Source organism: Macadamia integrifolia, chromosome 14 (genome assembly GCF_013358625.1).
Source record: "Macadamia integrifolia cultivar HAES 741 chromosome 14, SCU_Mint_v3, whole genome shotgun sequence".
NCBI classification, from domain to species: domain Eukaryota; kingdom Viridiplantae; phylum Streptophyta; class Magnoliopsida; order Proteales; family Proteaceae; genus Macadamia; species Macadamia integrifolia.
The window spans coordinates 17,275,843-17,347,931 of NC_056570.1; the positions used below are offsets into that span (position 1 = coordinate 17,275,843).

Here is a 72,089-nt window from a genome sequence, read left to right on the forward strand (position 1 = left end):
CACCAGTCTTGCTTTGAAATGCTCCACATTACCATCTACACTTCTCTTCCTCTTGAAGATCCATTTACATCCTATAGGCTTAACACCTTGAGGTAGATCCTCTAAAGTCCAGATGTTGTTAGGATGCATGGAGTCAATCTCAGAGCAATGGTTTCCTTCCATTGAACAAAATTAATATCCTTCAAAGCCTCTTTATAGGAAAATGGATCTGACTCGAAAGTGTCAGAAACCATATGAAACTCTTCCACCTTTTGATCATCTTCATTGAGAAGTGTCAAACAAGTTGGAGGCATAATGGACCTCCCACTCCATCAAGGTTCTTAGATTTGATTCACTTCAGTGGGTATGCCAGTGGGTATGCCAGTCGGAGGTACAATAGGTGCAGAAGGTTCTTGGTTATTACATATTTCTTTTATGACCACTGGGTCCGATCTACAAGTGACCAAATCCTCTTCAAGGAACGTCGCATGCTTATTAACTAAAACTTTCTAATCAACAGGGTCATAGAAGTAATAGCCAATAGTTGGTTTAGGGTATCTTAGGAAGTATCATTTATTTGTTTAGGATTTCAACTTATTTGTTTGTTGCTTTTTTACATGTGCAATGAAACCCCAAACCCTATTATGTTGTAGGCTAGGCTTTCACCCATACCACAACTCAAATGATGTTTAGAGATAGATTTTTTTGGAACCCTAGTCAAAATATAGATGGTGGTCTCCAAGGCAAAACCCCAAAATGACGCAGGTAATTCTGAATAACTGAGCATAGACTGAACCATATCTAATAGGGTATGGTTTCATCTCTCTGCTACATCGTTTTGTTGAGCTGTCCTTAGGGCTGTCAGCTGAGAAAGAATCCCAGCTTGTTTTAAATAGTCCCTGAACTCATTTGATAAATACTCTCATTCTCAATCTGATCGAAAGGTCTTGATGCACTTACTCAATTGCTTTTCTACCTTAGCTCGGAACTCCTTGAACTTTTCAAAATTTTCAATTTTTGGTGCATTAGATAAATGTACCCATATTGAGAGTAGTCATTAATGATGGTTAAACATAGTCATAACCATACCTTGGTTGAACATTTATGGGACCACACACATCAGAGTGTATTAATTCCAACAAGTTCTCAGCCCACTTACCTTTAGATGAAAAGGGTTTCCTGGTCATTGTTTCTTGTAGACAGGATTCATAGGTTTCGTAAGATTCTAACTTTAGACTTTTCAAAGGGCCATCCTTGACCAACTTATTAATTCTATCTACTCCAATATGACCTAAGCTAAGGTGCCAAAGATAAGTGGAATTATTTAAAGCTAATTTCCTTTTTAAAGTTACATTTGAAAATTCATTTGCATTTAAAATAAGTTTCAAGAAATACAAACCATTATGTAAACAAGCAGTTGTAATAAATAAACCATTCAAACAAATAGATAATTTAAATCAAAATTGAAATGAATATCCATCAACAACCAATTTAAAAACAGAAAAAATATTCCTTCTAAAGGAAGGAATATAAAAACAATCTTTTAAATCTAAATTGAAATGAATATCCATCAACAACCAATTTGAAAATAGAAACAATATTCCTTCTAAATGAAGGAACATAAAAACAGTCTTTTAAAATTAAAATTGGTTTTTCAAAATGCAAACTAAATTCTCCTATAGTCTGCTGTGGCATCAGCTCCAGTTCCCATCTTGAGATGAACCTCATCCTTGTTGAGTCTTCTTATCATCCTAAACCCCTGTAATATATTAAAAATATGGGTGGTCGAACCAGAGTCAACCAACCACATATTAAATGGTTATTCTAACAAATTACACTCATAAAAGATATAGGTTTCAGATATACCTTCATCTGGCTTCTTCTTCAGAGTCGTCAGGTATCCACGACAATTTCTCTTCCAATGTCCATCCTTCTTACAATAAAAATAAGGTACTTTCTTAGGTTTCTTACCCTTCTCCACCCCCTTACTAGCCATCTTAAGGGTCTTCTTCTTCTTCTTCTTCTTACCTTTCAGTTTAGAGGAAGAAGGCTAGTAGACAATACCTCAAACTTTTGCATCTTATGTGCCGCCTCCACTTCTTACAATATATTTCCTAGCTCTGGAAGCTCTACAAAAATTTTATTCATATTATAATTACAAATAAAAGATATGTTGATTTTCTGAGGTAGTGAGTAGATTATGACATCAGTTTTATAATTCAGCTTAAAGGATGTCCCAAGGGTTTCAAGTTCTTGGAATAAATTTCGTTGGAATAAATTTCGTAATTTCATCACATGGTCGATCATCATAGTGCTCTGGAGAAGAGTGACAAGCTGATGATGTGCATGTCTATTTTTCCTACCATACAACTTCTTCAACTCTTCTAACATGTCTTTAGCAAAACTTAGATCCTTTACAGAATCCTTGATGGTCTTGTCTATTGAATTCAAAATAAGGAGTTTAGCCTTAGAATTGTTTTGTTAAAACAACTCATAGACAATTTTCTCCTCTCCCTCCATAGTTTTAGGGGATGAAGGTTCTTCATCTTCTATGACAGACATTAGACCTTCTGTAGTTAGGAGCAATTTAATGTTCCTTCTCCAGTTAACATAGTTGGGTCCAGTCAGGATATGGTCTTTAGTGAGGGTAGTGTAGTTCATTTGACTTGACATATTGAATACCTACATAATGTACAAGAAAAAATTAGCATGATTATTATCAATGAAAAGAAGGGGCAAGTCTAAATACAATAATTGCTCATACCTTAAACTTCTCTTTAACTATTAGGTGTGATTGGAACACCTCAACCTTTATGCATATAACTCAGTGTATCGGAGTTCATCATATACATGTTGGTTGAGTGGATTATTCTGTCCGTCTCAAAGACTTCTAATACTTTTTAGCTACTTGAGTGTCATATCCATTCTTATCGGCTAACATACACTCAAATCAAGTGTAAACCCTTTGTTTCAGAGTGAATCATAGCATCATAGACTAGTGTCTACTATTGCAGTACACCTCCCACTGATCATGTTTTCTACCTATCACATATGAGATAAATGAAGATGGTCTTAGAGAACTAGTCAAACATTATCCTATCGGCATCTTCCAAAGTAGATCAATGTGACATCTACATCTACCAACTAAGGGAGGCCATGGAAATCCACCATTAGGGTTTTTCATATCACACTTGCTTTTAAGTTTAGGAAAACAGGAACCGCCATCTCTTCTGAAAACATAATAGGGTGATAATATCACCATACATCATATGTAACTAGGAATCATAAAATAATCATCCACATGAAATATAAAATAAAGCATTAGTGGTTACAAGATAGCATCTGGAGTCAGATTGACTTTGTCATCACATGCAAGTCATTTTGATTCTAAGATGAGTAGGAATTACATAGCCTTTTTAATTACTCTCACACAACGTAATTATGTGATAATGCAAATGCAAATAATTATAACCAAGATAGCTTTTACATTGAAATAAAACAAAACTTGATTCTCCATCTCCCGCCGCTTCCTCTAAGCAATCTCCTCCTCCAGTCTTTTCACTATCAAATAAAATAAAAAATCTAATTCTATTACATTCCTTTAAAAAAAAAAAAAAACTTGAGAAACCAGGGCTACCCAAGGGAAGTATAAATTTTTATAAAAAAAGAAAAAGGGAGAGAGAGGTAGAGAAAAACAAAAAACAAGCCACCACATAAATATATGCCATGATATCCATATATTCATCCTCATTGTCCATTTTAAATCCCATAACCACTAACAATATCATAATGATTACACATATTATGTATTTGATCCTTTAAATTTCATCCCAATAAAGTGGAAAAATAGCAATTATAAAAACCACATAAAATTTTACTAACATTTAATAAAAACCCATATTATCATGTCATGTAAAAATCATGTGTGCATCTTATCTCATATACATGCACACACAACCTTTAATATTAAATCATATTTAATATAAAATAGGTACTTGGGTACAATGGCCTATATGACAGAATGCAGTCCATACCATAATGGGCTTTTATAATGAAAGAAACCCATGGAACTTCATAATAACCAGTCAATATATTATAAGCTCATTCAGGCTTAAATAAACACTAAGCCCAATAAAACTAAATAATACAGCCCAACACCAAAAATAATAATAATAATAATAATAATAATAATAATAATAATAATCACTTAAGAGGTGAGGGCAATAAAGTCAATTTAGTTTTATAAGAGAATAACCCTATGTCATCTTCTTCCTCACAATCTTCCACGGCCGTTGCTTTTTTTTTTAATAACCAGAGAAGATTCTCTACCAAGATGGCAACGGATGTGGCCTTACAGCTCTTGACATCGAAAGCTGATGGCCTTACAATTCTACAGGCCGAAGACCGACGTCTGAATATAGTCATTAAATAATAATTAAAAAAAAGAAAAGAAAAAAAACTTATGAATAAAGCTAATCAAAACTACTGAATAAGACAAAATAACAAAAAAGCAAAAAACAAATTTAATTCTTTTGTCTTTTAAGTTTTTTTCTTTTAAAAAGATTTAATACTTTATCAAAATATAATAACCTGAGTTCACTATTCTGTGAACAGTACAATACTGTTCACGGAATATTGAAACGAACAAACCTTTTTTTTTTTCTTTTATATTGAAATTAAATTTAATAGATCAAATACATAATATTATTAAATTAAATTGAAGGTCTCCCCACCAATAGGGAGGTCTGATACCACTGAAGGTGCGAAAACGATTTGGATTATTCCACTGGTAGGGTCAGACATTCAAACAACTATTAATAGAGGGGTATAGATCATTACCTGAAACTCTACAAGTGCAAATCCTTCACGTGATCTTAGCCCTATCACAATGAGTCATTCCCACACATATAGCTTTGTATTCCCTTTGAGTCCAAGCTCCTCCACAATAGTCAAGGTTTTCATAAAAACCCTAATTCCCACTCAATCACTAGTGTAGAGAGCAAGAGCAAGAGAAAGGGAGAGGAGCACGGCTTTTTAGAGGAGGAGAAATATAGAATGATGTATTTGCTTTGTTTTTTAGAGTTCATATATATCTCTAACCAAAATCACTATTAGTTAGAGTTGTAGATAAACCCAACTTTGGCACAGAGATTTCCTACTTCGAGTCAATCACTTATTAAAATCAATCTTGTCATTATTGATAAGATATTAAATAAATAGAAAATTACTAAGTCCTTTTTCCTAACACAATGAGACTGTCTCTAAAAGTTGATCTCTTATTCAAAGAGATCATTGCAACTCATTTGATCTTTGAATCCAGTCGTGAGATATCCATGGCATATTCCTCTCCCCTCTCTCTCTCAAACTAAGCTTGGCCTCTATAATCGATTACCGGAGATTAGCCAGAAAAGGCTTAGAATTCTCTTATTTGAGAATGTAACAATCTTTTCTTCTTCATCAAATACCCAATCTCGGAGCCCATTAAAGATTAGGATAATTTCAGGATTGAAATCCTCTCCAACGACTCTCCAACCTCTCATGTATCATGAGGTTGCGTGCCCTCAGGTGTTGGCCTACATGCATGTGAGATTGAAGGAAAAATCGTTGGAGAGGATCAAATCCACAATTTTATGATCTCAACTAGAAACACTTCATGCACCATAGTTGATGGCCTTGATCAGAGAGAGAGAGAGCTTTTCTTTTGATAGAAAGTGGTAGGTTGCCAGCAATAGGTGCTGCCAACAGATGGCTATTATCCTTCCAAGTCCAGTAATAGCCCGCTTTAACCACTGTATTGGCCGCCTCTTCAGCTCCTTATCCTTCACCTCAGTCCTATGGGAAATGACTGCAGTTACTGTAAATTTAAAGAAAATGAAGCTGATTGCAACTGTCCGTTGGGAATAAAAACTGAAGTCTATCCTGATTCCCTTGATAATGCATTGAAACTTAAACCATTATCCCTTCAGTTTTAGTAGAAGGGAGGTATATACACAGTTTTACCCCTTGTCCCCTATCTTGAAAGAGAACAAAATGAGATAAGGAGAGAGAGAATTGCAGAGAAAACGTGGCTGCTTAGGAGGGGCCAACCTCAGTCTCAAAGAGAATTTAGGAAATTGTAATCTATCCTTCTTCCCCTTCCATTATGTACTAATAGTTACATAGCTAGACAGTTACATATCAAGGTAGTTCTCCAGTAATTGTCCTAACCCACAGTAAGGTACATCCCATGACCCACTACTTCAAGTTACATCCCATAACCCTTAACTTCTTAAAACTAATTATCAACTCCCATACATACTTACTACATATGATAATAACTTCACAAGACCACATGCAACATAAGACATATAATAGTTACATGCAACATCATATGCAACGTAAGACATATGTATGTAACAAATCCTCCCTGCTAAGCCTCGGGCTTGTCCTCAAGCCCCAAATATGGAAATTGAAGATGAACCATATCCTTATCTTCCCATGTTGCCTCTACAAGAGACATCCCTTGCCAATGAACCAAAATTTGTGATGTACATTTGTGAACATAAATACCTAAGATGGCTTGGGGTTTAACCTGTAATGCATCATCAGCTCCTACAACTTCTGGTAGTACTCCCTAAACCTGTATGTTATGACCAAGCTTCTTCTTCAACAAAGAAACGTGGAAAACAAGATGGATGTGTGAATCGATCAATAAATCGAGCCAATAGGCAACCTTCTCAATTCGATGAGTAACTTGAAAATGGTCAAAATTGTTAGGACTCTTATGTGGGCTTAACTGATACTAATTGACCTATTGGGCCCAAGAGAATAAGGACCACTCTAATTAAGAAACTTATAGTCCTATTCTATTGTGAGAATAGAATAGGATTTAGGGATTTTATTATGTATAGAATACTAACGGTCCCTGCAGCCGTTACTTTTCATAATAAGATTTTGGGAGCACTGCTTTTTCACAGAGCTAGTGTAGAGACAGAGAGAAGATCTCAGAGTAAGAGACTGCAGAAGATCTCAGTAGAAGGACCCATATTGAGTGGTTCTTCATGATAGTTCGTGGTACAAGCGTCAATCTTGATTTAGGGACTTCATTCATGCTCAACGGGTATGTGATCGATTTCTTTTCATTATTCATTCTTGTATTCTATATACTGTAGGCCATTCAAATGATTCTAGGATTTAGAATCACTAAAAAATGGTATCAGAGCCTACATTATGGTGCTAGAATCAAGAAATTATTTAAAAAAAAGGATTTGGGTTCTAATTTATGAAAATCATTATCTTACTCTCGCATAAAGATCCCGTATGGAAAAACTTTCTTCACAAAAGTTATAGAGCATGAGAAGACGATCGCAGAGGTATGCCACAAGTCACCAAAAACCTTCAGATGCACCGGCACGTGTCATCAGAAATCGGTCGCCAGAGGAGAGAAAAAAATTATTTAAAAAAAAATTATGTAACTTCAAATGGCTCGTATGGGCAAACTGTGAAGAATTTTTCACCTTGGTTTCTTGCATTGAGTCCAGTTTTTTGTGCCCTTCCTTTTGATATATTATGAGTCTAGTTTTGATTAACTTTTGTGGTCTGTTTTGTATAAGTTACAAGTATGGGTGTTTAATGATTCTTTATAATTTTCCTATTAATTGAAAGAAATAAAAGAAAATCAACTTATACATTACTTGCATATCAAAATATGAACTTGTTTATCTTTTGTAATGTAGTTCATGCTTTTATTTATGAATATTTTTTTTTATTCATGCTTAAACAATCCCATTTTTAGTTGCCAGAATGAATTTGTAAACTATTACAGTAAGATTGGATGGAATCCACCAAAGTCGTAAAGTTCAACCTTATTGTAATAGAATACAAATCAAATGTCTTCTTTGTTTGAAAAGACAAAGAATAATGGTTGGTAGCAAGGCTGTTAATGTTCACCCAAAGGTGACATTATCAAAGAAAAGTTAAAGTTAAAGCAAATGAAAAACAGAATAGGGATTTCTCAACCTAAAAGATGTTGTCCATCCAAAGATGGAGGTACTTTTCAAATGTTAGAAGAAGTCTCGCAGTAATAGCAGAAACTTGAGTGGACCAATATGTTTCAGACCCAAAGGTCAGGAATGTAGTTCCGATTGACACTCTTGAAGTAACTGATAATTGAGCATGTAATGTTTAATTTTGTTAATTATTACATGCTTATTCTTTTACATATATGTTTGTATGTTGAATAGAATATTCTTTATTGAAATATTCAACAGGATGTCTTCTAGTTTTGGTGTACTTGATATTCCTAAGCTTACTGGGGATAATTTCAATAAATGGATGGAAGACTTAGAGGTCTACATGATTCTCAAGGACCTAGACCTGTGTACTAGGACCACCAAACCAGCTGAACCTACTGCAACTAGTACCCAAACTGAGAAAGGGGATTATGACAAGTGGGTCACTGCAAATAGGAAGTCCTTGGCTGTTATTAAAATTGCTTTGCCTAAGTCTATCAATAATAGTATTGCTAAAAATGATACTGCTTCTGAGTATTTGGCTGCTATAAAAGCTAAGTTTGATAGCTCTAAGAAATCACAAGCTCACGATCTCATTGGCTAATTGACTGGGGCTAAATTTGATGGAGTAGAAAGTGCTAAAGAGCATATACTGGAACTGGTTTCCCTAGGAAACAAAATCAGAGGTACAGGTATTAACTTTGATGATGACTTTGTGGTCACCATTGTTTTGAATTCTCTACCTGAGAGCTACAAGACTCTTAAGACTACTTATAATACATTAAAAGATAAATGGGGTCTTGATGAATTGATCACTGTGGTAACCCAGGAAGAGGGAACAATTAATAGAACCAAAGTTGAAAGTATCAATCTTACTCAAGGTAAAACTTCATCTTCTATGAGACCTAGCAAAGGGATCAAGAAGTTCTTTAAGAAAGGAAAATTCACTCCATTTAAAGGAGGGAAGAACAAGAAGGGAAAGAAAAACTTTTAAAAATTTAGGGTACAAAAAGACATGAGTGGCATAGAGTGTTTTTGGTGCAAGGCCAAAGGACACATGAAGAAGGATTATTTTAAGAGGAAGACCTACCTTAAGAAAAAGAAGGATGATGGTATGAATCTATCCTTAGTATGTTTTGAATCTTGCTTGATTAATATACCAATTGATTCATGGTGGTTAGATTCTGCATCATCTATTCACGTCACTCATTCCTTGTAAGGGTTCCTAAGCAGGAGGATACCAAGCAAGGATGAAGTGACGGTGTTCGTGGGCAATGGAGCTAGAGTTGAAGTGGAAGCCATAGGAACTATTAGATTATTTTTTCATTCAGACTTATTTATTGATTTGAAGGATGTTGTTTATGTTCCCTCTATGAGGAGGAATTTGATTTCAATTTCTAGACTTTGTTCAGATGGTTATTCTATTAATTTTAATCAAGTTGGCTTTTGCTTATTACATGATTCTGTCTCTATTGGTAGTGGTACTCTTATTGATGGGCTTTATAGATTGAATTGTAATTCTTCATGAGTTTTGAATGTGGGAGTGAAACGCTCTCTGATTGATGATATATCCTCTATGTTATGACATAGAAGGTTGGGCCATATTTCAACCAAGAGGATGAAAAGATTGGTAAATGAATGGATATTGAAAAATATTGATTTTCAGGATATGGAAACATATATAGATTGCATTAAGGGAAAGATGGCAATTTCTAAGAAAAAGGATGCTACTCGCAGCATTGAAGTATTAGACCTCATTCACACTGATATCTATAGGCATTTTCTTATCCCTACACTCACTGGCACCGTTATTTCATAACTTTTATTGTTGATTGGTCAAGATAAGGGTATGTCTTCCTTATCAGTGAGAAATCTAGTGCTCTAGATGTCACACCCCGTTCACACTGAATCGGAGCGGTGACCGAGTTAACACCGGTTAACCCAAACCTGCCAGGATCATCAGATACTGTATTCCACCACAGCATACACACACTAACATAAGTTCATCAGATCAGCGGAAGACTAAGTTTTACCTGTGAATAAATCCCATATACTTGATACCCGAATTGTGATACAATAATTATATACATTTGGGCCCGAAGGCATGATATATACACAAAAAGAATAAAATTCAAATATCAAGTATATACAGGAAATCATCAAAAACCATCAGAGTACACAGATCGGCTCGGTTTCAAGGCTGGAGCTCAGCTCGGCATCAGGGGTTGTGCCCAGCTCGGCATCATGTAGAAGAGCTCAGCTCGGCCTCGGAAGTGGAGCTCAGCACGGCCTCCAAGGTGGAGCTCAGCTCGGCCTCAGAACTGCTCTCCTGCAGCACAGCTCTTGCACAAGCAGTCAGCGCCGTGCTCTAACTCCTCAGGGGTCCACCAGTCCTCTTCAGGAAACTCGACTGTGGGACCCACCCCCTGCTCCTCAGATGTATGACCTGTAAAATCATCTAAAAAGGGGTGTACACGTGGGATGAGCTCACTAGCTCAGTAAGTAGAAAGATGGACCACACAGCAGTCCACACATCACAACACATCATATGCACTACATGCCATGCTATACATTTTAAATCACATCCACCTAAGCAACATTACTAAGTCCTTGGTTTTAGTGCTACTACAACCACAGTGCGCGTATACTCCGGGTACGAGCCACGAACTTCCTCCCGCGATACGCCCATAGGGCTGTCGGAGAAGGCCCACCGTGAGTACTCGGAAAAGTAAAGACAATGCCGTCCACCGGCTCTCAACAGAAATGTAAATGACTGAAAATAAAGGTGCTGACTCCAGCAATTTAAAAGCAGTACGATTGGCCCTCTTGAATGTACCGCCGGGGTTGCCGACTGTCCTACATGACTCGTCGGGCGTAATGCCTAACCGCCACAGTGTCCGACAACCGTGACCCCTGCTTCCCCCCAAATGGTAACCCAACACCTTAACCCCTGTTGGGAAGGGTCGTAGCACGAGATGGTGAGAATCCTACTACCGCATGCTCCTATATGACAATAGTACGACTGCATAGTGTCTCCGTGTCCCATTCCACGGGCCACCAATGCATTCGTTTCCAAGCCGACTACGACATCTAGTCTATCAATGCATTATGCACCATGATGTCCACATTCAACATATAAACATCTCATTCAATTGGCATTTGAAAAGTAAACATAGCATATATGCACATCAATGTGTGGAATGACTAATCTATATAGCATATTCATGATGACATGACTAGATTAGATATAGTTATATGAATGCCAAACAAATGCCTTGAAACGAGGCCAAACGTCCTCTCTTCACTTACCTGTAGCGTACAAGGATTCCCGTTCGGCATGGGTGAGATCCGGAGCGAATCGGGTAGGATTTGGTGAACCTAACATAATTGAGCGGGGTTAGCACTTCACCATTTTAGAATCAAAATTAATGAAATCTGATTTCAAAATTGTGTTTAGAACGTCAAAAGAAGGTCACACATCCGATTTGGGTTCGATCGGACATAAGGATCACCTTCGGGGCCACACGGGTGGGTCAGACAGGTGGGCTGTCTACCCACCGGTTTTACCCACCGGTTTGGGACCGGCGGGTAGGGGCCCGTCGGTTGTACCTGCCTGTTGGGCCAGGGACCCATTGCTAGGACCGGCGGGTACGTTGGGCCTGAAGGCCCCCTGCCTTCCCAGGTGGGTACCCACAGGCGGGTAGGTACCCGCCGGTTGTACCCACCGGTCTTGGCGGAAATGACACTGTCTCTTCCCCATTTTCTCCATCCTTTGGAGAATCAAATGGGGCTTTCCCCCACCCATTCTTCACACCTTTGAGGTCCTATAGGATGGTTCTAACCTAGATCTAGGTTAGATTCAAGTGAGGGAAACCATCTTACCTTCTTTGCTCAAGAATGACCTCAAACCCTTCAATTCACTTCAAACTCACAATGCTTCTTCTACCTTGTCAATATCTCTTCAAATCCTTCAAGATCAACACATAAATCATCTATTAAACCTTAGATTCATCATTTCAAAGGGTATTTATAAGGTCTCAAGAAACCATACTCGAATCAAGGGTTTAAAGCTTGGGTATGGTGAATGTTCACAAAACCCAACTTTGCTTACCTCTAACTGTAGATCTAGAGTTGAAGATCACTCTCCCGGCACCGGAATGAGAAGATCAAGCTTCGACTCCACTGAAATCCTTCCTTTCTTCCTCTTCCTTCTCTTCCTTTCTTCTTCCCTTTCTTTTCTCTCTCCTCTTTACTTTTCTCACCAACGTAAGGGGTAATAATGGAAAGAAGAGAAAATCATAAAGCTTTATATATAATTCCTAATAAGTGAACAGTGCTCTTGGATGGGTCACTCAGGTGGGTGCACCCACCTGTCCTACCCACCTGAGAGCCAAAACTTGGGATTTTGACCGGGTTCGGACCTCGGCGCGCACCCCACCCCAAGCATACGATGTAGCATACGTATATACCTTAAAATACGGATATACTACCTGTTTTATCCGTACATAGCCTTATGGTAGGTGCACGTACACGGTTTGGGCACTCCCGTCTCTTCTGGCACTGGCTCGGACTTGTCGGGCCAGCCGGTGTTTAAGGTCACCCGTGCCATCATAGCCCATAAGGAACCCGCTCTAATTTCCTCTGGCTCGGTTCCTGCATGGTTAAACCGGTTCAACCGCGAAATCAGACCGATTTTAAGAAGCGGGGTATTACAATGATAGTCTGCAATTAACCGCAACTTAATTCTGAGATACAGGGCCAATGCCCCAACAGGTATGTCAATGGTCCCACTTGACCATAACCCTTTAACATAGGAATAATAATAATAATAATAATCAATATAACCATATTAGTAATATAATAAAAAAAAATTTTAATTTTTCCCAAGTTTCCACAACCTGTGGGCTGCACCGGTGGGCAGGGGCCCGCCGGTCCCAGAACCTCAACTGACGGGTGACACCGGTGGGCAGGGTGGCCCGCTGGTTAGCCCGTCGGTCCTGATCGAGTGAAAAACACAAATAGGGGCATAAGTGTCCTGTTCTGTCTTATCTCCCTCACTTCCTCTTTCTCTCTCTCCCTCTCTTCCTCGGGCAATTTTTGGAGATCATTTCAACGCTTCCACTCGCGATTCCACTCATCAACCCGGCGATTTGTGAGAAGATTCAACTCTCCCACTTCCAAGTAAGTTTCTTCTTCACCTTTCTCAGAATTTTCACTTGGGGGTAGATTCATATGTAGACTTTAATCTAGGCTTTCTTTCCATATTCCTTTCCATAGAATAGTGTTGCCATGTGATTGTGATGTTTCTCTTGTGGTTATTTCTAGTTCATTAGGATTTATCTCTCCATTTGGAGAAAAAACCCCAAATTGTGCCCTAGTTTTCCCAATTTGGGGATTTCTTCAATTCTCGCTCCCTTTCTCCAATTAATGATTCCTTTGTGATGCATTACACTTGATTTGTGCTTAACATGCTATAGATTTCATGAAATGTCCCTTATGCTTGGAATCCCCATGTCTTCCCATGAAAACCCCTCTTTTGTATTGGGTTTCCTTGATTTTTCCTGTACATACTTGGTATTTGTGGACCTCCATAGTCTATTAGAGTATGTTTTTGCATATTCATGATCTCGCTACCATGGCATTTCCGTCTTAGACCTATAGTTTCAAGTTTTACTCCATTGTGAATGAATTTGCGCATTGAAATTGAATCCTCTCATGTTACATATGCCCCTTTCTATCATATTGCTGTTTTACCATGACTCTGCTTCATCACTTACCATGCATCTCGTTCATAGGCTCCCTATCATTCCTAGCTTGTCGCCTTTTCTTTTTCTTTTTTTTTTTTCTGTTTTGCGAGAAATTTGGGTTTGGGGCTTCCCCTTACTGCTGTCATTTTTCTTTCCTTACTCATTCTGCTTTCCTCTTTTCTTGCCAGGATGTCATCTCGCACCGGTAAGGGACCCTCTTCTTCTGGCGCTCGACATAAGACCACCGCTTCTAAGCGGAAGAGTATGGGAACCAGCTCTCCAGCCCCCCGCACAGGGAGACCCGGACCTACCCGGTCTGACCCTTCAGACTATGATGAGGAGCTCTTCCATAGTGCAGAGGCAGTAGCCAACTGGCCGGCTTTCCTGAAGAGGTCGGTGATGATGGAGAAGACCATGGTAGTCGAAGACTTCCACAAGGCTCGGCTTCAGGAGAGGTTCTCAGCACTGGGCTGGGAGTCTATCCTCCACGTAGACCGTCCATGCTATGAGTAGCTAGTCCACCGGTTCTACTATAACTTGGAGGTTTCTTATCAGTACGGGGAGTACACCATAGTCAGCTTGGTGAAGGGGGTAAACATCCAGCTGACCGTGGATACCTTGGCCAGCATATTGGGCATATTGGCAGTCGGCCACCATTACTACAGTCCTCCTAGGAGTAAGCCCCTGGGACCATTCATGAGTTTGGAGATGCCGAACTACATCTACGAGACCATCTGTGGAAGCAGTACCCGTCCGGAGTCCGAGACGTCCTTCTACCCCGAGGTTCACTTGTTTGCCCGTTTGGTCCAGTTCAACCTGCTCCCCAGAGGAGGTCATCGAAACCAGGTGGGTTTCATGGCGGCCTTCATCGCTTTCTACATATACACGGCCATAGAGGGAGGTGTCGAGCACTTGTGCCTGCCGTACATCATCCTCAAGACGATGGAGCACCATACTTCCCACCCTGAGGATGGAGGATTCCCCTATGGCAGGACCCTCACTAGGATCTTCGATTCTTCGGGGTGGACCTAAGTGGCGAGGAGGGGAAGACTCCGGCGGATAAGTTCGACAGGGGTAACCTCTTGAGGATGGGCCTCCATACCCTTATGGATACACCTCCGAGAGTAGGAGCTCAGAGAGGTAGGGGTAGGAGGGCTGCCCCTATGGAGGATGTCCACATGGAGGAGGAGTCCACCGGGGAGGATGAGGACTATGTTCCTCAGGGTGAGGAGGATGATCTGGTGGGTGGTGACATCCCTGAGGAGGCGCCTCAGGAGTCGAGAGGTCCCGATCCTAGTTCCTCCAGAGCTGCAGCCGCACAACATAGAGCCCCACCACCTGAGAGTGGTGCATACGATTTTGAGGGCATGATGTCCACCATGCGGGCCCTGCAGGATGGCCAAGTTCAGCTACTGAGAAGGCTGGACGAGAGTGCTTCCAGGGAGGAATGCATCCTGGAGAGGCAGGCTACTTTGGAGAACTCCTTTCTCCAACTGGGCCAGGACTTGAGCACCACGGCCAACGCCATGTCAGTAGATTTTGGTCAACTATGGAGGGCAGTACGGCTGGTGAACGCGAGGTTTGACTACTACGACCATCGCCTCGACATCAACTCTAGACCTCCGGCGAACGTAGTGATCATAGATGACGACGATGATGATCAGTGAGGGCTTAGCTCGCCCACACCAGCTTCTTATCTGTTTTCCTTTTATTGGACCTTGTTGTATATTTCATTTCGTTTCTCATTCCTTGTATTTGTACTGTAATTGGACTCATTTGTGGGATAATGTATTTTGATAGCAATTATTGTGGTGAATTCATATGTTGAATACTTGTGTAGTTTAGTTGTGGTGTCTATTGTTACTTTTGATCATTGTCATATATGAAAATATTGTTTATTAGGTGTTTGTGTGAAAATTTTTTGAAAATCCCATTTTACGCCGTTATGCTGCCGAAATTTTGTCAAACTAGTACTCGATAGGTTATAACATCAACTTATTTACCTTTTCTCTACTCTCACGCATGCCATGAATGCAACATCTAAATGCAACCTTTTTTACTACTTCTTTCTTTGGCTTTTACTCTTTAAAGCTTTTACATTAACCCAACCGCATTTCCCTATTATAGATTCTACGGGATTCTAATGGTATGCTATGAGTGGAGCAGAGCATCACGCTCTGATACCACCTTTTGTCACACCCCGTTCACACTGAACCGGGCCAGTAACCGGGTTAACACCGGTTAACCCAAACCTGCCAGGATCATCTGATACTGTATTCCACCACAGCATACACACAACTAATAAAAACTTATCAGATCAGCGGAAAACTAGGTTTACCTGTGAATATTCCCAAAATACTTGATATCCGAATTATGATACAATAGTTATATACATGTGGGCCCGAAGGTATGATATTTACACAATAAAAGTACAATTCACATATCAAGTACATAAAGGAAACCATTAAAATAATCAGAGTACACAGCTCGGCTCGGTATCAAAGGCTAGAACTCAGTTCGGCATCAAGGGTTGAGCCCAGCTCGGCATCACATGGTAGAGCTCAGCTCGGCCTCAAAAGTGGAGCTCAGCTCGGCATCAAAACTGCGGTCCCGCAGCATAACTCTCACACGAGCAATCAATGCCGTGCTCTAACTCCTCAGGGGCCCACCAGTCCTCTTCAGGGAACTCGACTGTGGGACCCACCCCGTGCTCTTCAGATGTATGACCTGCAAAATCATCTAAAAAGGGGTGCACACGTGGGATGAGCTCACTAGCTCAGCAAGTGGAAAGATGGACCACACAGCAGTCCACACATCAAAACACAATCATATGCACTACATGTCATGCAATACATTTTAAATCACATCCACCTAAGCAAAATTACTAAGTCTTTGGTATAGTGCTACTACAGCCACAGTGCGCGTATACTCCGAGTACGAGCCGTGAACTCCATCCCGCGATACACCCATAGGGCTGTCAGAGAAGGCCTACCGTGAGTACTCGGAAAGTAAAAACAATGTCGACCACCGGCTCTCAACAGAAAAGTAAATGACTGAAAATTAAAGGTGCTGACTCTAGCAATTTAAAAGCAGTACGATTGGCTCTCTTGAATATACCACCGGGGTTACCGACTGTCCTAATGACCCACCGGGCATTATGTCTAACAGCCACAGTGACCCGACAACCGCGACCACTGCTTCCCCCCAAATGGTAACCCAACACCTTAACCCCTGTTGGGAAGGGTCGTAGCACGGGACGGTGAAAATCCTAAACCTTATGCTCCTATATGACAATAGTACGATTGCATAGTGCCACCACGTCCCATACCACGGGCCACCAATGCACTCGTGTCCAAGCTGACTACGGCATCTAGTCTATTAATGCATTATGCACAAAGATGTCAACATTCATCACATAAGCATATCATCACTTGGCATTTAGAAAGTAACATAACACACATGTATAACAATGTGAGGATGACTAATCTACATAGCATATTCATGATGGCATGACTAAACTAGATACATTTAAATGAATGCCAAACAATGCCTTGAAACAAGGCCAAACGTCCTCTCCCCACTTTCCTGTAGTGTACAAGGATTCCCGCTCGGTAAGGGTGAGATCCGGTGCAAGAAGCGTAGGATTTGGTGAACCTAACATGAGTGAGCGGGGTTAGTACTTCACCATTTTGGAATCAAAATTAACACGATCCAATGACGCGATCATGTTTAGAATCCTAAAAGAAGGTCACACGTCCGATGCGGGCCCAATCGGACGGAAAAATCACATTCGGAGCCTCTCAGGTGGGTCAGACAGCCCACCTGTCTGGCCCACCGGTCTGGACCAGCGGGTAGGTTGGCCCACCGGTCTGGCCCACCGGTTGTGCCCGAAGGCCCTACCCTCTCAGGCGGGTGCCCACAGGCGGGCCAGATGGCCCACCGGTCTTGCCCACCGGTCTTGGCGGGAAAACTGTTGTTTCTTCCCAACTTCCTCCATTCCTTGGGGATTCAAATGGGGCTTTTCCAAACCCATTCTTCACACTTTTAATGTCTTATAGGATGGTTCTAACCTAGATCTAGGTTAGATTTAAGGAATGGGAAGCCATCTTACCTTCTTTGCTCAAGAACACCTTCAAAACCCCAAAATCACTTCAAATCCACAATGCTTCTCCAACCTTGTCAATACCTCTTCAAATCCTTCAAGATCAACACATAAATCATCTATTAAACCTTAGATTCATCATTTCAAAGGAGATTTACAAGATCTCAAGAAACCCTACTCGAATCAAAGGTTTTACTTGAGTATGGTGAATGTTTAAGGAACCCAACTTTGCTTACCTCTAAATGTAGATCTAGCGTTGAAGATCACTCTTCTGGCGCCGGAATGGGAAGATCAAGCTTCGGCACCGCTGAAATCCTTCTCTTTCCTTCTTCTTCCCTTTCTTTTCTCTCTCCTCTTTACTATCCTCACCAACGTACGAGTGTCATAAATGAAAAGAAAAAAAAATCATAAATGCTATATATATACTTCTTAAATAACTAAATAGTTCACATGGATGGGTCACTCAGGGGGGTGGGTGCGCCCACCTGTCCGCCCACCTGAGGGCCAAAACTTGGAATTTTGACAGAGTTTGGGCCTCGGCGCGAACCCCACCCTTGGCATACGATGTAATATATGTATACACCTTAAAATATGGCTACATACCTGCTTTATCCGTATATGGCCTTATGATAGGTGCATGTACACGGCTTAGGTATTCCCGTCTCTTCTAGCACTGGCTCGGACTTGTCGGGCCAGCCGGTGTTTAAGGTCACTCTTGCCATCATAGTCCATAAGGAACCCGCTCTAACTCTCTCCAGTTCGGGTCCTGCATAGTTAAATCGGATCAACCGTGTAATCAGACCGGGTTTAAGAAGTAGGGTATTACACACGGATCCACGTATTGGCGAGTTACTTAATGCTCATAATGACTGGTTAATAGATACCGCCAGCTAGTACACAGCTAACAGTTTCGACAGCACTGATAGCAGTTAATGGATTGGTCCCACACTCATAATGGACTTTATCTTCTCGGGGTTTGATAAAGTTTGTAAATATTTTCTTTAGGAGAATTCTTATCTCCTCGTGTAATGTGCCAGTAGGGCCTACCATGTGTATTATGAGTCAGTATGTATGTGTATGTTATCTTCTCGTGTCTCGTGTCTTATGGCCCACATGTTGGGATCCAATGTTGTAATCCTGACCCTATATAAAGGGCCCTTTGTGAAATGAAATGGATCATAAAAATCCTTGTGTGAAAATACCCCACCCCTTTTGGTTTCTCCAAGTTGGATGAAGAATGAAAGAGAACATTAAAAGATCTCGGGTCCGAGTGGTGGGTGCATGGAAATGGTTGGACCCACCAATTCTGAGCCCGCCTATCCTATTTGAGCTACTGGCTCGACCAGCGAGCAAGACCGACTGGCTCCTGGCCTGTCAGTCCAAGAAGAGCTGCTTGCTCGTACAACGAGTAAGACCGATGGGCACCTGGCCCGTCGGTCTAGCCAGAGCCTCTAGGTCGAGCAACGAGCAAGGACTGGTGGGTTCCTTGCCCTCTGATTGACCTACCAATCTGACTTCTCAGGTTTCGATTGGACCCAAATTTGTCGGGTAACCTTTTCTAGAAATTTTAAACATATTAGGATCATCATACTTCAATGGTTATAAGCCTAAAGTGGAGTCATACTAAACTTGACTTCTTGTATGATATGTTGTACTAGAAACTCGCGTCATCGCACGCCAGATCTTCCTCGTACCAAGGATGATCTTTGTACACAACTAAGTAAGTGGGAAGAGGACATTAACTTTATTTTTGAGTGTTTTGCATCATTCTATTTTGGTTGTAGACTAGCCATGTCATCGTTTCATTATTATGTGTAGACTAGTTATCCACTTGTGCCATTGCATGCATTGACGTGTGTATTATGAAATTCATTTATGACTTGATATGCTGTTATCTTTAAGTGTTAAATGTTTATTCTTACTTTGAGATATGAGATGGATAACTTTAAATGATCGAATATGTTGCATTGCTAGACTAGATGTCATAGTCGGCTTGGACACGAATGCATTGGTGGCCCGTGGAATGGGACGCGATGGCACTATGCAGTTGTACTATCTCACATAGGAGCATGCAGCTAAAAATGATATATCCCTGTGCTATAACCCTTCCCAGCAGGGGTTTAGCTGTTGGGTATACCACTGGGGGAAGCCCGAGGTTGTGTACCAACGGTGGCGATTAGAAGTAAGCATGGTTGATCATTATGACTGTCGGAAACTTTGGTGATATAACAAGAGGGCCAATCGTACTACTTTTAATTTAATATAGGGCAAGGCCCATTTTACTTTAATGTCGCTGAGAAATATCAATTTACTTTAATGTCGCGAACAAATAGCAATTTACTTTAATGTCACTAAGGAACAATAATTTACTTTTTCGGTACCCACCCCTGACCTTCTCCGATAACCTATGGAGGTATCAAGGGATGGGATTCGCGACTAGTACCCGGAGCATACGCACACTGTACTTGCAAATAGCACATAACCTATAACTTAGAATTGTTGTCTAGGTGGACTAAGATAATAAAATGAACTACGTGCATATAGGTTCATTTGTATTGCGTATGCTTGTTGAGTCTTTCTTTTCACTTACAGGGCTAGTGAGTTCATCCCATGTGTGCACTACTCTTTAGATGATCTTACAGGTTATCCCACTGAAGAGCTAGAGCTGGGACCCACTGTGGAGTTTCCAGTGGAGGACTAGTGGGTCCCTGAAGATCTTGGGCACGGGGCCAAGTGCTTGTGCGATAACTGTGTTGCGAGTCAACAACATTGATACCATACTGAGATTTTTTTTTGATTATTTTGAAATGTTACCCCTTTTGTACTTTAGATGTTTAAATTGTATTTCTTGTATATATATCACGCCTACGGGCCACATGTAAATGTATTATGTAATACAATTTAGTATCAAGAGTATTGGGGTATTTACATGTATTTACATGTAAGACTTCCGCTGAAATACAAAATTTACTTGACTTAGTGTGTGTGTATGCTGTGTTGTGGTTACTATATCAGATGATCCTGACAGGTTTTAGGTTAATAGGAGTTAACTCGGTCACTGGTCCGATTCTATATGAACGGGGTGTGACATTTGTAGCCATCATCAAAGCCATCGGAAAAATGGGCAAAGGTTAGGCCTCGGGGAGTATTGGTAGAAGTATTTTGTAGCATGCGGCGATGGGCGATGGTGTCAACAACGGTATGTTGAAGAGGAGGGTGGGGTTAGTGATTCAAGGCTAGTAGAAAGAATTAAGGGTAAAAATGTCAAAACATGTAGGAAAGTGAAGGAGAATCATTGTTTTGGGTAGTTTTGTAAACCTAAATATTATTTTGTATATTTTTGGTATGTGAAACACAACTTGGGTAATTTTGTAAAGTAAAACTCAAAAATAGGTAATCAAGTAATTTTCCCTTTTTAATTTTTGCTTGGTTGTGATATAATGAACTTTGGCTTGTTAGATTAGTCCTGTGGACATTTTTTTTTTTATAGTAAAATAAAGATGATAACGGATCCTATGTCACTTCCTTCCTGTTTAAAGCATTATGTGCTATGACTTTGAGAGCCCTAACTAGACTGTCGTTAGGTTTTACCAAAAAATGACAGGGCTATGGACATTTCATCGAATAAATGGTTAAGGAATTTATTTAAATCCGAATCTGAGTCTAAAAGCTTAGACGACGATGGCACTTTTGCCCTCAATATTGTTCAGTCAGGACTCAGGACCCTACTTCTGTCAAATAGCAAGCATTTAGACTAGTCTTTAAAGTAATTTATTTCCACCATTTGCCAACAACATATAAAACCTCGGATATGTTAAGATTTACCTTTAGTGGAAAAAAAAGGTATTATACTAAAAGGGCAAAAAGATAAAATTCAAATGGCCAAGGCCAACTGTCCATTGATAAGGAGCCCCACTAAATTCCTTGGACCCAGGAACCGATTCAAATGACCAATTTCCTCTTCCCTCCAAGCAGTTGCAATATAATACTTTAACCCCCAACACCACCCCCAAACACAACCCACCCACCCCCCAAAAAAAAATGCAGTTGTAATATTAGTCCTGCTCATAGTTAGTAAATTCGGATTCAAAAATTATTCGGACGGAGAATTATTAGAAATAATTCGGACGATTAATTTAAGGATTCGGTCAAAAAAGCGGTCAAAAAATCTTATTGGGGTTTTTTTTTTTTAAATTGTTTTTTTTTATTTTTTATTTTTGGTTTTTTTTTAAATAATGTTTAAATGGACCGAATAATTCGGTTTAATTCGGATTCGATCCGAATTATTCGCGATTTATATTCATTTTAGAAAAAATCGTGAATTTTAAAGAATTTTATTTTTAATTCGGATTCGATCCGAATTTTTGATAAAATTCGATTAGGCCGAATAATTGAATTGATAACTATGGTCCTGCTGCAGCTTAAATACTGATGGCTTCATTTGGTTGCAAGAGAAATTAGTTGTAAGAGCTTAAATACCAACTGATGGCTTCATTTGGTAGCAAGAAATATCAAAGAGAGGCTAATGAAATTTTCAAACTGAAATAAAACTAGAAATGACTACATATGTTTATGTCGTTAACTCTAAATCATTCTATATTAGATTATTAAAATAAAATTCACTTACATTGCATTCAAAAATATTATTACTAAATATGATAAGAAATTTAAATGGCTTATAAAATTAAAATTATGTTAGGTAATAATTACAAAAAACCAATTTTTAGGTTTGAAAATTTTCACTTCCCTACCCTTTAATTTCTCTTGCAACCAAATGGAGCCAAAAAGGCTACTCATCGCCTCTTCCTCACCTGAACCTAACACCCATACACCTGCCTAGTTCTAATCGATTCGGTGACCGAATAGCCCAATAGCTTTTGGCAAACCCAAAGAATAGAGACACCAAGCAACAATCACGGCTGAACTTGAATTCAAGGAGGCATACACAGAATAAACATGAGAAGGATCAATCTTATACATACACTAGAAGAAATAAAAAAAAATCCTCAACAAACAGCTTTCATAGATAGATGGGTAAGTCCACCTTCTCACTCGAAAATCATCTTAATCCCTTCCACATTGAAAGCCAGAGCCAGAAACAGCTAAATATAAGGAAGAGATCATTATCTATCATGTCCAAGTCTCAAATACCTTTGTCCCAACACACAGCTCCATGACCTCAAACCATGTAAATATTACTTCTCAGCAAACATTAGAATGGTAGGTAGGTAGAGGTAAAACTCACAAAGAGCAAGCTAAAAGAATTGTATTAGGCATTGACACATACCAAATCAACTAAAGACCCTGATCAACAAGATAATCACCAAGCCTCTCAACAATCATGTTGCACTGACCAGGAGTTACAGGCTCCTCATAGATTCCAATGACCAATGCCAGATTGGTTTTCTTTATGGTAACACCACCAGAGCCCTGAATTCAGGTTAGAAGAGAAAAAGGTCAATGGCCTACTAGCAAGGGAACCTTATAAATTATGATACAGCAACAAGTTATTTTTCAAGAGATGTAAAAGCAAAAGTGTGAGAATCATTTGTAATTTCTTGTGATCATGTGCAATTGTGATATTGTAGTATAGACAGAGATATGCTTTAAATTCAAAAATGTGCTGATGAGGATATGGCACTGCCTGCCATCCAACGGATACCTTACTTTCTAGGACTGATTTTATATTCAAGCAGGCTATTATCAATATGATTTTCCCAACTAACACACAGATGCCATATTGACAGCTCTACACAGGCCAGATTGGATCTTAAAAGAATTCCTTGTTCTGGAATATCATCACAGCACCCAAGGCAGGAGATACCAGGCACATTTGATGTCCTGTCCAGTTCTTGGTAGGCCACTTGATAGGCAGTTAGAATTGTTAAGGAAGAAATGAAACGTAGCCATCCAACCAACATCTTGTTTTAAGGACAGCAGATATGACCTCATGGAACCGATTCCTTCCATAGAGCTGTGAGCATGGAAAAAAATCAAAAAAAGGCACATAAAGAGGCACTCACGTCAGCCTTTGGCTAACGAAATGGGTGGTACAACATTTGCAAGGTTGGCACAATATACCATTTGTATCAAAACTCCCACCATAGGCGTAAGCCTTCATTTGATCCTCAACAAGTGATCACTCCAAGACAATGTTTGCAACCCCCCTGCATGTTTCTAACTTCATTTCAAATGCATAATTGCACAAGACATGAACTGCAATGATGGCCATGCATAAGCCACCAAGATGCCAACATGGCCAAATAGAAGGCTTTCCATGGACAGTTAGGCTAGTCAAAATGTACAACCTGTGTTTCAACTGAACCATAGTTTTGCTACCACTAGAAAAGGTCATACTGATTACTGTCTCATGTGAGCAGTTTGAAAAGCATGCATCTAGAGCTGTGCATCAAATAACCAATACCAATATGTGATTTTAAAATCAACAAATGAATGAGTCCTCTTTTTTTTTTTTTTCTTTTGGTTGGATGCGGGTGGGGGAGGGAGAACAAACGGATGGGTGCTTGATGGCATGCATTAAGTGAGTAGAGTGATATACCACAAAGTACGTGTGTGTTTTTTCAAAGAGGCATAAGCATATGTAAGTGAATAATCATGTGTCTATTAAATGGTTTAAGGCCACCAAGACAAGATCTAAAGAAATTACCTTCTTTCCTCGAATGACAGCCCCAGCTTCACCTTGAATCACCATATACTTTGTGGCACCAAGGTATAGGCCAGTTGGAGCAAGAGTTCCAGGTTCAGCAAAGTCATTCATAATGCCAGTAATTTCTTCAGGCTTAAACTACAAAAACAAACATAAAGCAGTGAATGAGGATTCAGCTGTAAAAAAATAACAGGTCATGCAGAATCCAATTATATGAATTTTTTGCAATTTTAGCATTGACTGGATTTGATACATCATGCTTTAACATCTACTTAGTTTTTCAGATAACAAGAACCAGCAACTTTTATGCCTTTTTTCCCCTTTCTTGTCTTATAGTGAACAGATAGCTTGAGGATCACTAGGGGTCAACTACACTATTAGTAACAGAAAATACAACATCAGTGACACACAAGAAAAACAAAAGAATACCACCATACTCTATAAGCATAAGGAGAAATAATACAGACATTCTCAGCAATCACTATCTTCCATAGACTATGAATCCATTAGCACAAAACATGCTCAAGAAACCAATCTATCTTACTATGGATTTGGTAAATAAATAATAAAATCAGGAATCAGACTCCTGACAAAGTAAGGGGATTTTTTTTTTCCAGGTGATAAGGTACAATTGGGATAGTTCAAAAAGCTATGCCTGAGAATCAGTTCAGGGGAAAGTAAGTAATCAAAGAGAAAAAGAACACCAGATCGAAAAAAAGCAACTTCAAACTTCACAAAAATGAATCTAATGGCTGCAGGGACATCTAATTATCTCATCTGGGACACCAAAACCAATCTAGATTGAGAAAAAAAATAAGCCCAAAAACGAAATGAAAACAAAATTTCTCATCCAATATCAATGATAATCTTCAAAGAAATTAACATAAACAAAAAAATCAAATATTTAAGATAAACCCATGAATTAAAATGAAGAAAAAACAAATCTTTTCTGGATCTAAATCATAAGAGGAGGAGAAATAGATGAACCTGAGGGAAAGCAGGGCTCTGGGCCCAAACACTGCCATCATGACCAATAATCGCAGCGTGAGACAGATGACTACCAGAGCCATCGATGTCACACAACAGATGGTCATCAACGTAAGTTTGCCACGACATCGTCGCTTTGATTTCTTCTAAGTTCTACGAACTCCGGCGATGGGCGTGTGGAGAAGCTTAACCTGTGAGGTCTGGGAGCACCGCGAGAGCTTAAGGCGTAAGAAAAGAGAATAGTGAGTAAAAGCGTAGGGGAACACCGAAATGAGACACAGACAAAAAAGGCAACACTCGGGAAATTTTAGCCTCTTCCCTCTTTCAAACTGCTTATTTAATCCGATTGCATAAGTTCCGCTCACGTCCGCGCCTCACCAAATTACTTATTTCTCCCTTCTCTTTCACATATATACAAATTTACCATTTTTAGTAAATTCAGTCACAATGCTTTATTATTTTTGCAAAAGCATTTTTTTATAGGAAAAAGGAAAATTAGATTGATAAATAGCTTAATAGTTCTTCCTTACCGATGATCTGCTCACTTGGTAACATAGTTTTTCAGTTTCTCCCCCCCCCCCCCTTTCATCTGTGAACCATGCCACCCCTGCTGAAACTGCCTCCATTTGTCCTCCTTCCTCAATAATCACTTCCACCTTACCTCGGCTCTAAGTGGAAAGTACGGCATCTCCCGTACACCTCTTGAACAGCCCAGGGATATGAGAATCCTTCTTCTTTACACCATACATGGGCTACTCCATTAAAATAACAACTCAAACCAGATCCAACAAATTGCCACCCCTCTCCCATGTTTACCTTCACCAAACCCTCATTTAAACCCAAACACCTTTGTGTCCCATCACATCTTAAAGTTTCTACCAAACCATGAGAAAAACTAAAGTTACTCTTATGGCAAAAAACACAAAACCCCAACCCACCAAAAAATCAGTGACCGACTCCCAGAAAAGAAAAAACCCTGTTCTACTGTCCCCTGGTCCAAGGCATGAGTTCCGTAACATGGCTTTCCAGCACCACCCTTCCTCTCCGTCCAAAACACCATCATCATCCCAAACCCGAGCTATCTTGGGGGGGCCTACCATCGACTTTGGAATAGATTTGACATCCAAACAGTGCACACCTATGGCAACCTCCCTTCTAGGCATGGCCGTCAATGAACCCTTTCTTGCGGTTGTGGCTCTAAGAGACATGTTGATGACCATTTGGGAATCGAAAGGCACCATATTCATATGTTGCTCTGACAAGGGCCGTTTCTATGTTGATTTTTTCTCCTATAAATCTAAAGAGCATGGTTAGCTATTATTCTCCATGGTAGTGTGACAATTTCCTGCTCCAACTTGGTGCTTGTCCTTTTGAGTCTGAAGCATCTCAAAGAGAGATGGAATCAACCCCTATCTGGGTTCTGATCGAAAACATTCTTGCTGACACTTTCTCCTTCCTTAATGTCCGTAATGTTGTGTCATGCATGGGGAAAATTATAGACCTCAGCCTCAACCTACTTGAAATCGGTCTTCCTTCCAACACTGCAAGAGTGAAGATTGTTGTCAAGAAAAATCGACCAATGTGTCTTAACTCCACCATCAATGTCTACAATGGAGAACCCATTTCTGTGAACTTCAAATTTGAGTTAACTTCATTATGCTTTCTGTGTGGTTGCATCACCATCATGTGGAGATATGCCCTGAGGTAACCAAGTCGTATGATCTTTCTACCCCTCTCACTTACAAAGACATCTTAACAAAACCTTTATTTGTCAACCAAAGAAGACCCTTTGTCACCATAGATACAGAACCAGCCTCTTTCCCGGCGATGGCTCCTGTTTTGATGGCCACGCTTGGTGGCACTGTCACATGGACAAGCGTTCCCACCGAATGCAGATTACGAGCCTTTATGCCTCCAACTACTACCACCAACCTTTGCAACATCATCCATGTCAGCAGACCAAAATCTGCCTTTTCCTAATAACCTTACTGAATTATCCACCTCCTTGTCCACGCTATACAAGCTGGACAACCCCCTTTGGCTACAAAACTTCCTTTCCATGGATACAAATATGTTGGCCCCTTTTACCCTTGTTGTGGTCCCGTCCTCTACCTCTTTGGCCGCAAGTCTATTTGGAATACTAGCAGTGATACCAATGCACGATGGTGTGACAGTATCTACTGGCATTTGTCGTGGGTTGCCCCCCTATACTCCCCCTTTAACCACTGGTCTTGCACTTGAATCCATTACTACAGAAGCAAACCGGCCGACTGCTAGTCAACAACCATTCCTCCCAAAGAAATATATCATTCCAAGTACCAAAAAATAATACCGAAACCCTTTCAGCCAGCTTAACAATGCAACCCATGTCACCATTAACTATAACTTCCCATCCCTGAAATCAACCCTAAACTAGCTCAACATGACTGGCGAAGATGCACCCAAATTTAGGCCATGTAAAAGGACTCGCCTGGAACTACAAGATTATGGAACATTCACCAACATTTATGGCCTTATTGCCGAAACTAATGACCTTGAACTTACCATTGACCTACTAATAAAGAGATTCAAAGGGAGGGTTGCTCCAGAGGGCTGTGACAAGGTGACTGAAGAGCCTGAACACTACGGGCAAGTAAACGAAGATGAATTATCACAAGGGGGAGAGCCAAAAAGTTACACGCAGGGCCAGGTATGTATCATTCACGTATTCCACTCTTTTTCGATCTATCTATCTTGCTTCTTTTGTATATGTTTAAGTTTAGTGATCTCCTGATTTAACCTTGAGAAGAAATACTGAAAAAGGCAATTCTTCCCAAGGTATTAATCTCCTGTGTTTCTATAATCCTTCTATTTCTTTCCATAAATCTATTTTTTCACTCATGTATTACCTGTAAATATCTAACTTATTTTCCTTTTTGCACACTTGCACCATTATTATTGCGACATTATTATTGCGATCTATCTTAGTATTTCGTTTTCCCATTCAAATCAATGTACATATAATATCTGTTGCTAATTCCTTGTGTAGCTCTTTCTTCACTATGCATATAATCTGTTGGAATGTTAGAGGGTTGCACACAAATACCACTAAAGGGTGCCTTCTCTCCCATGTTAGAGCCACTGATCCTGATCTTATTTTCTTATGTGAAACTAAAATTAGTGATCATAACTCTTTTAAATCCCATCCACATCTAATGACTTTCAACTACTCCCACTTTATAAATTGCACAGGGACTAACGGATGGAAGGCATGTGGCTCCTGTTGAAACCCTCTTTATCGTTCAACTCCATTCAGCTAGAGTCGGATCTCTTCACGATTGAGATTAACCCTACAGTAGACATTCCCATTTGTTGGACCTTAGTTTTCCTGTATGCCCCTTCACATCTCAAACCCAGATCAGAATTTTGGTCAGTGTTCAATACCCACCTCTCTTCAATTAAGACCCCTTTTGTTCTCATAGGAGACTTTAATGAAATCATTTCTCAAGAACAAAAATTTGGAGGGAATCCTTTCAAGCCTACCAGTTCTATCCGCCTATTGGAAAATATCCTTTCAACACATAACTTGCACTCTATCCAACTCTTGGATAATCCCTTCACATGGTCAAACAAACAGAAACCACCCAATTTAATCAAAGAGTGCATGGATAGAGTCTATGCAAACTTGGATTAGATATCCATGTGTCCCAACCCTTTACTCACCAAACTTGCTTCTGTTGGGTTGAATCATAACCGATTGTTCTTAACACATTGGGAAAAATTGTTAAATCCAAAAAACTTTTTCACTACCAACATGTTTGGATGGCTCACCCAGAATTCTACTCTTTCTGCCAGAGTAAGTGGACATCAATAGAAGACATTTGCCTATCTACGAAACTTGTTGCACTGAGTAGAATTCTAGGAAAATGGAATTGGGAAACCTTTGGACATATAAATAACCTTAAATCCAATTTTTTATCCCAGTATCTTTCTAGAAAATAAAGAATTGGACCATTTCCACAATACTAACCACAATTTGGAGTGGATCCATGATAAGGTAAGTTGGATTTTGGATGCGGAAGAAAGATTCTGGCCCCAAAATTCAAGATTGTCTTACATCAAGGATGGTGACAGAAATGCAAGGTACTATCACTCTGTAACTAAGGTAAATCACCATAAGCGAAAAATTGAGTTCATTGTCAACAATTATAGGGAAAAATTATCTTCCCCTGGGGCTATTGCAGCAGAATTTACAAATTTTCTCTCATAACTTTTCTCTACAACCAACCCACTAGACCCAACCTTCATTGAATGCCTTTTGCACCCCCTAGAGTTTGATCAACTCAACTTGATTACAGAACCACCATCACTAATGGAAATTAAAAATATTGTCTTCTCTATCGGCCCCTTCAAAGCCCTTGGGTCTGATGGTTTTTAGGCAATATCTTTTCATAAGTGTTGGGATTTCCTATCCAATGACATATGTCACTTTGTGTTGGACTTTTTCAATTCAACCACTATTCCAACATTTGTCAACCATACACTTGTTTGCTTGATTCCCAAAAAAGACAATGCTTAAGTGGTCTGTGACTATAGACCAATAAGTCTTTGCAATGTGTCCTACAAGATCATTGTGAAACTTTTGGCTACACGGTTAAAACCATTTTTGCACAATTTTATATCCCCCAGCCAGGCTGCCTTTGTCCCTGGTAGATAAATTTCTGACAATATTATTATTGCCGAAGAAATTTTTCATTACTTAAAAAGGAAAAAGGGCAAGTCGGGGTTTGTTGCTATTAAACTTGACATGACCAAGGCCTATGACAAGGTCGAATGGAGCTTCCTACTAGCTCTATTTAGATTCTTGGGTTTTGGAGAGAAGTGGATTGCTATGATCAATAACCTCATTAGTACCACTTCATTCTCCATTAAAATCAATGGATTGGGTTTCAATCACTTTACTGCCTCGAGGGGGATCCGACAAGGATGTTCCCTCAGCCCATTCCTCTTTATCCTTGTCATGGAAGCACTCTCTAGACTCCTAGCTACATACAGGGATTTAACCTCTTTAAAGGCATTAAAATTGCTCGACAAGCACCTGAAATTACTCACTTTTTTTTTGCCGATGACCGCTTTATCTTCTGCAGAGCAAATCATAAAGACTTGAAGACAATCAAAAGCATTCTTGAGTTGTTCTCGAATCTCTCTAGTCTCACTATAAATTTTGACAAGAGTGGCTGGCTTTTAGCTTCAATATTGATGACCATACCAAGAAGGAGCTGTGTAAAACCATTGGCATCCATGCGATGGATAATAAATCTGTCTACTTAGGAACTAATCTGTTTCATCCAAAGGCCAATCTCTCTTGTTCAACAATCTCGTAAAGAGAGTCAAAGGGAAACTTAGTCTTTGGAAATCTAAATTGCTCTCCTATGCTGGAAGAAGTGTTCTCATCCAATCGACCTTGTCATCTACCCCTTCATACTTAATGAACTGTTTTGCTCTCCCTAAAAACATTTGCAAGAAACTGGACTCCATTGAACTTCACTTTTGGAATGGAGATCAGGGGGATGAGAAGAAGTGCCACCTCATTGGATGGGAGAAAATTTGCCAACACAAATCGAATGGAGGCCTTGGAATTAGGAAATCTGAAACACACAATATGGCCCTTCTTCTCAAACTTGGATAGAGATTACTAACATGTGATAGCTATATTTGGGCTCGGATTCATAAAGCCAAATACTTTCACAACAGATCTCTGTTCCATCAAAAACAATAAAGGCATGAGGGTCTTTTTGCTGGAATAGTATTGCCAAGATTATCCCAACCTTAAAAGAGATGGTCATAAGGAATATCGGAGATGGAAATTTCTCTTTTGTGTGAGATGACCATTGGGTGCAAAGAGGGAGGGCCACCATTGACCTTTCCTACATTAATATCTCTAACCCTCCGCTGAACAGGGTAAGTGAACTTCTAACGTCTGGCCAATGGAACTTTGCTAGGCTAAACTCCCTCCTACCACCACAATATTTTGAGATCATTGCCCAAATACCCGTATCTCAACAAAATGACAAATGGTGGTCCCTCCTCACTGAGAATGGATCTTTCAAAACTAATCGGGCCGCTGAGTTCATTTCTAACAAATCCCTGACAAGACCCATGTTTTGCTCTAAAAGATGTAGGTGTTCATCCCCTTGCTCTAAGTGGTGGCGCTTCTTATGGAAGGTAAAGATCCATCCAAAATTCAAAACTTTCCTTTGGAGACTTATCAACAATGGTCTTCCCACTAAAGACAAACTGTCAAGATGGGTCGATATTGATCCAATTTGTGGAAGATGCCACAATAATAGAGAAACCCTGCAACATGTGTTTTTTGAATGTGAAGAATCCAAATGGATATGGTATTCGGGGCCATTAAGTTTCAAATTGGACCTTACCCCTACCTCATCAGTGAACCAAATGATAATGTTTTGCTTTAATTTTGGCCTTATCCCCAAAATGGACCTCAATTGGTTTTCTCCATTTTCACGTTCACCATGTACTTCATTTGGAAACATAGGAATCAATGTGTGTTCAATGACCATAAACCAGTATGGCAACAAGTTGTCATGCAGGTTGATTTTTGGATCTCTCATGGGATACCAAACAAAGGCTAGAAAAATCAAGTAACCCCCAATCCAATATCCATAGAGCATCTCACACTACCGCACACAGACGCCAACGTCATAATTATCACCAATGTTAGAACAAAGAGTTAGCAAATACTGCATGGGCTCTATGCATTGTCTCTCAAGGAAATTATCTTCTAATGAAAGCTAATTTTTACATGATAGGAGAGAATGGCGAGTCAGAGGCGATAGGGCTTATAGAAGGAATGACAAAGGCTAGGAAAACGTGTATGGAAGTAGACTATGTTTGGAGCGACACCAAGGAACTTGGATGGCTGCTAGACAAAAAGGAAGATAGGCTGCTTAATATGTGGCCAAAAACTTTAATTTTAGTATGCATAGAACTAGAAAATCACCATCATTACCCCAAATTTTGTTTGACAAATACTAATAGCTATATGGGGGTCCTCAAAACACTTGCAAAAGAGGTGCTAAGTAAAAAACACTGTATTTGCATGATGGATATGCTATGTAATTTGTAGTTTCCCTATGTTTTCTTTGTTGAATAAAAAAAAAAAGGAAAAAACTTAATACATCAATATTGGAGTGCGAGATGTTAATATTAACTGAATTGTTCATAGCCTTACGAGCTAGATAAACCATAAGAAGTACCACGTACGTCGTTGTTAGGTCTGAGCCAAAATGGGTTAATGGTGGTATTTTTTCAAAACAGTGGTGGGGTTTTGCTCAAAGGCAACATCCAAATCATTTATCTATCATGTAGATAGATTTTTTTTTTCTTTTATTTGTAGAGTACTAGATTATTTATTAAAACACATGGAGTCAAATTACAAAGGTCAGATAGCCATGGAGTGGATATGGGCCATAAGGTCTTGTTTTCACAAGTTATGCCCTTCCGAGCCAGGGAGTCAGCAATGCTGTTAATCTCCCTGGGAATATAATGGAAGCTACAGTCCACAAAAAAAGAGCTCAGGTACTTAATGTCCATTACAACATTAGTAACTTCTATAGGAGGAGATGTTTGGTCTGAAGAGATGTAAGACACCAGCCCAGAATTGTCACTCTCAACACGCAGGGGGTCAATACCTTTAGAAATACAATGGAGGAGGCCATCGCGAACCGCTAATCCCTCCCCAAGCAAGACCGAGGAGAAAGAAACTGAAGAGGAGACAACAAACCTAGGACTTCCCTTACAGTCTCTTTAAGATAAAGTTGATTCCTCCTTTACAGTCGGAGGTCACTGCATCACTATTGAGCTAGAAGGATGAATCTGGAGGGGGGCGACGAAGGATTAAGCGGAGGAGGGGAAGGATGGGTGTAAGGGGCGGTTGGGAAAATGGGGCTAGAGGCACTCTGTAACTCTAAAAAAAGGAGTTTAGAGTGTCGAATGACATCTGCAGGGGAATGAATTGATTGGTTGAAGAGGGATTCGCTCCTAGCCCTCCATAAGTTCCAAAAAATGACCGAAGCCAAAGCACTTACCTTATGATCTTTGCTCAAACCAGAAAGGGAAAGGGAACCCCAATGCTTGATGAACTGGGATAGGTGAGGGTCAGGTGGAGGGATATAGGAAAGGGGGGATCCAAACCAAACGGCCCTAGAAAATGGGCAATCTAGAAGGATGTGGTCGGAAGTTTCAGAATGGGGCCCACGGTGCTGGCAATCTAGATAGATTATATATTCATTCCAATTATGGGATAAAGAGAATATGATCTTGAATAGTAATATGTTAAATTTCATAGACAAATTCAATCGAGTACCGCTTTTTTGTCTTGGCATTTGGGCATCATGTTTATGTTTGTTGAGCACAAATCCTCTACTTTGAGAACCCAAGCTCCATCACTCACCACACCTAACAACACATATGAACACAATGAAAGAAGGGTCAATCAGTTCATCATCAGCTCGTTCCATAGCAGTTATTTTTGCCACGTAGTGGCTTTGTTAATGTAAATTATGATTCAAATTGTGTTTATCCTAGATATGATTCTTTTTTCTTTTCTATGATTGGATCAGGCTCCTCTCCAATGACTACACCCTCCAATGCCCCTCTAAAGATCATTCATGGGCTGCAGGGGCTTGGCCACACATCCCAACACCTATCAACACCTAGGGATGTGTGTTCAGGCCTCTCCAGCCTCTGAATGGGTTGTTGGAGTTGGAGAGGTTCCCAATCCATAATGATTCCATATATAAGAGGGGCAATAAGGTCCTTTTCATATGAGGAGGAGAGAGAGAGAGAGAGAGAGAGAGAGGGGGTGCTATTGTACCCTCTTTTGGTGGCTCAGAGAACATTTTGCATTTTATTTTTTCTTAAGAATTTGGTTTTTTATGATGTTTTTCAAAGGAGAATTATTTCTTATCAAGCTTAACAATCATTTCTTTATTTCTTTATTTATTTATTTTTTTAAAATAAATAGGGAGAGATAACGCTACCTAGTAATGTGGCCCCTGTGTAAGTGTAGGGTCAATGGAAACGTGCGCCCAAGCATCCAAAGGGAGGGATGGGATGATCATTTGATCGATCATGTATTCAAGTGTAGGAATACACAATCGGATAGAGTTCTTTTCTCCAACAAATATATAGGTGAAAGTTTATGTGGTCGACAACCTATGATTAATGGATTGTTGAATCTATTTTGCTACTTAGAAGAGTGATATGTAAAAATTTGTCTGTACCTAGAATATCAATACTACTTGATCACAATGTGGTAGATTTAGCAATTTAGGCATCCATCCCCAGATTTTGCCATAGATTGCTGTCCACCAAAACTTTTCCCAATATTAATTGACTTACTATTATAAAATAAGGTTGCTTATAGAAATTTACAAAATGTTTCATCAAACCAAAAATAGTACAGAAAGCGAAGGTTGAAACATAACAAGAGAGAAGAAAATGAAAGAAACCAAGAATTCAACTTGCTCAAGCATCCACCCTGGGCCAAAAGGGGAAAAAAATATTTAAAATGATTTCCCTAAAACTCAAGCTACATCATTATTTAATATTTAAATTAATATAAATATTTTAAGTTTAAAAGATCTAAAATATCTTTGAAAAAGTATCAATAAGTAAAAGCATAAAATTTTTCTGAGTCGCACAATGAATTCACTGCATGGATCTGACGGAGGAGATCACCTTGCATGCACCCCTACCCCACCCCCCCGGGCCTAGATGTCTTGCGATGAATGGGAATAGGAAACTCGGCCTATAAGCAATACATTCAGAATAGGAAACTCGATCTATAAGCAATACATTCAAACTTCTAGGACCTTCTTATCTCCCCCCCCCCCCACCACCACCCCCTCAAAAAAAAATAAAAACATAAAAATTTATATAACTATAGTTTTTTTTTTTCTATAAGAAAGAAGCTGCATTGTAATTGTTTTTTATAGGATTCCTACGTCATTACCAACTTATCAACACAAACACCCACATTGAGAGTATGTGTGTGTGTGAAAGAGAGAAGCTTTAGAATACATGTTGCAAAATTGGTTGGGTGACTATATGGTCCCATAAATTTGAGAATTTTATTGACTGGTTGGATTATAGTTTATTTGGCTTAAATATTTACTTAAATATGGCACCCCTTGATCACCTTTCAGAAAGCAACCTTCTTGAAATGTCAGTAAATACGGAAATGATACGTCTCTCATAATTGTGTTTCTTTTAAGGTGTAGCAATAATATGTTAGTAATCAAATGAAAATATAAGACTTATCTTTCTTCAAGAGATGTATACACTAGTAGAAGCGAGTGAATCAATCTTCTTAAAATATAAATTAATCTTGAAAAACAAAAACTTTGAAACAATGATGTTGTTGCTATGTAGAGTTGAGTTGTATCATAGTTAACTCTCCTTAAGGTAATAATAAACATTCATTATTAGTACATTTCAAACTTTCAGGATAAATCAAAACTCTTAGAAATATCTGTTAGAACTCCCTATGGGTTTGGGTTTGAAACCCTATTGAGGAAACCACACAGGAAAAACAAGAACACGAATCTACTAAAATTATGGATGATCGATTTGTACATTTCACCTAGTATGTTGAAGATGATTGATGTTGGTCACTCCCACTTTCGCTCTTTTGGCTTCATTATGGATCTTCTACATCCCCTTAAACCTCCTTGGTTCTCTCACTTTAGTGGTAAAGTGGGGAAGAGTGAATAATGGCTGTAGGGACCCAAAACATAGTATTTATTATACTGTCCTGCACTCAAAACCCTAAACCACAATGGGTTGAGCCAGCATATCCCTAAACTTGAGAGTGGACCGAACCGGTTCATGCAATTTGACTCTCACTCATTTAATCAACCCGAATAATTAATTTAGCCCATAAATCCAACAATCTCCCACTTGGGCTACATTAATTATAAAGATGTCTTTTAAATTGGTGTGGCCATAGAATCTTATTACATTAACCACTCTTACTGTGATTCAGTTGAAAAATCACTCACATCGAATAATAGCAGAAGATACACCTCAATATACGGCATACAACTTTCTGTTATTACAAACATAAGTAAGTTTCTTAACACGAATCTATGTGGGATACCATCATAGAAACATTGACATATCCTCAAATTACACTGTTGTCATTCTATGTAGGTCCTTAACTGTGATATTAACCTTCACTGTGGCAAATCGCCTTTGATATGTGGTTAATATCTAACTGTGGTCTTCCGCCTATAAACTGTGGTAAATATTGCCTATGAACTGTGACAAATACTATCTTAAAATGTGGCAAACATTACCTTTTGAACTGTGGCAAAATATTGCCTATAACTAAGACAATTACTACCTATAAAATCATTCTCAAATGAAATCATAAACCAAATATTTCAAGAAATAAATGTGCATAATGTAAATGCTAAAACTTAACCATAATTTATCAAACTGTGCCCCAAAACATACGGGCTAAGTTTCAAAACATAAACAAATACTAAACAAAACCAGAGCTCCCACTAATCAAGCATTTCAAATAATTATATGTAAAGAAATCCTAACTACTTGATGAGACTAATTTTTACTTTCTCTTAATTGCTGGTGATCAGTCTACCTCACCCTTTCTTGGTATCATCCTGCTTATCAGCCCCAGAATTCTTCCTCTTCTGTAACCATTTCTTGAAAATAAAACAGTCCTTCTTCACATGTCCTTTCTTATGGCACCAGAAACACTCTACGTTGTTGGTATTCTCTTCATCCTGAGCCTTTTGAGATGTGTCAAGTTCTTGAGAGCTATTAGTCCTATCATATGGCTTGATGCTTCCTCTGTTGAAAAAATTTTTGTTCCTTCTGCTTGGTCCACCTGAAGATCCCTTGTGGAAAGTTACATGTGCACTCTCAAACCTAGTTTGTTTCAATTTTTCTTCCTCTTGAGTGCAAATGAAAATAAACTCATTTAGACTCCAGTCATCATTCAGTGCAATGTAGGTAGATTGGATAACCTTATACTGACTAGGGAGGGTATTCAGTGTAATGTGTACAATATATTCTTGATCGATCTGTATTCCAAGATCCTTAAGTTTACCAGCATCAGTAGCTACACCCAAAATGTATTCTCTAACACTCCCACATCCATCATACCCTGTATTCATTAGTCTGGTCATCAATGTGGTTTTCTCAGCTTTCTTGTTGTGTTGAAATCTAGCTTTAATAGCATCCAGGAATTCTTTTGCAGTGTCTTTGATCTCTATGTTCCCACGTATAATTTCAGGAACTGCCTTTTTTTAAAACCAGTATGCACTTTCTGTTTGCTTTAGTCAATTTCTTAAACTTGGTCCTTTCAGCACTTCTGCTCGAGTCTGTGAGAGGCTCAGGTTTAGGCTCCCTAAGTGTCAAGTCTAAGTCAAGAAGACCTAAATGCAATTCTAATTCCTCCATCCACTTTTGATAGTTGTTACCAGTGAGCATTGGGATGGAAGATATATAACTTGAGGGAATGGTCATCTTACTACAGCAGTAACAACAACACAATACATGCCAAATATCAAAATATAAATCATAATATAAAAGCATGTAATACCATCAATATATTTTAAATAAGAGTTACAACTAAAAATGTATCCCTATCCTTTGGGACAGGAATTAGCTGATGCTCTTATATTCTTCTTTTAACTATGAAAATAACACCAACTTCGGAATTCGATCACCTTTGAGCAAAAGAACTCCAAATTCAATGTCCCTTTCTGAAATGTGGATGATTATCCTCAAACCTTGATGACATAACCTTTGGGAAAGTATCACCTTTACTATTGGGAAAGATACAATCGAACTGAATGTACCACTTTGGTGGGTTTCACTCAATTCTATCATATCTTTCCCATTGGAGATGTATATCTTTATGTTCAAAACATACATATAAATATGTCACTAGGACAACAATAACCATACAAGAGTCACAATCGCAATTACATTCCTATCCTTTGGGCTAAGAATGCACTGGTCCTCTTGTAAATTCATATTTACTGTGAAAAGAATAATAACTTTTGAAATCCCCTCACATTTGGGCTTAGGAACCTCTAGGTTACTGTCATTTTCTTAACTTTGGTGACATTACCTTTGGGTAAATCTCATCTACATTACTACCCTGTGGAAAATCATGAAATAATAAGATGTACCACTTTGGTGGATTCCACCTCATCCTTTCATGGTTTCCTAAAAATTACTTTGTAGCTAAGAATGAGCGGAAGCTTACACCCTTTTTCATATTAACATATCTCAATTAAAATTTTTTTTTTCAATTTCTTGGTAACCAATAACATATATATTTTTAAAGCATTGATTTATGCCCTCTTGTTTCAATGATTGAAATTAAATACAATATAAAATTTCAAATAAACATGTCATATTAAAAATTAGATCATTAAATGTGGCCCGAAACAAGGAATCCAACGCAAAAAATAGATTTCAATTTGGCCTTAAAATGAACCTTTCACCTAGTTTAAATAAAAATTCAAAAGGAACAAAAACCAAACAAGCCTTTAAGGTTTTTTTTTCTCTCTCCTCCGGCAGTCTTTTTTCGACGGCACGTATCGGGGCATCCGGAGGTTTTCGGTGACTTACGGCATACTGTCGTGACCGTTTTCTCGTGATCTACAACTTTCGTGAAGAAATTTTCCCATACAGGATCATTAAGTGATGGTAAAATTACGATTTTTATGATTTTCATGATTTTTAATCAAATCAGGTTTTAAGTAATAATCAAAATCCTCATATACAAGAAATATTCAATCAATTCTTGTCCCATGTGGTCTGCTCTGATACCACTTGTTAGAACTCCCTATGGGTTTGGGTTTGAAACCCTATTGAGGAAACCACACAGGAAAAACAAGAACACGAATCTAATAATTATGGATGATCGATTTGTACCTTTCACCTAGTATGTTGAAGATGATTGATGTTGGTCATTCCCACTTTCGCTCTCTTGGCTTGGTTATGGATCTTCTACACCCCCTTAAACCTCCTTGGTTCTCTCACTTTAGTGGTAAAGTGGGGAAGAGTGATAGGGACCCAAAACATAGTATTTATTATACTGTCCTGCACTCAAAATCCTAAACCACAATGGGTTGAGCCAGCATATCCCTAAACTTGAGAGAGGACCGAATCGGTTCATGCAATTTGACTCTCACCCATTTAATCAACCCGAATAATTAATTTAACCCATAAATCCAACAATATCATAATGTGTTGCTTGCACTCACGCTCAGGATTACTCTATATAAATATATATATATATATATATATATAAAAAGAAACCAACTCCCTGGTCTCAAACCCAAACAACTGCCGTTCAAACGATTAAAAAAACTTGTCAAAGAAATTCCTTGTTTATTTATTCCTAACCCTGAGGCATTCAAAATTGTCGAAACTGATGCCTCTGACATTGGTTATGGAGGAATTCTTAAACAAAGACTTCCTGATAATAACAAAGAACAATTAGTCCAATTTACTTCTGGTATTTGGAATTCTGCTCAAAAGAATTACAGTACCATCAAAAAGGAGATTTTATCAATTGTTCTCTGCATTCAAAAATTTCAAAATACATTATTAAATAAACCATTTTTAGTTCGTGTTGATTGTAGCGCAGCTAAATATGTTTTACAAAATGATGTTTCAAATCTTGCATCAAAACAAATTTTTGCCCGATGGCAAGCTTTATTATCAATTTTTGAATTTCAAATAGAATATATTAAAGGAGAATCCAATTCTGTCCCTGACTTTCTTACCCGTGAATTCTTACAGGGCCAGACTCCTCAAATTAACCTTATCAGGATGGCTCCCCCTAAGGAGTCCACCTCCTCAAATTCCATTGTCAAATCCAAATCTAGTTATGGTGCTGCCGCTGCATCTGCTGCACCAACACACCAAATTGTTACCCGTAGCCAGACCCAAATGGCTACCACCAAAACACCTTATTCCCATGCTGTGGTAGTAGGCTCTACCGCAGAACCCATCCAACCCACAAATAAGGCAAGTTCTAGCCTTCAAACTACCCAAGCCAAACCTCTTCAAACAGCACAAGGTTCCAAACTCAAAAGCCAATATCATGAAAAGCCATGCAAAGAAGACCTCTTCACTATTGAAGAGCCTTTATACAAATATCTTGATTCACCAATCATGATGGCACAAGCAGTTTTCTACAAAGGATGGAATCACTATTCAAACTCCCAGGCAAAAAATCAAGAATATTACGAGTATATTCTCGTAGAAACTGATTCTGTCAGACTCAAACTTAATTATGACAGAACCGATCCAATTCTGGTTACACACACAACTGTAACCATCTGCAAAATCCTGTCTCTCCAAGACTGGGGGACTCATCCAATGAACCAAAGGAGCTTTTCAAATGTCTTTTCCCCACAAAATTTTACATACATGGATTACCAGGAAGCCTGGTTCAAAGCCTTCACTTTTCAAAATAGGACCAACCGCCATTCTTGGTTCTTCTGTTTTGAATACAAATTCAATAACCAAACCCCCAATTGGTTTCCCAAATGGTGGGACCAATATGGACCTTTGGAAGAAATCCTTCCTCCACAAATTCAAGATTCCTTCCAAATATTTTCCCAAAACTCAATACCGCAACCTCACCAACCTAATCTTCTCAGATTCTTTTTCCATTGCCGCCTCGCATGGATTCTATTCTGGGAATTTCAAATTTATGACTATCAGGTTAATGACTGGATTGCCCCAGTCCTCTGCCGGTCTTTCAATATCAAATGGTGGGACAACTGTGATGTCTCCAAATACGAGAAAAATGCATTAATCAAAAGCCTCACAGGTCTCCAGCCTGTTCCAAAAATCCAAAGCTCCTCCAAATCAAGCACCAAAAGTGAGAAGGAAGCCCTTCGTGCTCGTCTTGCAGAGCTCGGTTCCGACTCCGACAATGAAGACAATGAAGGCTCCAGTGATGATGCCTACAGCCTCAAATCCATGCAAAGATCTGTTCCTGCTCATGAGCTCTGCTATGGGCAAGATCCATACGAGGTTGACCCTGACTTTGTCCCTGACAGTCTTACGGCATCTTCCTCCAGCAAATTCAAAGAAGTTACCTCCCGTCGGTCTCGGCGGGCAACCACTGCAAAGTCCTCCTCGACCAAATAAGTTTTGGTCCAAAACGTCTGCTAAGACGGTTATAAACTAGCCGACGTGGTGCAGTCGTTAAATCACACCTAGTCAATTAACCCCGGACGACCTTTATGGAAAGGGGGTACTGTTACTGTCCTAGGTCATAGGACAGTCCGGCCAATATCCGGCTCAAATAAATAGGATACAAAATTCTTGATCAAACCAATACGGAGAACAGTGTCCCTGACACGTGGAATGCCGTGGTAAGATCATTGAAGATTCCAAATCAACTATCGGCAGCAAATCCATCAAAGATGCCAAATCATTTGTCGATAGTAACTCCAACTTTCGGCGCCAACAGTTCCACAATTGTCGGCAGCAACTGTTCACTCCAAATGCAAATTTAAGTGCACAGTTCCAAATAGTATCAAATGAAATGTCAAACAGTACCTAATTTGGTACAGTATCAAATGAAACCCAAATGCAACCCAAATCCACATGTAATTCAAATGAGTCTCCTTACTCTATAAAAGGAGCACCAACCCCCCCTCACAAATCACTTGAACATTTTCGGACTAAGATCCTAGAACCTAGTAAGAGAAGTTCCGAAGCAAATTCTTCTACAAGTTCTTCCAAGATCTCTTGAAGCGCCTCGCCGGACTTCAACAAACTCCGATCACCTCAAGTCTGATCGTCCATCAAAGGTTAGCTACCTATAGCTCAAAGATCTCTTCACCAAACCAACCTTCTTCTTCTCAAATCCTCTAACCCAAACCATCCTAAGCCTATCCAGACTCAAGAACTCTGGATCAAAAATATCTCCAAATATTGTAACTTTAATTTCAAAGATATATTTCAAAGTTATGTTATTTTCTTTGATTGCATTATTAGCTTCTTTTCTGCATCTGCATCTGCATATAGCAGCTTCTAGTTCTATCCTTGGATTGAAGCCTACAGTCGAGCCTCTCGATTCCAAGATATAGACCTTGTTAAGTAGCTTTTATTTTTCTGCTTTTATTTTCTGCAAATCCATATCTTTTATTTCAGTTTATGGTTTATTTCTTTAATTTGTTTATTCTTCAAGCAATATAGTTCTGAGTAAGGTATTGCACCCATCTCAGTGTTAGTCTCCTTGCTGGATCGGAGTAAGGTATTGCACCTATCTCGTCCTGATTACCATACAGAACCAGGAGATCACTAGTTCCCTGGATTTTGGTTAATCTCGATCCTGTAATCTGGTATCAGAGCCACGGTGGTGGTGGATTCGGTTTATTTCTTTGCAGATTTCTTTTCTTTTGTGTAATTATTTTCTTTTAAGTTTTTCGACGCGGTATATGCCTTTGGATTCTTGGGAGGAGTGGCAGAAGAGTGTAAGACCACGTTTGTGCCCAAGTCATGTTGGAAATACCATCTTAAAACTTAGATCTAGGTGATTACCCCAAGTTTAAGAATTCTCAAATTATGAGTCGATTACCCCGCTCCATGTCGATGAGATCGGCAGGTGAGGCAAGCACAAGTTCTAATGTGCTTGATTATGATGAACAAACCTCAAGAATTAACCGACGACTTCGAAGTTGGGATATGCCAAAAATTTCAAGAAATGATCTCTATGATCGAGACTGGTTCGGACTCGAAACAGTCAAGACCGTAGAACAAACTATAAATTTTACCCCACAAACTCAAGAAATCCAACTTTTTGATCCACTTACCCTACAAGATTTATACAAAGACCGCAAATATAATTATGTCCATATTGGCTTAGTCCAAGTGGCCATCAAACCCCTTCACCGAGAAGGACTCAACACTTCTATGTTGTTAGCCCTTCGTGACCAAAGGTTCCTTGAGTTCAATGATTCCCTTCTGGGAGCCATTGAAACAAGTTTATGTTATGGACCTGTCCATTTTAATGTCTATCCTGACATGTCCATAGCCTTAGAAGATCCAAACATTTTACACTCCCTCAAACTTAACCTTAAAACTCATGGTTACAAATTAATGCATGGAACCATCCCAATCTCCATTATCCATCGCATCAAATACAAAGCTATGAAGTCTGTCCAACCTCGAGCCAAAAGAACATCTTCAAAAGGCCAAACCCTTTACCTTGAGACTGATTGTATTCAGGGCCAAATTGTCTACCCCAAACTTTGCCGATGGGAAGATATTTCTTTCCCTGAAGAATGGCAGCTGCAAACGACTGCTATTCCCCCTCAAGTCTCAAACACAAGTATCCGTTCTATTTCCCAGGATTCAGACGGATTAGTTGCCATTAGGTTCAACAGACAAACTACCCCTCCGGTTTACCAAAGCTCCAGAAGATCATGCTCTGAGGCATCGACTTCTTCTGACTTAAACCAATGGGTTTCTCAAACTAGGACAACTCCACCTTTCACTAACCTTGTTGGAGTTCAAAATAATCAACATATTGTCCATGGAACATACGAAGCCACTTCTACTGTTCCTGAAACAACCCCTTCCGAAACCCATGATCAAAGGTCTCCTACCCAATCTGAGGTTGAACCACCTCCTCCTCCTAAAGACCCCAAAAATGGTGGACTCTACATGATCCAAGTAGAAACCAATTATCAAATTGACAAACCTTTACTTCGAACTGATTTTGAGTCTCAAAAGAACAAAGAAAAACGTGAATGGTTTTTAAAAACCTTTAATCTTGAACAACAAGCTCAAATCAGAACAAATTGGTACAATTTTATGACAAATCTAAAAACAAATGTTTTCTTCTTTACATATTTTGATATTTATGCCCAGGATAATAATGTCTACTATCCCTGGCATAATCAAGTATGTACCCAAACTACCTCTCATAAAGCCTGGACTCTTTATGAAGGACAAACCACTAATGCTATCCATCCTCCGGTGGAAAGCATCAAACATAACTACAAAAATAATGAGATAATAGCTTCTCCTTTCAAAATTGCTGAAAAAGAAGATACAAACCGAAGACAAATTGAACAATTAAACTTCACAAATTTAAGTCTTCAAACCATAGGTAATCAACTTTCAAGAGTTGAAAACCTTGTCCAACCTAAACCTGTAGCCTCTTCATCCTTAACACCGGCTCCAGTTCCAACTTCTGTTTCTTTGTTCAAACCATATAACATTCCCCTAAAACAACAGCTAGCCCTTAACAAGTCTTTTGTTTTAGATCAAATTAACCAACGTTTGACTATCCTTAATGCTGCCGAAGCACATGTAAGTGATCCTCAAACTCCTGTCCAAGAACAGCCCTTAGATGAGCCATCGGCTGAATCAAACAATAGAGGTGTCCGCAACATCATAGGTTGTTCTTCAGATACTTCCTCAAGTTCTGAAGAAGAAGACTTCCCTAAAATTAACCAAATTGGTCAAAGTTCAAACCAACATCCGGTTTTCCCTGACCTCCAAATTGAAGCTAGAGGAACTGCTCCTCAGGCTTCCTACCAAAGTGGAATCATCTATGAATGGAACATAGATGGTCTGTCTGAACATAATCTCATGAACAAACTCCAAGAAATGACCATGGTTAGCAACGCACATCGAATAAAAAATACACCTGATAGTGCTGTGGCTACCTTGCTTGTTTCTGGCTTCACAGGCCAACTCAAAGGTTGGTGGGATTATGTCCTGACTGACGTCCAAAAAACAGAAATTTTAATGGCTGTTCGTATCACATCTGAAGGTGTTCCCCTTCTTGATGGTGAAGGAATTCCTATTGAGGATGCTGTTAATACCCTTATTTTCAGCATTGCAAATTACTTTTTAGGAAACCCTTCTCGTCTCAAAGACAGAACAGCTGAACAATTATCAAACCTTAGATGTAAAAAATTACATGATTTCAAATGGTACAAAGACACTTTCTTAACCAAAGTTTTAACCAGACCAGATGCAAACCTTCCCTGTTGGAAAGAAAAATTCCTTACAGGTCTACCAACTTTGTTTTCTGAGAAAATCAAACAACGCCTTAGGAAGGAAAATAATGGGATCATTCCCTATGACCAGATGTCCTATGGCCAAATCATTAGTCTTATTCATGAAGAGGGTCTTGCTCTCTGCACTGATATTAGACTAAAGAAGCAAATCCATAAAGAAAACAAGTTTTACAAAAAAGAGTTAGGAGGATTCTGCGAACAATTCGGGTTTCCACCTCTCAGACCTCCATCTAAACACAAACACAAATCTTCTCGTAAATATTATAAAAACTTTCATAAATCTAAAAATTATGTGTCTAACAGACCATTTACAACCCCTGAGTTTTACCATAAGACTCCTTCAAAGCCAAAGTATAACAAATATAGGAAGCCTTTCAAGGCACCTAAAAATTTTAAGAATCAAAATCCAGATAAAACCACACAAGGATGTTTCAAATGTGGTAAGCCTGGTCATATCGCAAAATTTTGTAGAGTTACAAATAAAATCAATTCTTTACAAATCTCTGAGCAAGATAAAACCTAAATCCTTGCTCTATTCCAAGAAACTTCCTCATCTTCCTCTGAAGATGAAAATCATAAACTTAACCAAATTCAAGCCTCTGAACATAATTCTTCCAGTTCTTCCAATAATGAGAATTTTCAAGCATGTAATTGTGATTCTTGTATTATTGGACTTAGCTGTGATGATTGTGTTCCCAAATCTGTCCGGATGCTTCGTGCATCTCCAAATTCAAACATTTTTGATTATATTGATAGCTTAGCAGACCCAGAACAAAAGAAGGCCTGCCTTGAGCATCTCAGAAACAATGTTTCTACCCAAAATTCTCCTCAACCTTACAACCTTCATCAAATTATGCAAAAATTTGATAAAATATCAAAACCAACTGTCCCTGATCATTCTGGACGAATCAAATCCCTTGAAACTACTACTGCATCTCTGCAGTATGAAATAAAACAAATTAAGCAACAAATAGCACTCTTAAACAGACATCAAAACCAACAGGCCTCAACTTCAAACAACGAACCTCTTATAAACCCTTTCGCTACTCAAGAGCTCGTTGAACCAAATCCAACAATCCCTGGTTTTGTGTCTACCATAACATGTCAAAATTGGTATGTTCGCATAACCTTAGTTATTAATGCTTCATTCAAATTTTCAGCCCTTGCCTTAGTTGATTCTGGTGCAAATGCCAACTGCATCAACGAAGGTGCTATTCCAACCCAGTTCTATGAAAGAACAACCCAACGCCTTAATACGGCAAATGGATCTGGGTTAAATGTTCAATACAAACTTTCAAATACCCATGTCTGTAACCAAGGCCTTTGCCTTCCCCAAACTTTCATCCTTGCTAAGGATCTTGACCAAACCATAATCCTCGGTCAACCATTCTTAGAAAAAATCAAACCTTTCAAAATAACCCAAGACGGGATTTCTACTAAGTTCCAAGGACAGAAAATAGTCTTCCCATTCTTACAAGCCCAAAATTCTGATGACCAAAGCATTAGGAAAATTAAACAATTAAATTTTCTCAAAACAGAGCTTCTCCATGAAAGAATCTCTGATCATCTTAAAAATCCCAAAACTATCCAACAAATTAATCAAATTAAATTAAAATTTGAAACCAATCTTTGTTCTGATGTTCCTGATGCCTTTTGGCATCGAAAGCAGCATATGGTTACCCTACCTTATGCTACTGGGTTCTCAGATCTTCAAATTCCCACTAAAGCACGCCCAGCTCAAATGAATCAAACCCTTCTTGAAACTTGCAAAGAAGAGATCAATGATCTCTTAGCCAAAAAACTTATCCGACCTAGTACCTCACCCTGGAGTTGCACAGCCTTCTATGTCAATAAGGCTGCTGAAATTGAAAGAGGTACTCCTCGGTTAGTAGTTAATTACAAACCTTTAAATGATGCCCTTCAATGGGTCAGATATCCAATCCCAAATCAAAAGGATCTTCTACAAAGAATTTACCAAGCAAAAATCTTTTCCAAATTTGATATGAAGTCTGGTTTCTGGCAGATCCAAATCCATGATAAGGATCGTTATAAAACCGCCTTCACAACACCCTTTGGCCTATATGAATGGAACGTTATGCCATTCGGCCTCAAAAATGCCCCAAGTGAATTTCAAAAAATTATGAATGACATATTCAATCCTCATGGACAATTCACTATTGTCTATATTGATGATGTCTTGGTTTTTTCAAATTCTGTTGAACAACACTTCAAACACCTAAGAACGTTTTACCAAATTATTAAAACAAATGGTCTTGTTTTATCAAAGAGAAAAATGGAATTCTTTCTTACCAAGGTAAGGTTCCTTGGACACTTAATTGAAAAGGGTACTCTTACCCCTATTAATCGTGCCATTACCTTTGGTGAAAAATTCCCTGACCAAATCCTTGATAAAACTCAATTACAAAGGTTTCTAGGAAGTTTAAATTACGTCCGTGATTTCCTTCCTCAAATTAGTAAAATTGCCGAACCCCTTTATCTTCGGCTTAAAAAGAAACCAACTCCCTGGTCTCAAACCCAAACAACTGCCGTTCAAACGATTAAAAAACTTGTCAAAGAAATTCCTTGTTTATTTATTCCTAACCCTGAGGCATTCAAAATTGTCGAAACTGATGCCTCTGACATTGGTTATGGAGGAATTCTTAAACAAAGACTTCCTGATAATAACAAAGAACAATTAGTCCAATTTACTTCTGGTATTTGGAATTCTGCTCAAAAGAATTACAGTACCATCAAAAAGGAGATTTTATCAATTGTTCTCTGCATTCAAAAATTTCAAAATACATTATTAAATAAACCATTTTTAGTTCGTGTTGATTGTAGCGCAGCTAAATATGTTTTACAAAATGATGTTTCAAATCTTGCATCAAAACAAATTTTTGCCCGATGGCAAGCTTTATTATCAATTTTTGAATTTCAAATAGAATATATTAAAGGAGAATCCAATTCTGTCCCTGACTTTCTTACCCGTGAATTCTTACAGGGCCAGACTCCTCAAATTAACCTTATCAGGATGGCTCCCCCTAAGGAGTCCACCTCCTCAAATTCCATTGTCAAATCCAAATCTAGTTATGGTGCTGCCGCTGCATCTGCTGCACCAACACACCAAATTGTTACCCGTAGCCAGACCCAAATGGCTACCACCAAAACACCTTATTCCCATGCTGTGGTAGTAGGCTCTACCGCAGGACCCATCCAACCCACAAATAAGGCAAGTTCTAGCCTTCAAACTACCCAAGCCAAACCTCTTCAAACAGCACAAGGTTCCAAACTCAAAAGCCAATATCATGAAAAGCCATGCAAAGAAGACCTCTTCACTATTGAAGAGCCTTTATACAAATATCTTGATTCACCAATCATGATGGCACAAGCAGTTTTCTACAAAGGATGGAATCACTATTTAAACTCCCAGGCAAAAAATCAAGAATATTACGAGTATATTCTCGTAGAAACTGATTCTGTCAGACTCAAACTTAATTATGACAGAACCGATCCAACTCTGGTTACACACACAACTGTAACCATCTGCAAAATCCTGTCTCTCCAAGACTGGGGGACTCATCCAATGAACCAAAGGAGCTTTTCAAATGTCTTTTCCCCACAAAATTTTACATACATGGATTACCAGGAAGCCTGGTTCAAAGCCTTCACTTTTCAAAATAGGACCAACCGCCATTCTTGGTTCTTCTGTTTTGAATACAAATTCAATAACCAAACCCCCAATTGGTTTCCCAAATGGTGGGACCAATATGGACCTTTGGAAGAAATCCTTCCTCCACAAATTCAAGATTCCTTCCAAATATTTTCCCAAAACTCAATACCGCAACCTCACCAACCTAATCTTCTCAGATTCTTTTTCCATTGCCGCCTCGCATGGATTCTATTCTGGGAATTTCAAATTTATGACTATCAGGTTAATGACTGGATTGCCCCAGTCCTCTGCCGGTCTTTCANCGTCGAAAAACTTAAAAGAAAATAATTACACAAAAGAAAAGAAATCTGCAAAGAAATAAACCGAATCCACCACCACCGTGGCTCTGATACCAGATTACAGGATCGAGATTTACCAAAATCCAGGGAACTAGTGATCTCCTGGTTCTGTATGGTAATCAGGACGAGATAGGTTAATGACTGGATTGCCCCAGTCCTCTGCCGGTCTTTCAATATCAAATGGTGGGACAACTGCGATGTCTCCAAATGTGAGAAAAATGCATTAATCAAAAGCCTCACAGGTCTCCAGCCTGTCCCAAAAATCCAAAGCTCCTCCAAATCAAGCACCAAAAGTGAGAAGGAAGCCCTTCGTGCTCGTCTTGCAGAGCTCGGTTCCGACTCCGACAATGAAGACAATGAAGGCTCTAGTGATCTCTGCTGCACCATCAAACCAAATTGTTACCCGTAGCCAGACCCAAATGGCTACCACCAAAACCCCTTATTCTCATGCTGTGGTAGTAGGCTCTACCGCAGGACCCATCCAACCCACAAACAAGGCTAGTTCCAGCCTCCAAACTACACAAGCCAAACCTCTTCAAACAGCACAAGGTTCCAAACTCAAAAGCCAATATCATGAAAAGCCATGCAAAGAAGACCTCTTCTGTTTTGTGGAGGAAGGATTTCTTCCAAAGGTCCATACTGGTCCCACCATTTGGGAAACCAATTGGGAGTTTGGTTGTTGAATTTGTATTCAAAACAGAAGAACCAAGAGTGGCGGTTGGTTCTATTTTGAAAGGTGAAAGCTTTGAACCAGGCTTCCTGGTAATCCATGTAGGTAAAATTTTGTGGGGAAAAAACATTTGAAAAGCTTCTTTGGTTCATGGGATGAGTCCCCCAGTCTTGAAGGGACAGGATTTTGCAAATGGTTACAGTTGTATGTGTAACCAGAGTTGGGTCGGTTCTGTCATAATTGAGTTTGAGTCTGACAGAATCAGTTTCTACGAGAATATACTCGTAACAGATTACAGGATCGAGATTTACCAAAATCCAGGGAACTAGTGATCTCCTGGTTCTGTATGGTAATCAGGACGAGATAGGTGCAATACCTTACTCCGATCCAGCAAGGAGACTAACACTGAGATGGGTGCAATACCTTACTCAATATTATTATTATTATTATTATTATTATTATTATTATTATTATTATTATTATTATTATTATTGTTATTATTATTATATAAGTGATATGTATGTATTAAGGAAAAAATGAATATACAAAGTAAGGCAACCTTATTCTCCTTCTATGGACAAACCAAAAGAAAGGAAAAAAGACTCCTTGGAACAAAGCAGGACAGGCCCTGCATTACAAATGGAAAACAAGAACAGAGATCACGATCAGTAATATACCTTAAAATCTGAATCATCTCTTACTAAACTATTCAGCTCATTTGGAAAATCTTGAGCCTAAATAATAGTCTCTCCTCGACATGTTGCATATGAGGCCATAAAATCCGCTGGTTTATTTATCTCCCTCCAAACATGAGTGAATTCCTTCTTTACACTAGATTTTGAGCTATTAAGGATCTCACTTTTAATAACTATGGTTTGCCAAGGCCCTTCTATCACACCATTTAACATATCAATGGCTAATTTTGAATTTGACCAAATGGATACCTCCTTGATATTCTTTCTCACATAGATGCTTATTCCTCTTAGGATAGCCTGTAATTCCAGCCACAATATGCTTGTAGCTTTTCCCATACCCACATAAGCTATAATGGGCATCCCCATTCTATCTCTGATCAGCCCTCCATAGGATGCTCTATCATTTATAAAGGACCCATCACAATACAGTGCTACCATGTTCACAGGTGGCTGGAACCAGCAACAAGCTCTAGGAATCACTGTATTCCAAGTGACTTTGATTCCCCAAGTTGTTGGTAAGAACTGGTTTCTAGTACTACCTTCAACCATAAAGTTCATATTTGAACATTTCAACTTCACTTCTGAAATTATGGCTTTCAAAATCTGAGGAGTAGTTCGGATTTTTTATTTGAACATCCTAAATTTCCTTTCCTTCCAAATGTGTTGTATAGTGGCACAGAAAACTAACTCTTCAACTACTCTTAAAGGGTCATTATCATGAAATTCATTTTTTACCCACAATGCTATTTCCATGACACTATCAGATTTCTTCCCATTTTGATTGCACAATAGAGATACCTTCCCCCATATAGCATATGAAAACTGACATTCAAAGATTAAATGATTTCTATTTTCTATACCTACCCAACAGAAAATGCATTGAGGATTGATGTTCATCCTCCTCTTTATGAGCTGATCTTTTGTTGGTACAGCATCAACTAAACATCTCCAAGTTGTGAATGAATGCCTTGGTATATTGCCTTCAAACTGGACAGATTTCTTCCAACTAACCTTTCTCTCTTTCCTCCTCACTATTTCCCATGTTGATTTAGTAGTAAAGACACTTGTAGGATCTTCTTTCCACACCACTAAGTCCTCTTCACCATAGTGAAGTCTAAGGATAGTTTGAAGGCATCCCCAAGCTTCAATAAGATCAAGACTTGTAGCAAGAGTGGGTTGCCATTCTCCATTCCTTAAGTTTTTTCAATTGTAGCAAGATGAGACAAACCAGAATTATATCTTATCCTTTCCCCAAATCTCTTAATAAGGATACCCTTTGGATGCCAAAAATCCTGCCATAACCTAGTGGATCTTCCATTGCCTACCATATGCATAATAACACCTTCCACTTTGTCCCTATATTTCAGAATCTTCCTCCACACCCAATAAGCTTCACTAGTAGCCTTCACAATCCAAATAGCCTCCTTCGTCAAGTACCTCTTGTAGATCCATTCCACCCATATGCTCTTCCTATGAGATACAATCCACCATATGTGCTTCATAATACTAACAACATTCATGTATTTCACTCTTTTCAGCCCTAATCCCCCTTCCTCCTTAGGTTTACATATAGCATCCTAGGAAATATAATGTATCTTCCTCTCCAGAGAGAGACCAGACCATAAAAAATTTGAGAAGATAGACTCCACCTTTGCTATAAGATTACTAGGTAATGCAAAAATACTTGACCAATATATATATATATATATATATATATAAATAGCATCCTTGTAGAACTGAGGAAATCAACTGACACCTTCCAACATAAGAAAGAAATCTTGCCTTCCAACCTTCAACCTTCAAGCTTTTTCCTGATCAGATCCAGAATAGGGTTGCAGTCTCCTATGGTAAGCTTTCCTGTAACAAGAGAGACCCCAAGGTACTTAATTGGTAACTTGGTTTCCTTAAAACCCGTTAATTCCGATAGTTACATGCTACTTGTTTGAGTAAGGCCCTCTAAAATAATATAGGACTTAGCCCTATTGAGATGCGGCCCAAAGAAGGATGCAAACTCATCTAGAGCCCCCAAACCAGCTATGACAGAGTCATTAATAGCCTTTACAAAGATCATGAGATCATTTGCAAAGATAAGATGGGACAGCTGCACTGCTTTGCACATAGGAAGAAGAGTTATCTTCCCATCCACGACTAACTTCCACATAACTCCAATGAATCCTTCCATTTCCATGGTGAACAGATAAGGTGAAAGAGGATCCCCTTGCCTTATCCCCCTTCCCCCATGAAGTACCCTGTTGGACTTCCATTAACCAGAATTGAAAAAGTAGTGATAATGACACAAGCTTTGATCCAACTCATGAACAGTGGAGGAAACCCCATTCTTTTCATAATCTCCAAAAGGAATTTCCTACTCAGAGAACCATATGCTTTATGTAAATCAATCTTCAACACTGCACCCCATTGGTCCAAAATTTCTTATTTCCATCTTCCTCACAAATTTTGGCTTTGATTTTACCTTCCACTTTCATCTATCAATTTCACTTTCATATGTTTTCATCTACCAAGAAGATTTTACTTTCCATGTGATCCCAATTTATTTTGAATTTCATTTTTTAGTGGTAAGAACTCTTAAATTGCACCCTGGTATTAGAATCAATATTATTCCTTTTTTTTTTTTGTGGTGGAGGATAGATTTTTTAACCATAAATGGTCCCCCCCACCTCCTGTTTACTCACCAATCCGAGTTTCTTGAGTTTGGAATGATTTGTGAGCGAGTGAACACGGGTTTTTGAGTTTCTTCGAAGATTCGAAGTTTTTCGCATTTCCTCGGGTTTTCTTTGAGTTTTCCTTTGAAGTTCTTCATAGTTCTTGAGGAGGGGGTCATTTGGAGAATTTGAAGTCTTTCTGGGACTCTTTGCAAATTGGGAAACGTTCTGGGGTTCTTTGTAATTTGTGAAACTTTTTGGGGTTCCTTACAATTTATAAAAATTTTAGAGTTCTTTGTAATTTGCAAAAATTTATATGGTTCTTTGTAAATTATGAAACCTTTTGGGGTTCCTTGCAAACTTTGAAATATGTCAGGAGAGATTCGGCTGGGTATTGGAGAGAGATGCAGTACATCCTCTCAAAGGGATGACAGTCCTGCGGATTGGTACGTTGGGCGGACACTTTCCAGGTCCCAAAACCACATTTGTAATGCAGCATGGGGCAAATGGGTAAGTTTTTCCCTTTCCTTTTATTTGCTTATTTTTGTTTATTTTCTTACATTTATTTATGTTTTGTTCATTTTTGTATTTATTTATTTCATCTTTTTTGCATTTATTTTAGGAACATGAAGACGGAACACCTCCCACATTGGCCAGGTATGGCCATCCTAATGCTGTTCGGGAGTGGTATGAGATGCTTCCCCATAAAGCATAGGGACAAGTAGATTCCACTTACCTGTGCCACCTGGCCCTACTAGAGACCAAGAAATTCAGCTCAGCGGTGGCGGGAGCTTTGGTGGAGAGGTGGTGGCTGAGCACCCATTCTTTTCATCTTCCCATTAATGAGATCACTATCGCTCCCCTGTGTTTTTATACCTTGATTGGAATACCTTTAAGGGGGAGGCCTCTGTCAATTCCCGAGACATTATCAGCGTGGGAATTCACAGAGCTGACGGGCATTGAGATTCTGGACACCGATACACATATCCACTTGGGTGTGATCACTGCCCGTTGGATGAGGAAGGACCTGAGAGTGAACCTGGGTAACCTGGCACAAGCAACCTGCTCCTTTCTATTATTGCCATGGCCTAGTGCATTTTTAGTGATCTTCGAGGTGTAGTGGACATTCGCATGGTTGCCCTCTTCCAAAATATTCATAAAGTAGACTCTTAAGATAGGGGTGGGGCTGCTTATGCATATCTTTTGCAAACCCTAGACCTGCTGGCATATGGGGATCGTGGCCTCAAGGGGGTAGGCTACATTCTTCAGGTAACTTTGCATTTCTTGTTGTTCTTTTCTCTTTCCATTTACTGCACATCCTTACTGTGATATCTCAATTCAGCCTTGGTGTTATGAGCATCTACAGATCTTCGCCCCTGTGCTGAAGGACTCCTTGAGTTTGCCTTTCCCCATGGCAAACAGATGGGGAGATAGTTAGGTATCGAGGAACCGGTGCTATCCCGTCTGGACCACCCATCGCTCTCGTCTAGACGATCTCACAGAGGTAAGCCATATTTAGTATCAAGTTTTTCCTTTGCCTTATGCTATACTTACTTCTTCACTTTGCAGATCAACTAGAGGCCATTCTGGGTTTCCAATTCTTCAACCTTGATGAGTTTTCTCGGGCCAAGCTCTTAACAGAGAGTCGGGCGCTATTCAAGGGTATTTGGGGTCACACCTAGTATCTAGGGGAGCGTGTTACTCCTCAGTGGTTTGATCCTACTGTACGCTATCCTCCTTGTTATCCTCCGTCAACCATGCTTTGCCCGGAGCATGTTCCCAAGAGTGAGATGGAGATATGAGCTAAAGGACTATAGGATGACTCCCTCCTAGATCAGGAGAGGGATTATGAGCCTTTCTTGAGGAGGAGACCATTTGCGCTCCATTTGGTTCCAGGGGTCCACTTGTATGTTTCCTTTGAACATTTATTCATATTTCATATTCTTCTCTCTTTTTATTGATGTTCTTTTAGTGGAGGGCATGACATGTGGCTCCCCCTCCTACTCGGTCACCAGCAGGTGTTGCCTCCTCATCTCAAGTCGAGTCTTCCATTATTGTGAGGGGACCTCTCCGGATGGCCGTTAGCCCTTTCAGTGGTTTCCTAGGCGGGTCCTGTCCCATTGCGACACTTCCGGGCATTCTCAAGCTTTTGGAGCTTGGAGTGGATAGAGACGGCACCCTTGGACTTCCTATCCCATATGATTGTGAGTATCAAAACACCTCTTGCTTAACTGATTCTTGAATCTTTTGACTGACATGCTTCTTCTCAGGTGTCTCCGGAGATCTATGCCGAACTTAGGAGGATGCATCAGAGTCTATTAGAAGTTGTGGTCAAGAAGGTACCCTTCTGCCCTTAATCTCTTTCCTCTTTGGTTGCTTCTTTTCTTGATCATTCTTCATATTCCCCCAGGAGAGGGAGAATGGTGCCTTGAGGAGGCAGGTTAGCTCCTACCTACGGGAGAATGCCCGTTTACGGAGGTAGGTCGAGGACCAAGCATAAAGGTTGACGAGTTCAGGATTGGGACCCTGTATCTCTGCGGCCTTTTATGAGAATGATGCTGAGCATGATTCGGTTGATGACTTTTGACCCATAGGGATTTGTTCCTATATTTCCTGTAAACACAAACATATATATATTATTTTTCTTTTTCCCCCCCCCCTTTGTTTGTTCATCTTTAATTTTAGCATCTTATGAATGAAAACCTATCTTTGGCACAAAGAAAATCATTTTTTTAATGGTTTATGGATTGAAATGTGTAGGCATAATCAATTCCACAACTCAAATCTTCATTAGAATAATCGGGATAACACAAAAATCTAAATATTTCCTCATTCAACTACTAAGTGGATTATATGGGAGGGAAACAACTTTCCTACCATAAACAAGATAGGTAAGTAACAAGGTGGGGAGACAACTCTTGGGATGAGTGAAAGTTCACTAACTCCTCTGGGTCCATCGCCTCGAGCCCATATTGTTAGATGATGTACGTAGGAAAATAAAAGGACGTGTGAGTCAATCCCATCAACTTGACGTAGTTGTAGCCAGGGGTCTTTATTAGAAAATCTTCTTGTGGCTTCTCTAGGCACTTCCATACAAGGTCCTTTGTAGTTCTTCCTTGTAGGTATTCTTTCTAATCATCAATGAGTTTGAATTCCGAGGCTTCGCTCCTTTCTTGGTAACTAAGAGCCCCTAGTTGATCTCCATTTAATGGCCTGTTTAGCTTCAGCTTATCAAGTAACCATAGTTGAAAAATGGTGGGACTTCCATGATAATGATCAAGTCCAAACCTATGGCTATGGCTCATGTCATCAAGTCCTTTGAATGTCACTGTAAGGACTGCGAGAATGATATCTCTTCCTTTCTTCAATTGCTTTATCACTTCTATCAAAATAGTTTGTGCACCACGTCCTGGAGTTCGGAGAACATAGCGAGCTATCATGCATAGTAGATAAGCATCTTGTGACATTTGTTGATGGATTCCCCCCAGTGGTAGGTATTGATTGAAGATCCTAGCCACCTTCAGAATATCAATCTTTCCATGTCTGATGAATTGTTTCATTTCTTCCTTTTCCCATCTGAAAAAGTCTTGAATCTCTTCTGAGTGATCTTTCTTCAAAGATTGTTGAATCAACTAGCTCTTAGGTGGAGATAACATATAAACACAGAATTCCTCGAGAGTTGGACAGATCTCAACCAACCCAAACCGAAATACATGAAGATCAGCATCCCAATGCTGAGGCATCTATCAGAGTAAATTGTGATGTAGCTCTATGCACCCAATTCGGCTGAGCATTGACATATTCATGGATTCTAGTAGTCCTAGTGTCACTATGCTCACGTCCAAGGTCCATTTCCTCAATGTCTCATCCAAGGAGTCCATGACTTTTCCTAAAACCATCACAAGCAAAGAAGAGATGTGATGATTTTTCAAAGCATTACTCATTAACTACTGATACAACCAAAACTTTACCACTGTTCTATCAAGCTTTTTTTTTTTTTTTTTTTTTTTTTTTTTTTTTTTTTTTTTCATTTGACTGATCAATGATGAGAAATAAACTGGCCTTGATAAACTAGTTTTGGGTGGTGACTTTTGGGGGATAGAATCTTGGATAAGAATTTGACAGACCATAGGTGAATGACAGATACCTAATGCCCTTACATGACAAATAACGATTCTTGGGGGGACATAAGCTATGATGATCTTTAAAGATACCTTGATTATTAATTAGGAACCAATTTATTGCCTTGAGATGGTTGAGACCGCACTTGCACAAGTCAAGTTACCTACGTATCCCTTGAGAGGAATCAGGTCTGACGTAGTTCGGGCTATTCGCCCTTGCAGACATAATATTTCTTGAGTTGATCCATGTTGACCAGTCTGGGTATTTCTTTGCCATTGTGGTCTATGAGTTTCACAGCTTTGCCTAGTGAAATCTCTTTGAAAGTGAATGGGCCACTCCAGTTGGACCTGAATTTCTCTCTTAGGTAATGAATTGGGGCTCTTTGTTCTCAAAGAATAAGTTCACCCTCTTCTATGTGACGAGGCTTCACATTCTTGTTGAAGGCCTTTGCCATTCTCAGCTGATATTTCTTTAGGTTGTCCATGGTTTTCATACGCCTTTCATCAAGAAAGTTGAGCTCATCATGTCTGACTTTCACCCATTCTCCTTTAGGTAACTAACTATCAAGAAGCACCCTTAGGGATGGCACTAGGATTTCCATGGGTAGAACTGCTTCAACCCCATATACCAAAGAGAAAGGAGTTGCCCTTGTCGAGGACCATACAAAGGTTCGATATACCCACAAAGAAAGTGGCAACTTATCCACCCAATCGTTATATGTTTCAGCCATTTTCTGTAGGATCACCTTGGTGTTCTTGTTGGCTACTTCTACTGCCCCATTGGTCTATGACCTGTAAGTGGTAGAGAGATGCCTCTTGATACCAAACTTTGTGCAAATCTTGTCAGTTTTGCCCTAAAAATGGGATCCCTGATACTAGCTAATCAACCTCGTGCTCTTGAAAGCCAAACTTTTTTAGGGGTGAGGATTGGTGGAGATTGCTTAATCTTCTTTCTATGAAGTCCATCTTTTCAAGCCTATTGAGGGATGCCATCCCAGTGCCTTGGTCACATCTTTGACCACCTTCACGGACCTTCCCGTTGCAGTTGATTCAGGCACAGTACATGCAAACCATCATTCTTTGTGCTCTTCTTTGCTTTGCATATGCACTTCTTCCTATGAAAGGACAAGGCTCGAGCTCATGTAGCTCTTGGGCTTTTGGTTCTTGTAGGAGGGAGCAAATCTAGCTTTTCAAATCAATGGGAAGTTGTAAACTCCATGTGAGATTTATCTTCTTTTCCCATTCTCTTTACAAGAGGACTCGAGGACTTGGTGCCTCCTTTGATTGGATCAGTGTTATAGGGTTACTAGAGGAAGACCCATTCTCATTCAGTGCAATTTCTGCTATCCCAGTGATGCAACTACCTTGATCACTTTCTTTGAATAGCATTTTCTATTATTCCACTTCATGAGTCAACCAGTCGAACTCATCTTGGAAGATTACTTCAAACCCTGGTTGCATCTTTACAGAAGTTTCATTGAAACCATGACTCCACATTTCCACAGAAAGGGAAATCCTCTCCTTCCCTTACAAAATATCCATTGAGAGTAGGGTAATAAGAGACGGAGATTTTCCTAGCCATCCTTAATACTCTTTGCCCCTTGGTGGTCTGAGGAGTGTACCTAAGACCACTCTTTCCTTTATTTTCTACCAAACTAGGCTACTTTGGAACTCCTTAATGATATTTCCCTAGTCCCATGCTAGGAAAATATTACATATTCTTCATCATCTGATTCACTGGCAGACTCCAGACGACCTCATAATTAGCCGGGATTTTGTCCTTTGGAACCTCTTTGATAATGGTTGCACAAGTTGTATCTAATTCAAAACCATGAATTTGAATTTCTTGGTCTTGTTCTTCCCCATTTTCAATATTGGCTAAGGTATTAACCACTTCGGGGTCTCCGGATATTGTAATCACCTTTCCTTCATGAATAAACTTTATTTTCTGATGGAGACTAGAAGACACTGCCTTTGCCTGATACAACCAAGGCCTACCCAAGAGCATGTTAAAAGTTGTTTGTATATCAATGTCTTGAAAATCAATATCAAACTTCACCAGACCAATCTTTACGGTAAGGGTGAGGATGCCAAGGATTTTCCTCTTGGTATTGTCATATGTGCGTATGGTTTGGGTAGTCAGCCTCATTTCTTCTAGGTTGATGCCAATATTCTTTGCCAATCTCAAGGGTAAAACATTCAAAGCGGACCCATTGTCAACGAGCACTTAGGGAACCACCTTGTCAAGACATTCTACTGTGATGTGGAGGGCTTTGTTGTTCTAGGCTCCTTTGGCGAGCTCTGAATCTGAGAATATCAAGGATTGTACTGCAAATGTTGCCCCTACTATGTGTGCAAGATGTGCCAGATTTATCTCAATCGACACCTGCACGTTGGTGAGAGACTTCAAGACTGCTTTACGTTGTGTGGGGGAGGCCATCAACAATCTCCAAATTGAGATATTAGCCTGGGACTTCTTGAGTTGAGCCAAACTAGATTCTCTGATTCACTTTTCAAGCTACTGGTTTCGGCCTCATTGGCCCTTGATTGATCCACTGCTAGGGCCTTGCCCTTGTAATATCTCCCACTTCGGTTCTCCATCACACTGACCGATTTCTTCACAATAATTTTTATGGGATAACTATCCTTATCATCACTGTCTATTATAGTGATTATTCCTACATAGGATCATCCTCCTCTTCTTCTAATTCTTCTTCCTTGCTAAGGGTGGGAAGTCGAGGTCCTCCGCAAATGTCAATGGTCCTTGCTCGCACCTTCTTCACTGTATTAAAAAGTCATGCAATTGTTGTATCTATCATTTCTACAAGTGTGGCATGTCCCCCTACTTTTTCAAGGAACATCAACTGCTCGATGTAGCATTGTTCACTGATGGCTACTTCACCTAATATTTGATCAATCTCATATGCCTCGAGTTTGATGTCAACCAAAAAATTATAGACATAAGCCATGTGTTTAGCTATAGGGTTTGGTTCTCCTTCCAAAGTGATCTCATATCCTTCACTATCTTCTGAATCTGATGCCTGATCTTCCCCTTCAATGTGAATTTAGAATGCCGACTGAATAACATCTGTGGGATAAACCATCGGGTCATCCTCGTCGATGGCATACATAGAATATCCTCTCGGATCCCTAGGTGAGTAGTTCCCTAATTCATCATCATTATCATTGTGCCAAGGCCCTTGGTAATCATCCCAGTCAGGGTACTCATCATCATCTTGAGAATCAGAGTCATCTTCACTCTTGTTCTTATCATCTTCTTCTTCACTAATTTTCCCCTCACTTGATTCTTCATCTGATTCATCATCTTCTGTGTCACTCCCTATGTGGATTAGGGAGGTATGCTCTTTAATCTATTCCCATATGGCCAATGCATTTACTGCAATGAGAAGATCATCTGTAATCTCTTCAATCATCTCTGGGTTATCCTCTGAAGATATAGTGTGTTGAATTAGAGTAGTGGGATCACCCTCTTGGTCTTTATTCATCTCTGGGTTATCTTGTTGACAAAGTCATCTTTGGGGAGTTTGGTAGTGCAAGCATATCCTTCCAATTGTACCCATCCGTCCATCCTTTTTTTGGTTTGTACACCGAACCTTGAGAATGGGATTAGTAAGAGGGTGATAAGGGATATAAGGCAAGATGGTATGAATGTGATATAATTTAAGAAGTAGGATATGAAGATTGGGGGTGATAGGATGAGAAAATTCCTTCTCCTTGATGGCGTGGTGAAGGTTGATGATATGGTGGAGGTTGGTAATATAGTGAAGGTTGGAGGTATGGTGAAGGTTAGAGGTATGGTGGAGTTTGGCAATATGGTACGGTGGATTTTTCTGTTGCTAAGGAAGGATAAATGGTGGGAGTCTGATCTTCTGATTTTTCTTTTGATGACTCTTTCCTTTTGGGAGTCCTCATGATTCTGACCCTTTGACTCATGATTTTTCTGCGGGCATTCATGTGATTCCTCCGAGCTCTGAATACAATAAGTTGAGTGGGATCACTCTCTGTGGTTTCTTCATCTAGATTGTTCACATGATCGGGAAGTGGATTGGTGTTGACATTGGGAGGTTGCTTAACCTTGATTTCAATGGTCCCGTTGTCTACCAAATCCTGGATTGCATATAGAATACGTATGCATCTTTCAGTGTTGTGCCCCTTTTAAGTATAGTAAGCACAATACTCATGGTCTCTATACCAAGCTAGAGGAGGGTTGCTGATTACTCTTGGAGCCACTGTCCTTAGCAATCCTTATTTCTTTAGCTTTTCATATACTGCTGTCACTGGCATTCCCAAATTAGAAAACTATCTTCTTGGGCGAGGAGCCCTCTGAGAGGATGCATCTGCTTGTATCATAAATGGTGATGAAGAGGTGACGGGTGAGACTGACTGTTGGACGACACCCACCACATTAGTTTTGGGACCCTATCCCCGTCCAACTCTAGTGTTTTTTCCTACCTCTTGGAATGATCCTTGATACTGGGCTTCTCTCAAAATTCTATTTTCCACATGTGTGCCTGTGGCTATTAGGGCATCAAAAGTCTGTAGATGTTGGTAGTAGTGGACATCATAATAAGTCTTTGATAAGTTCTCAATCAACATCTCCACTTGTTCTACTTCTGAAGGCCGATCTGCCATCTTGGCGGCCTTATCCCTAAATCTCATCAAGAAGGCGGTGAATCCTTCTCTAGGCTATTACCTCAACATTTCAAGCTCTTGTCGCTTCACATCCACTTCAGTGTTGTATAAATATTGCTTAGTGAAGGCTTTCACCACTGTTGCCCAATTTTGAGTTTGGGAAGACTCTAACTAGGTGAGCCACCTTAGTACTGGTCTTGATAGGGTTAACATGAAGGCTTGCCACATCTGGTGGTCTGCAAGTTGCCATGACTTGGCGATGCTAAGGAAGACCTTGAGATGAGCCTTAGGGTCCCTTGATCCATCAAACCTATTAGTCTGCCACTTGAATTTCTCGGGAATCCTTACCCTAGAAAAGAAACTCATTTCATCAGAATCCACTACTTGGCTTTTCGAGCCTTTTCTCCCTCGAATCATATTCTCCAACTTCTCTAATGGCTCTCTGAGTTTCCTTTCCTTCTCTGTCTCTGGAGGCTCCATTTGGACATATGCGGCAAACTCTTCTTCCTCATCTTCAATTACTACCCTGGGAGGAGGGACCCTAGAATAGAGCCCCCGTTGTCCATTTGGATGGGTAGGTGAAGCTCCTCTCTGACCGATTGGCCTGACCTATTTCGATTCTCCTAAGTCAACTCGGGAAGAATTCTCGGGATGACCCGTAGGTCCATTTTGATCGAACTCTCCTGTAGCTTGTGCTGGTTCAACCCTGAGAGGGTTTTGGAGTGCATGCAATATCTGAGCTATTCCTCTCTTGACCTTAGCCATTTTTGTCTACAAGGTCTCTAGGGGTGGACCTAGGCTTGCTCGGGTGATTCAAGGTCGTTGGGATCCATGTGAACTGGGTCATAATCACTTGGTGGTAGACAATATTGAAGAGACAATGGAGGTGACACTGAACTTAAGCGAGTCAACCGACTACCCTAACATGTCCAAATGGACCGCTGAGAATACTTGAGGTGTGGAATTGTGCCTGAATAAAAAATGATTTATTTTAGGATTCCTGAATTTCTAACCCCTTATTCACACATTCACTAGATTAACAACCAATGATCCATCCAAAGTTAGTCTACTTAATGACAAGGAGTGGGTAGGGGTCGATGCCTCTAGTCCACTGTTTGAGATTTTAAAATGTAACTGCAAGCGTATGGATCAGTGTAGCTATGGGTCAAACACAGGGAGAGCAACCACTTTATTTTTTTGCTTCTTTTAATAATGCGAAAGTGAACCGATTAATGATTGTGATCTAATTTTAATTATCGTCCTAAACATATGTATCTAAAATAATGTCCTAACCATTCGTCATCTAAGAATTTAAAGACGCAAGCCACGCAATTGAAATTAAATAAATAAATAACTAAAAATAAACAACCCACACAATTAAAAAAACAATAAAGGAAAAAATACTGAAATAAAAATAAAGTAAAAGAAAGGGGATAAAGCAAGAGAGAGACTCACAAGTAGGTTTCTCTACTTAGCCCGATGTATGCATCATAATATGAGCTTCCCTACTTGACCAAAGAGTCACTCTCACAAGAGTTACTCTACTTGGCTTTAGTGGAAGGAAGACAATTAAAATAAAAACAACAAATTGATGGTTCTATGGCTAGGAGGGGCAAAGCCAACACATACACTAGCCATGAACCTTGGGGGAAAGGGATAGCAATAATGTAATGACTGAAATTAAAATCTTAAATTAAGAAAGAAAGGGTAGTCAGAAGAGGGAATGAAGGGGGGGGGAGAGAAGATTACTGAAGGAGCCTACTTACTTGAACTTCATCCCTTGAACTGAAAACTTGATCGATTTGAGATACTACCAGTACTAAAAATTAGATCTGGAATAAACCAAATCTAAAATTTCTAGTACTAGAGAAAGCAAATCTAAAGAAAAAAATTAAACTTTAAAGACATGCTTCATAGCTTGTTCTTGTCACCTAGAACTAAGCCAAGAACTAGAACTTGAAATTACAACTTCAATTGTTTAAACAATAAAAATAAAAGACTGAATCAAAAACAAAAGTGCTTGCATTAATTGAATAAAAAGTACTTACAAAAGTATTTAAAGCATAAACCTAAAACTAGAGCTAGAGAAAGAGATAGAGAAACTAAGAAAAAACCCTAGAAGAAGAATGAAGTGCCTCCTCCCCTTCTGTTAGTTCTATTATATAGAGAATGGGGGAGGGAAGCTAACAATTTTAGCTTTAAAAAAAAAAGATTTTTTTTATCTTGTTGATGAAGTGGAGGAGAGAGAAGAGAGAAAACTTGTGGAGAGAGATCTCCCACGATTTTTCTTGCTTTTTTCTTCCTATTTTTTTCTATTTTTCTCTCTCTTCTTGCACAAGAAACCCCCTTTAGCCGTTTTTTCTTGCTTGGATTTTGACAATATTCTATTTTAATGGGAAATTCCATCCATGCCCTTGTCTTTTCTTTTCTTTTTTCCTATTTTTTCTCTTTATTTTCTCTCTCTTCTTCAAACTTGTGTACAACTACCTTGGTCGACCTCCTTTATGTGATGAGTAGGAGAGAGAAAATCTTCTAAAAAAAACCTCAATAAAATGGTAGGAAAGATGTTCGAACTTGAGACCTCTTAATAAGCAAGGGATTTTGCACACCACAACTCACCAACTACGCTAAGTAGTTGCTATTACCAAAAATGAATCTTCAATCACTTAAGGATGTGGTCCATCAATCCTTGTTGGCATTTGAAATATTCCTTATACCCTTGGGACAACTGCAGATGAGATGGTTCTGTATCTTGGTTCAGTTCTGATCCATTATTCTTTTTCTGATCCGAAAAAAATAATCACTTGTACGATTGACCAAACTAATGTGTACTTACAATTGAACACTTCCATCTTGCTCAGAATTTCATCATCTTTGTAACCATAAAAGAAATAGGACATTTTTACGTGTAAAATTGGAGATATAACGCTCGATAGTCCTTAAGGCCTTGAAAATATAAAACCTGTAAAAAGATAGTAAAACCTAAGGTAGATCCATTCTAAATATGTAAAATGCATGTTTTAATACACTAGATTTCACACATAAATGTGCTCATCAGAATTCTCCCACACTTAGACTTTGCTAGTCCTCGAGTAAAACAAAAAGAAAAAAAATAAAAATAAAAAACCTAACTCACTTTCATAGGAATCACGGTTGCATTTAGCATGTGCAACAAGCCTTTAAACCCCTAGGTCAACCCTAGTGGATGAGTTGTGTTTCGTGGATGTTTGTAGTGAATATACACCCAAAATTCAGAATAAAAAAATCCCAACCTTGGCTAAAGGTAAGGCCCATACCGATCTAGAGCAAAGATAATTCCTCTTACAAGGGACCCCTACACTTGAACTTTTATTACCCTTTATCAATTCCAGGCACTAGCATATTTCTTAATTTGGAACTCACTTCGTCTCTTCCAAAAAATCCTTATCTTAAGGTAAAACCACTTGTGAAGAAATAGGGAACCAATAACTAAGGCGTTGGAGTGTTTTATACCAAAACATATTACCAAACATTAATGACATTTACACATTTTTTTTTCCTTTTTTTGCTTAATAAACTCTATTCTACTCCACTACTTTTGGCCTGAATGACATGGTGGAGCAAACACCAGACACCCAAGTTACTATTTAGCTTCGCTTTTTGCATATGCCCACAAAGACAGTGATGCTAGAGTTCTTTCAAAAATTTTCTCCCTAGGAATTTCGATCAAGACACCACACTTCCTAAGGTGCAATGCCCTGTCTAGTTCCAAGGGAATCAACTCTTATTCTTCTTTATACTGCATTTCACACTTCATTTAAAATTATGCATATGTCAACTCATGCTAAATTAAAAGGAAGGTCTCAACTCCAAATCAAAAGTACAAGGAACCCACAGACTTACATATAGTCCAACACTATAAAACATGGATCTCTTATTTTTCAAAAGAAAGTCCCATCTCAAGACACAGACTTGTTTCTTTCTTCTCAACATGGTTTTTATACGTTCAAAATGGGTATCTTAATCAAAACTTTTATTTTCATACATCAAGCAACCGAATGGTATGATCATTAGCCAAAAGTCAAAGTAGGACTTCATCTTTTAGCAAGCTTAAAAAACAAAAAGAAAAACAAATAAAACAAAGTGGAAAAAGCAAAAACTAGTTTCCCTCCCCCACACTTAAGTCATGCAATGTCCTCAATGCATGGAAAGAATTAAAAATGAAGACAATGCAAGGGGTCATACCTGATTAAAAGTTAGTCATCAGTGTAAAGAGGTTCATGGAGATCCATGACCTCTTCACTACCAGTAGTACGAAACTCGAGGAATGGTTTCAAACGCTGACCATTAACCTTCAAAATTACTCCAGTTCCTGGATTCAAAATCTCCATAGCCCTATGGGGATATACATTATGGACGATAAACGGGTCATCCCATCGGGATCTAAGCTTACTAGGGAAAAGAACAATCGAGAGCTGTATAATAAGACCTTATCACCAATTGTAAAAGATTTCCGCAGAATGTGCTTACAATGGAAAGCTTTGGTATTTTCCTTGTAAATCCTAGAACTTTCATAGGCATCATTCCTAAGTTCCTCAAACTCAAATAGTTGGAGCCTACGATGAATTCCCCCATCAGACAAATCAAAGTTGAGCTTCTTGATTGCCCAAAAGGCCTTATGCTACAACTCAACTAGTAAATGATAAGCTTTTTTATATACCAAACGGTAGGAAGACTAGCCAAGGTCAGTCTTAAATGTAGTCCAATGGGCCCACAAGGTATCAATGAGCCTAAGGGACCAATCATTACGGTTGGGATTAACATTTTTCTCTAAGATTTGTTTGATCTGCCTATGAGACACCTCCACTTACCCACTAGTTTGAGGGTGATAAGGGGTAGATAACTTATGGGTGATCCCATACTTTTTCATTAAGGCCTCAAAAGGTCGATTACAAAAATGAGTACCCCTATCACTAATTATTGCACGTGGAGCACTAAAGTGGGAAAAAATATTCTCTTTGAGAAACTGGACCACCACTTTTTGGTCATTAGATTTACAAGGTATGACCTCTATCCATTTAGAAACATAATCAACAGCTAAAATTATGTACAAATTTTCAAAGGAATTAGGAAATGGTCCCATAAAATCGATGCCCCATACATCAAAGATTTCAACTACCAAAATAGGGTTGAGGGGCATCATGTTCCTCTTAATGATACAACTAAAAGACTGGCAGGTGGGACAAGCCTTGCAAAAATCAAAAGCATCTCTAAAAAGAATGGGCCAATAAAATCTGCATTGGAGAACCTTTGCGGTAGTCTTCTTAGGTCCAAAGTGTCCACCACATGCATGATTATGATAAAAAGAGAGAATAGAATGTTTCTCATGATCAGGAACACATCGTTGGATAATCTGATCCGGACATATCTTAAACAAATAAGAATCATCCCAGAAAAAATGCTTAACTTGGAAATGAAATCTATACTTATCTTGGGTGGACCAGTGATCCGGAGTCACACCTGAAACTAAGAAGTTGATAATGTCAGCAAACCATGGTTCACTGGACATTGTAAATAATTATTCATTTAGAAATTTCTCGTTGACTGGAGAATCGATAGTCAAGGAATTGGAAAGTCAGGATAAATGGTCTGTAACTAGGTTTTCAACTCATTTTTTATCCTTACTTTCTAAATCAAACTCTTGTAAAAGTAAAACCCACCTAATGAGACGAGCTTTGACATCCTTCTTCTAAACTAGGTATCTGAGAGCAGAATGATTAGTATACACCACCATATGTGAACCAACTAAGTAAGATTGAAACTTTTCTAATGCAAACACAACAGTTAAAAATTCTTTTTCAGTGGTTTTATAATTGAGTTGTGCATCATTTAAGGTCCTACTAGCATAGTAAATGATAGTGGGTAACTTATTAATCTTTTGACCCAAAACCGCTCCTATGGGAAAATTTGAAGTATCACACATTAGTTCAAAAGGTTCATTCCAAACAGGTGGTTGAACAATGGGTGCATTGGTCAAATCCTTCTTAAGTTACTTAAAGGATTCTAGACACTCTTTAGAAAACTCAAAAGTTTGATCTTTGGCAAGTAATGAAGTGAAAGGTTGGGCTAATTGACTAAAGTTCTTAATAAGCCTTCTGTAGAAGCCCGCATGCCCTAGAAAAGATCGAACGTCCTTAACAGATTGAGGAGGTGGTAAATTATCAATTAAATTCATTTTGGCTCTATCTATCTTAATTCCCTCCTTGGATATTATATGACCTAAAATAATACCAGATTTAACCATAAAATGGCCTTTCTCCCAATTCAAAACCAAATTCTTAGATATGCACCTTTTTAAAACTAGAGAAAGATGATGAAGACATTCAGAATAGGAATTCCCATGAATTGAAAAGTCATCCATAAATACTTCTAAGAATTTTTTGACCATGTCAGAAAAGATGCTCATCATACATCGTTGAAACGTAGCAGGGGCATTGCAAAGCCCAAGGGGCATACGCCTGTAAGCAAATGTTCCATATGGGCTTGTAAAAGTGGTCTTTTATTCGTCCTCTAAAGCAATTGGGATCTGGTTATAGCCAGAATATCCATCAAGAAAATAATAGTATTCATGTTCAGGTAACCTCTCTAACATCTGGTTAATGAATGGTAATGGGATGTGGTCCTTCCAAGTTGCCACATTAAGTTTTCTATAGTCTATGCACACTCTCCACCCTGATTGGACACGAGTTGGAATTAGTTCATTATTGGCATTGGGAACTACAGTCACCGGAGACTTCTTAGGCACTATGTGAACTGGGCTTATCCATTGGATGTTAAAAATAAGATAAATTATTTTATAATCCATGCACTTTAGGATCTCTTTCTTAGTGGCTTCCATCATCACTGGGTTAGCTCTTCTTTGGGGTTCCGTGGATGGCTTGAAATCCTCCATAAGATGTATATGATGTTGCATAATGGAAGGGCTTATATCATTGAAATCAGCCATGGTCCAACCTAAGGCTTCCTTATTATCTTTTAACACTTTAAGTAACTCATCTTCCTGGCTAGAAGTCAAATTTGAAGAAATTATTACAGGAAGGGTCTAGTCATACCTCAAATTAGATGGCAACTCCTTAAGATCTAGCTTAGGGGGCTCAACTATGGAAGGTTTGGGAATAGAATTGGAAATGGGTCCTAAGGGCTCCATAGGTGTGTGAAGGCTCAAGACTTTAGAAAAGAAATTCTCACTATCATCATCTAACTCATCCATACACTCTTGAAATTCTAAATCAAAATCAATATCAAAGTTAGTAACTAAATCATCAGAAAAATCCAAAAAATCCTCAAGCATATTGATCTCTTCTTCCATATGTGGTTGCTTATCTATCCTAAACATGTTAAACTCAATAGTTTGGTTACCAAAAGATAATATTAGGAAACCATTCCGATAATTGATTAATGTATTACTGGTAGCTAAGAATGATCTTTCTAAAATTATTGGGATCTCATCCTTGGTTAAAAAGGGCTTGGTATCTAACACAATGAAATCAACAGGAAAAATAAATTCCCCCACCTTTAGTAAGACATCCTCAACCATCCTTTTAGGTATCTTAATAGACCTATCTGCCAATTGAAGAAGAGTTCTAGTGGCTTTCAATTATCCCAATCCTAGTTGCTTGTATACATAGTAAGGTAAAAGATTCACACTTGTGCCAAGGTCAAGTAAGGCATGTTCAATGTAAGTGTTGCCTATGACACAAGATATGGTATGGCTCCCTGGATCCTTATACTTGGCTGCTATAGGCTGAGTAATTATGGAACTAATGTTACCTGCCAAGAACGCCTTTTTGGGCACACTATACATTTGTGAGTACACAAATGTTTCAGTACCTTTGCATAGGCGGGGATCTAGGATATGACATCTAAAAGAGGGATGTTCGCTTCTACCATTTTGAAGACTTCTAAAATTTTATCCATAAAAGCAGTCTTTTTTTATGTACCAAGCGATTAGGAAATGGGACAGTATGAACATAAGGACTATTAGGGATTTGCCCTTTCAGAAGAATCATTTTTGGTTTCCTCAACCAAATCATCTTTAGTTTCAGAAGAATCTTTAGGTTCATCAGACGAACCTGGAACAAGAGGCACACTTGTGTCCTCAACTGAAGGATAGTTAACAAGAGTAATAGATAGGGAAGATTTAGGAACGCTCTGTTGGTACTCTCTACCACTCCTAAGGGCATAAATAACATTACATTAGTTAGAGGGCCCTTGTTGGGTCTGACTTTATACTATATTCAATGGTGCATTAGTTGGTGCTTGTGAACTAACAGGCTGATGATGCCTAGGATTAGGCTCTGGTTGGCTGGATAAAGTTTCTTTCTCCCTCTCACGCATAATTGAGATAACTTGGGTGAGTTCTCTTGTAAGATTTTGGTGTATTGTCATGAGGAGGGCCATATTTTTTTTCAAGTCACTTATTCTACTTGCCTCTCTAGGGTTGCTGATAAGATGATAGGAGAGGTGCCCTAGAAAAACTAGCCTGAGGTCTTACATTTGACCTAGGAAAAGTATTTTGGGAAAAAAATTATTGTGCAAAGGGAGGCCTTTGGGGTCCAGGTTGATCTTGATTATGAAAATTGGAAGGCCCTTCTTGGTTGCCCTGATTCCAAGAGAAATTTAGGTGATTTCTCCATTCTGGATTGTAGGTATTACTATATGGATTATTCCGGTATAAAGCATTAACACTATCATTAGAAGTGCCCCCAGAGGTGTTGGGGCATTCTTCTATGACATGTCCAGGAGACTGGCACTAAGCACAAATCTTAACCAAATTGACTGATGATAACTCTCTAGGAACAACAGCCTTAATCCTCTTGAGTAGGCTATCCAAATGGGTTCTTTGACTACTATCCCATCTCCACAAATTATCCTTTTCCTCTTATGGTTCTTTCACTCTCTTGGGTTGATTCCCATTCACGAGTTTTATCAGCTAAGTCAAGTAAGAATTCCCATACCTTTTCTTCATCTGTAAAGGATGTGAATCCCTCAGGGCATATAGACTCTATCATTTGTTTAATTGGGTAATCAATACCCTCATAAATTATTTGACATAAATGCCATAAGTCTAGACCATGGTGAGGGCATTCTTGGAGTAGATCCTTGAATCTCTCCATAAGTTTTGAAAAGGACTGACTAGGATTTTGCTTAAACTGAAGGATATCACTTTTAAGCTTATTGGTCTTGTGAGTTAGGAAAAACTTCTTAAGGAAGACAACTGTGAACTGTTCCCATGAGGTTATGGAATTTGTGGGTAACCCATATAACCACTTCTTAGCATGGTATTTTAATGCAAAAGTGATAAACCTAAGCTTAACAGCATCATCAGAAAGTTATTGGATCTTAATTAGAACATATAGCTCTTCAAATTCCCTTAGAAATAGGTATACATCCTTAGAAGTCAACCCATGGAAGTGGGGCAACATAGTGATGTATTGAGATTTGAGTTCAAAATTATTGCTCGGGGCTTGTGGCAAAACTATGCAGGAAGGTTGGGCAGTTCTAGCAGGGTAGAACCTATCTTTTAGAGATTTAGGTGAAGGTTTTGATGTTGGTCTCCCATATTGAAAGGTTTTAAAGAGAGCAAACATATAGGGTCACTACTTGTTTGATCTCTTCTTTTTAATCGATTCTTAGTATTACGTATCCACCTAACACTC

General features: G+C 39.2%; 1 protein-coding gene and 1 non-coding gene across 2 annotated transcripts; one reads left to right on the forward strand and one right to left on the reverse strand.

Annotated features, from left to right (window-relative positions):
• Nucleotides 1-22,713: 22,713 nt before the first annotated feature.
• LOC122062050 (profilin-1) lies at nucleotides 22,714-25,768 on the reverse strand. Its single transcript, XM_042625684.1, has 4 exons — nucleotides 25,474-25,768; nucleotides 24,487-24,624; nucleotides 23,107-23,249; nucleotides 22,714-23,022 (listed from the first exon to the last, which is right to left on the reverse strand). Exons 1-3 carry the CDS (start codon nucleotides 25,600-25,602, stop codon nucleotides 23,115-23,117), a joined length of 402 nt encoding a protein of 133 aa, XP_042481618.1. The 5' UTR covers nucleotides 25,603-25,768; the 3' UTR covers nucleotides 22,714-23,022; nucleotides 23,107-23,114.
• Nucleotides 25,769-71,499: 45,731 nt separating this feature from the next.
• Nucleotides 71,500-71,606, forward strand: LOC122062212. The gene has a single exon (XR_006134841.1). It is a non-coding gene; the product is annotated as a small nucleolar RNA R71 (small nucleolar RNA).
• Nucleotides 71,607-72,089: the final 483 nt, after the last annotated feature.

Coding starts and splice junctions, on each gene's coding strand:
- LOC122062050 (XM_042625684.1), bottom strand. CDS start 25,602: ATGTCGTGGCAAACTTACGTTGATGACCATCTGTTGTGTGACATCGAT. Junction 24,625..25,473: donor AGAGCCCTGCTTTCCCTCAG/GTTCATCTATTT, acceptor TTGTTTTTGTAG/TTTAAGCCTGAAGAAATTAC. Junction 23,250..24,486: donor CTGTCATTCGAGGAAAGAAG/GTAATTTCTTTA, acceptor ACCTGAATTCAG/GGCTCTGGTGGTGTTACCAT.